This window comes from Zosterops lateralis (assembly GCF_965231275.1).
Source record: "Zosterops lateralis genome assembly, chromosome: Z".
NCBI lineage: Eukaryota > Metazoa > Chordata > Aves > Passeriformes > Zosteropidae > Zosterops > Zosterops lateralis.
The window spans coordinates 6,555,692-6,627,780 of NC_139800.1; the positions used below are offsets into that span (position 1 = coordinate 6,555,692).

General features: G+C 39.5%; 2 protein-coding genes across 2 annotated transcripts in view; both read left to right on the top strand.

Annotated features, from left to right (window-relative positions):
* The window catches only part of CRHBP (corticotropin releasing hormone binding protein), a gene marked incomplete at its 5' end in the record, with an annotated part of 8,701 nt that extends 5,842 nt beyond the window's left edge, over positions 1-2,859 (top strand). The window contains 2 exons of the mRNA XM_083884037.1: positions 961-1,078; positions 2,489-2,859. Coding sequence (XP_083740163.1) covers positions 961-1,078; positions 2,489-2,646 — 276 coding nt within the window. The 3' untranslated portion in view covers positions 2,647-2,859. The remainder of the gene's footprint in view (positions 1-960; positions 1,079-2,488) is intronic.
* Positions 2,860-35,513: 32,654 nt separating this feature from the next.
* AGGF1 (angiogenic factor with G-patch and FHA domains 1) lies at positions 35,514-58,853 on the top strand (the record flags this gene model as incomplete). The annotated part of the gene is made up of 14 exons (XM_083883550.1): positions 35,514-35,696; positions 37,146-37,242; positions 37,706-37,911; positions 38,613-38,759; positions 39,123-39,296; positions 48,080-48,431; positions 50,018-50,129; positions 51,366-51,417; positions 53,394-53,495; positions 53,839-54,004; positions 54,240-54,322; positions 55,469-55,596; positions 56,484-56,583; positions 57,405-58,853. 14 exons carry the CDS (start codon positions 35,514-35,516, stop codon positions 57,603-57,605), a joined length of 2,103 nt encoding a protein of 700 aa, XP_083739676.1. The 3' UTR covers positions 57,606-58,853.
* Between the last annotated feature and the right edge of the window lie 13,236 nt (positions 58,854-72,089).

The window sequence follows — 72,089 nt, forward strand, 5'->3', positions numbered from 1 at the left end:
GAAGAGAGAAAGGAGCCATTGCATAGAAAGGTATCATCATAGACAAAACACAAACGTGCTCACAACTGATTGCCTGCTCCATTTGCTGAGAATCCTCTGCTCTGGGATATTTGGTGCTTGGTGACAAACCAGCAGAAGAATATGGGAGCTGTTGGTGATACCTGTGCCTGGGAGGTGTAGTAAGGTGCCAATTCCAAATATACTGAAGAATAGAGCAAGGAAATTTGTTTTCTCCTGCCATTGAGTCTGACATCCTGAGTTCTTCAATGAGATTGCCAAAGCCTGAGCAAGCCAGGTTTTGAGAGATGGACAAGTGAATTAGTTGACTTATTCAGTGGTGAGCAGAAAAGGACAACAGCAAAGGAAGGTAAAGAAACCAGGCACTTAAATAGCAGCATAGGGGTGACAGCCTAAAGGTGCCCAAGGTGTCCACACAAGATATTTTTGGGAAGTAGCATTAAATTTAGGAAAATTATGGGTTTACTATACAGTAAGATTTTTTTCAGAAAAAAACTACTCTTTTTGTTAATTTCTACCTTAATTGAACTTTACCACAATGGTGAATTTTAGCATATTTTTAGGTATGGTATAGTGGAACTGAAGGTTCCTGCCTGCCAGCTGTGAATGTAGGCATACATACAGCCTATGCCTGCATTAATTTGATTACATGTCTAAGCATCCAGAACAGGATTGCTTATCTGCATTAAAAACAGTTGAATCAACACCTTTTCTACTTGTCAGTAATTTTCAGAATCTACTTAGGTCTTTCTTTGGAATCTCTTAAGAAAATTAACTTACTAATGTCAAATCAAGGTAGTACTGCTCAGGACGAGAAACTGATTTTGCACAGCTTTAAGCACAGGGGATTTCTAAAACCTACTGCTTGCTTTAATAATATCTGCAGACCTGCTGCATTTTAAAGATGAATGGTAAATAACTTTTAGCCTCTGCCTTTTTAAGAAGCCATCTGCAGGCTGTGCAGGAGTGGGAGATTTTGTAGAGCTTCTTGGAGGAGCTGGCTTAGACCCATCCAAGATGTTTCCACTAGCTGACCTCTGCCACTCCTTTCATGGATCTGGTAAGAACTTCTTCCAATTACCTCCACGTAATAAAATAACTAACCATAATAAGACATGCAGAGACCCCTCCACATACGTCTGGACTTCCTGCTAGACTGGTGGACTTCACATTTAGCAGAACATGAGAGCTAAAGCTATTCAAGCCTGTGGTTTGGCTGTGTTACAGCACACCCATGACCACTTTCATTTGCCTCTTAAATAAACACTATGACAAGGCTGAATTAGACGTATTTTAAAAATTCTTGTCCTGTGACAAAAATAAGTATTGGAATGTCAGCACAAAACAGTCTGGAAATTCACAACAAACAAAGGCAGATTGTTATGTTTTGGGTTAAGGAGCTTTTCTCTCATTTACTCAGTGTTTCTAAAGCCTTTTCTGCTGCAGGTATAACACATACCCCAAAAGCTTCAGAGTTCCCATTCTTTACTTTGAACCTGCTGGGGCTCTGAGCCTGTTTCACTATCATGCTGGTCCAGTGAATTCTTTCTCCTCATAAAAATAAGAATTTCCAGTTTCTCTAATATTCAGTAGCAGACTGCAAAATGTGTCAGTGATACAACAGACTAACCTCTGTGGCACACCTGTCATGTCTCAGGAGTATCAACAGGGCACTGGAGAAGCAGCATTTCCACAGAGCTGCAGAGCAGGAATGTGCCTGGCCCTTGTGGTCTCCCTTGCCTTTCATCACACCACAACAGTCCAGGCACTGATCAAAGATTTAACTGGTGGGTGCTGCTGTTGAATGATAGTACTGAGCACTGAACTGAGATTAAAATGTGTTTTCCTGATGGTGTGAAGGAAGTGAAAATCCATCTCAGCAGCTTCTGCTCTCCCAGTGACATACCAGATTTCTCCTCAAGTGAGGAAGTTTCCCCAGGTTCTCCAAACAAAAAAAGGTTTTGCTAAGCTTGCAATGGCTTGCCTAAAGCACCAGTTAGTGACACACTCAATTTCCCTCAGAGTGATACCATGTGCTGGACATTACCATTAGAGTTTGATGAGACTCTCACAGACTCTCACATGCCTTTGTTCCTGTGAAGTATGTCCTTACATGCAAACCCACTCATCCCTCTAACAGGAAACATTTTGATGTTGCTAATTTTTGCTATCTCCAGGATATACTGCCATTACCCTTACCCATCACTCATGGTATCTAACAGTAGCACATAGACCTGGAGTAGCATTTGCATGAGGGAAGGATACTTGATTCAATACTCAAGCACTGTAAAGCAAAACTAACAAAAATAATTAACAATATCACCACTGGCAGGTCATTATGACACCTGAATTTGCCCTATTTCCAAACCTGCATGTATTGGTGTTTCATAATTCCCACCATTATATATCTCTTTTCCCTCACTTTCTCTTATATAAATATATCTCCTTTTTATCTCTTTTCCCTGAACAGCCCAGATGAAGATTGGCTGTGACAACACCGTGCTGCGAATGGTCTCCAGCGGCAAACACGTCAACCGTGTGACATTTGAGTACCATCAGCTGGATCTGCAGGAGGCAGAAACGAGGAAGGAGAACAGCATTGAGGAATTCTGCCTTCCTGGTATCTGAGAAACCAGGACACACATCTCCACACAGCTAATGAAAATAGAGTTCTGTAATAATGTATTTTTTTCCTTTAAGTAGCTGGTGGTGTTGAGCCTTTCGATAAGCGTAATTTCTTTGTCATACAAGTCAGTCATTCCCATCAGCAAGCAGGAAAAAGCAACAAATGTATTAATATTTGTTATTATCATTATATTATTTCTGCAATGTTTAAGCTCATTTACCATATCAAGTATCAATAACAAGAATAGAAGAGTATGTTTCCTGTATGAATGTTGTTAGGAAAATAGACAAAAAACATGTAGTTTTGGGGATATATGAAACCCACAATAAATATGAGCTTCATGAAGCAGCTTTATCCTTTTATATCAAGTATAAACAAACAAACAAAGAAAAAAGATGGTGAAAAACAATTCCAGTTTTGTAAGAGGAAGCCAAACATTAGTGTGGGTAGAAACTACTGTTTTACTTATGACTATAAATGTACTATTTATTTCTAATGACATGTTTTTAATAAAACTTTATAGCATGAGACTTCCTTACACAAATCCAAACATAAATAAATACATTCAAAGAGTTGGCAAAGAGTTCTTATGTTGTATTTTTTCTGTAGAGCTCTTTTAACATACTGATAAAACTTCTTAAGTCTTGTGCAGTTTTCTGGAAATGAAAATTTTTAATATATCATGAGCAAATATATTATGAAGTATTCTGAGCAAAAATTTGGTTTCTCAAGGTTGGTTACACCTCCACATAGAATAAGTTTCATTATTACACTTACTGGTACCTTCCCTCTTTCAGATTTTTTGATCAGGTGTCCTGCTGGCCCGTGAAGGCCAGGATACAAAAATATAGATTTATCTTTTCCAGGCCTTTGGTTTCCCAGAAAAGGAGTGTCAGCCTTGAAGAGCTCTGGGAAGCACAGGCACAGCAGAGGGCCAGAGCTGTGTCCTAGCTTTGAGAGCAAGGTCTGATTGGTATGTTCCCTGGGAATGATACCTGCCAGTAACAAGAGCAAACTGTTCCTCCTCCAGGGCTCAATTAATGGTGAAACCTAATTAATCCAGTTGAATTCCTGAAAAATTTCACTCCGACTTATGGCTCTTAATCTCACAGTCATTAATCCAAAATCAATTGTCTTGGTTATTCAGCAGCCCTGCAGTTAATCTCCCTGATGGAAGTGGGTGAAAACTACAGGATGCCTGAGCCTCTCCCTCTTTTGGTTTTGGGTTTCCAAAACCAAAAGAGGGAGAGTCTCAGGCATCCTGTGGTCTGTTTTTGTGACTGACACATGAACAGATGGATGTCTTTGGTGAACTCAGGTGAGCTTATCCACCCTGTAGGGCTGTGTTTATAGGAAAAAGTGGAGATTGTAGGAATGTTTCAGTTCATTCCAAGGAGAAGAGATAAAAGTGCTGCTGGCTACACCATGAAGCAACCCTGACCAGGGTCTCTGAGTGGGAGGTTCTTGGTCTCTGCATCCCTGCTCCAGCCTCATGGAAACCACTGTGGGCTTCCTGAGCTGTGCTGAAGTGCTGTCACTGTTGGTGTCACCACCCAGCATCAGAAACATCACCTCCTGTAATCCTAAAATCATAGAATGGCCTGAGTTGGAAGGGACCTTAAGAATCAGCTAGTTCTAACCCCCTGCTGCGAGCAGAAACACCTTCCACTAGACCAGGTTCCCTGGAGCTCCGTCCAGCCTGACCTTGAACACTTCCAAGGATGGGGCATCCACAACTTCCTTGGGCAACCTGTGCCTCATCACCCTCACAGTAAAGAATTCCTTCCTAATATCTAATCTAAACCTACTCTCAGTTTGAATCCATCCCTCTTGTCCTGTCACTGCATGCTCTTGTAAAAAGTCTCTCTCCATCATACTTGTAGGCTCCCTTAAGGTACTGGAAGCCCAAAATTAGATCACCCCTAAGATTTCTCTTTTACAGGCTGAGCAAATCCAATTGTCTCAGCCTTTCCTGATAGGAGAGATGCTCCAAGGAGAATGAAAAACAACTCTCTGCATATGATGAGCAGGTATTGTTGATATTTTCATGTAAAGTACTCTAATATATACTGGTTTTCTCAGAATTGGCTGTCTTTTAAGCAACATAAACTTAGGCAGCACCATCAATGGTATCAATCCTCTCTGATGGCTGTCTTAGACAAACATGGATCCCAGACAGCCAGAATTCTCTGGTCTGTGCTTTAACACCTGCCTCATGCAGAAAATCAAGTCACTTCAATCTGTGTGTGTGTATTTATGGAGGTCCTCATCATTTCAGGAGTTGCAGAACTTCAGTCACAAGAAGTCAGCCCTTAGATGTCAAATGGCATGAATCCTCAAGGGTTTGGTATTGGAGAAGTAAGGAAATAAGTATCCTCATAAGTGGAAGGAGAGGAGAGGAGAGGAGAGGAGAGGAGAGGAGAGGAGAGGAGAGGAGAGGAGAGGAGAGGAGAGGAGAGGAGAGGAGAGGAAAGAGAAAAGAAAAGAAAAGAAAAGAAAAGAAAAGAAAAGAAAAGAAAAGAAAAGAAAAGAAAAGAAAAGAAAAGAAAAGAAAAGAAAAGAAAAGAAAAGAAAAGAAAAGAAAAGAAAAGAAAAGAAAAGAAAGATAAAAATAAGGCAACTGGAAATTTTGTAACTGGGCAAAAAGAAGCAGGATTAGAAATAGGTGGATAACTTCACTATCTGTTGAAAGAAACAAGGGAAGCATTTATCAGTTAACAAGGTTGTAGCCTGGAGGATGACAAGAAATTGAAAGCCTCCTAAGAATAAACAAAGAAATCAAGCCCCTAACAATAAAAATGCAATAAAAGTCTTTGAAGAGGAAGTGTTCTGAAATACTGGCTTTGATAACAAATTGTATGTCCAGTATTTAGACACTCTGTCATCCATCACTGCAGGCAAAATCATCAAATCTCAGAATTAATGATAAAACTCAAAAAATTCTTGGGGAAAGGTGTGAGTGACAGTGTTAGTGCAGACTCTGATGTCTGAGAATAAACCAGTTTTCCTCATCTTTTTTACTTGGCATCACTACTGACTTTTTTTAGGGAAGTGATACAAAAGTGATACCACAACAGCACATTGCACAAAAGCATTGTGCTAGGCTTAGAAAGAAAATCACTAGCCTTGAACTGATAGATTAGCCAACACTCAGACAATGACCAAAAAACTCTTCAGCACCACAAAAACCAGTAAAGGTCCTATCGTCAAGAATTGTTGTCTGCAGTGAAAGGAAGAAATCAACAATTCTCTGTCTTCTTCAAAGACAGAGGTATACAAGACATGAATCGACATTAAACACAGGATGGCTGTTCAGAAAAAATAATATAATGAGTTGCCCAGAGGGAAAATGAATTTCCCATCTTAAAAATCTCAAATCCACTGAAATTCGACAATGAAAACTCTTCTACTTAAAACCCATGCAATAGTTCTTCACCTGAAAAGTTGGGGGTTTTCTTTCCATCTATACCAGGTATAAATGAAATATGTGACTTATAATGCAGAGATTTAATAGAGAGTGCAAAGTCTTTGTTGTTAAAATTACTCAGAAGAGAAGATGGAAATATTCTGCAGGTACTTGGAAAAAAATCTGTCCCTAGAGAAGTGGCTCCAGGCATTTGAAGGAATCAGGCAACTGAAAAATATTTGTCACAAGTTTTTTGGCAACGGAAAGGTGGCCATTGATACAGGACCCACCAACATGGAGCAATCACAGATCACAGAATATTCTGAGCTGAAAGGGACCCACAAGGATCCCAAAGTCCAACTCTTCAGTGAATGGTCTCCATACTGGGATCAAACCTGCAATCCTGGTGTTATTTGCACTGGACTCTGATGAACTGAGATTATCTCAGCCAAGCGTCTTATAAAATAGGACATTATACTGGAATAGATATAAACTTGTTCAAGTTGTTTGGGATTTTTAAGGAAAAGAAACACTTAGAAATTAAGGGTTATTTTCAATAAGCAATCAATTCCATTGATTTCTGTCTTCAGAGGTAAAAACTCAGAACAATTGTAACCAACAATAGTGAGATATTACAATGATTTCTTGCTTTGTGAAGTGACCATATGTTCCCAGAATTAGATTCTTTCTTCATAAAGCAGTAACAAAACAAAACAAAACAAAACAAAAAACAAAAAAAAACAAACAAAAAAATCATAGACTTATTGGTGGTAATGTGCTACTCCCTCTAACAATGAACAATAATTTTTAAAGTTTAAGTTTTCTGCTAAAACTATGTTGATTTTTATCTTTCACAGCTGACAATGAAAATAAGCACTGGGAGCAAGACATGTCTGTTTTTTCTGAAAGGCAGTATAAGCAACTTCTAAAACATCTCCTAAGTATCTTCTTTGCTAATACTGAGTCTGTGAAATCATGCTCTGCTTTGTCTGTGGTGAAGTTTCAGTCAACAGTCAGGGAGGAGTTTCACAAAAGCTGAATAGTAAGGAAAGTAGATTTGCACAACATATTAAGTGCTTGACTCCTTCCCACCTAATGTCTGCTCCTGCAAATTTAAAATACATCTCCTGTGCCATTACACTGCACTGGCTTCACATGCCAAGTAGATTTTATGTATCTGCAGGGACTACATTATTTTTTTGCAAATAGGGTACAAAAAGCTCTAGACTGCATTATCCTTCATTGGAATATATGTAGTACCAATTATGTTACAGAGATCAATCTAATTTTTAATGACTCTAAGAAATTTCACTTGCCTTCATGAAATGCACACTTCTTAGGACCTCAAAGCTGCACTTACTCAGTTCTAAACACAGCTAAATTATACTTCAAGGAAGTGATTCATTATAGTCATTTTTATTCAGAGACTCATTACTTATGGTATCTGAGTAACTTTCTTGTAGATAAATTGACACAGTTTTCAATTTTTTTCCCCCCACTTTGCTTCTTATCTTTAAAGATCAGCAACAACTAATCATAGCAACTATGGATTTTGTACGTACATCATTTCCTATTAAAGGAAATGCAGTGTATTACACGTGAGTCACTACAAAATGAAAAGTTTTCATTATCTGTTCTTTTGAATAAAATTGATATTCATGCTACCGTGCTGCTGCAAATTACCATCAAACCATCAATTACAGTGTTGACTAATAGTTTTTTTTATAACTTTGCCCCTCAACAGGAAAGCAAGCAGATTTATAACCAAAATTTGCCTTCCATCTATATACTGGTGCTCAGTGTCCCTCATCAGGACTCACACAGCATTTTGAACACCCCCTGGCATATCCTTCAGGTCAAGCACATGATGTTTCATGAAGGGCAGATATCTCATGGATGTCCCACCACTTGGCACCCACTGTGCCCTGGCAGCCAGGAGGGCCACCCCTGTCCTGGGGACATCAGGGACAGCATCAGCTGGGCAAGGGAGGGGATTGTCCTGCTCTGCTCTGGGGCAGCCTCACCTCCAGTGCTGGGGACAGTTCTGGGTGCCGCAGGATAAGAAAAATATAAACCTATTAGAGAGCATCCAGAGGAGGGCTATGGAGAAGGGAAAGGGCCTGGAGGAGAAGCCACATGGGAAAACCTCATTGCTTCTGCCAGGAGCTCACATGCCCCAAAGCTGGAGGAGAAACATCTCCTGAACTTTAAGCTCACAGGCACAGCACCCCAGCTCTCCTCCTTTGCTCTGGTGACATCCCTGGCTCTCAATTGTCAAGTGGGATAATCTTGGATCTTATTCTACAGGATTTCTCCTGGGATGCTTCCCACTGCTGGTGGTGAGCAGGTGCTTGGGGAAGGCTTTATTGGTGGAGAAGAACAGCAGAAGCTGCTCTATCATTCAGTCTGACTATCATCAGAGCCCACTGACCACTGCACACACCTTGGATATGTGCAGATAAAGGCAGGCACTGGCATGAATTTAAATAAAACATTATATAAAGCTCAGTTATTAAAACAATATGAGGTAATAGTAGAGGGGATGACTGAGTGCTTGTCACACAACAACAATTACAGAATTATCATAATGGCAGATGATAAAAAAATCATAATAATTTGTCTGAAGAACAATCACTGTCTTTGAAAAACTCAGCTTTAATTAACTGATACCAGCAGATAATGTACAGCACAGTAGAATGGACTGAACTCAAAGAAGCTCGATGGCGATGGCTTCTTCTGTGCAGATGTCAGAAGTTCAATTAGGATGACGGGGGTCCTTGCTGAGAGTCTCAGCTGAGCCTGCCTGGCTTCCCCCAGCCCAAAACCCCTTCTGGTGCTGAGAACTCACACGAGGTGCCTGGCTCAGCAGGAGCTGAACATGCAGCTGCATGACCTACACTTGCTGCAACCCAAACCAGGCACCTCCTGGCATCAGAGCTCTTTGCCTGTGGATTTTGCAGGTCGCAAAAAGCCCTTCAATATAGAGCTGGGTATATGGGAATACAGTCAAAACCTAACCTCCCTGGAAAGATTTCACAACCTTTTGAATTAAGAAGACTATTTACAAGTGAAAAGTTCTCTTCTGATGAGTTCTTTGGGCCCAAGGATTATACCATGCAGGCAGGACAACAAGCAGGTTCAAAGCACTTTGTTGTCTCTTCTGTGAGGATACATGACATGATAAAATCAACAATATCTCTAAGTAGCTGCCGGTCTCATTCCTGCCCAAATTCAGGTACTGTAGTAAACTGAGCATTAAACTGGGCACCTTTTGAAGGAGGTCCAAACACAGACCCAAGTTTATGTTTTCTCTTAAATATATTTTGGTTTGGAAATTTGGCCAGTTTGCAAGGCAAATGAGATTGATAAGGCATGTTTCTTACACTGCCATAATTGAATTTGAGTTACAGCAAGTCCTCCTTCAGTCCTGCCAGACACAACAATCAATTGGAAGCCAAAAATGAAGAATCCCAAATGAAGTGGTAACCAAACAGGGTCTCTGACTGTTTAATCAGTCAGGCTCCAGCCTCACCTTTGGGGATGTTAGGCAGTTTCTTATTGTACTAAAAATCCTTTGTCTTTATGCTACTGTAAGCTCCAGGGCTGAGATGAAGCTTTGGGAAGAAGTAACACTACTAGTGTAACTGGTGAAAAAAGACTCCTGTTAAAATACACTGGGCTACTTTAAGTAAAAGAAATGACAAAAATATAAAAGACTCACTCAGAAGCAGGAAGAATTGGATCCTCAAAATAAGAGGCAGAAAAGAAGTAAATCTGGAAAGCTTCACAGGGCCATCCCTGCATAATGAAGTCCATTCTTAATGCAGATGACACCCACATTTATCATCTCATTACATCCAAACATGTAGCTATTTTTGGAAGGAGATTGTTTTTGGCTGATCCGTTTGTCACTACAGCTATATCAGCCCTACCTGCCCAAATATAGTATTTTTCATGTTAGAAATAGATTCTTCACAAAACATGGAAATTGCTCTGTGTGTACTACCATAATCTGGTTAGATTGGACACAGATAATGGGGGTTACAAAAATAAGAAACCTGCTTATTCTCAGCCCATCTGGGCTGTCAATCTCTGCAGGCAGTGAATGGTACAATTTTGTGGGGAGGTGAGGATACAGTGGAAAAGCTGTTCAGAAGATCTAATCTAAAATGAAGAATGAAGTAATCTGACTCCTGGGGGATTTGCCCAAGTGGTTGTAGCTTGTTCTTATCCAAAACCAGTTTAATTGAGGAGCATGATCCATCAGAGTGTGTTCCCATCTCTTGGCTGATTTGGATAGTTGTTCTTACTGTCTTATTAAGAAAAAGTGGAGCAGGAGGGGAAAGTTCTGACAAGTGTGTATTTGCATACTTTACAGAGGACACATCAAAGTCAAGTAGATTTTGGAGCCTGCGTTGCATCAATGCAAAAGAAAAATCATTTGGAAAAGACCAAGCTGGTTCATCATAACCCAAGGGTACGATTAGGAGACACCGTCATTGATAAGCCATCAGTTCTGCCAGCAACTTCAAAACAACTGTCAGAAAACTGGAGCACAACTTAATTCTGAATAATAAGGTTACAGAAATAGATCCCACCTATCCTCATGTTTCTTTTAGAATTGACTAATTGCCATGCATAATTAGTTATTGATTACTAGTGGCTTAACCACTAATTCTTGTACAGCTTACTATAACTACTAATTACTGCTGTTTTTCATATCGGGATACGGTTTCTTTGACGTTTTCTAATTTACAGAGTTGCAGTATGCAGTGATCTTGGAAAACTCAAAAGTGGAGTAAAACCAAGTGTGTTCAAGTGCCAGTGAGCAGTGTGTTCACAGGGGCTGCATTCTCAGCCCCTCAGAGAGGTTCTGTCTGGAGAGCACTCAGCAGATCATCTGGGCACTCGCTCCACAGCTGCACCAAGATGCTCAGGGCCTTAGCCAGTGAAGGGTGGAGTTCTCCCTGGACAGGGAGGCCATAACCTGGCTACTCAGCATCATACAGTCCCTCCAGTTGTATTCTGGGCCTAAAACACCCTCTCCATCACAAGGGAATTGGAAAAGCAGTGAATAAGGAAGACACTCTGTCCAGGCCCATGGGTCCTACCAAAGAGCTGCTGTTCTGTCATCAGCCTGCCACCACAGACTCCCAAAGCTGATAGGCAGGAATGGTGTCCTTGGAGAGGGAACTTGCCCAGCCTCACTGCAAAGGGAGATGCAGCAGGGCAGAGGGGTCAGGGGGGCTTTGGAGCAAACCTAATGACCATTTCAGTGGTGTCTCAACACTGACAGTCTGATGCTGGATGGAAATTGGATGCAGAGAGCAATACACCGTGTGGTGAGCAGAGGCTGTGGGATCTCATCCTGGATTTTATTACTATACTGGAGTAATAATGGGGCTGGGAGGTGTGCTCTGAGCCAAGACCCTCTTGAGATCTGCCTCACTGAATAACTGGAGTTGTCCACAGTGTCAGGGCCCTCTTGCTGGTCAGCAGTGAGAAACAGTGCCTGGGAACAGCAGGCATCCAAAATGGATCAGATGACTGGCAGCAAAACCCTGTTTGTTTGGCTCTGCTGATCAGGGGTCCCCAGGATTGTCACCTGAGTTGCAGGCATCCCAGCTGCTCCATATGCTCTGGACATAATACTTGATTAAGCCACAGAGGTGCTTCAAATTCATGCAGCAGTTAATAAACAAGTCTCTGCACAGTTAGATACAAGGATGTATTTGTAATTTTTACTATACAAACAATTATTTTCACTGCTTAGGGAAAATTGATTGAGATTTTTTGTAACGTACTGTCTGTATACCCTACATGTAAGTATTGAAATATCCAAGAAAGGGAGGGGAAAAGCTGCCCAGCCTGTGAGTGGTATATCATCTACAGGAATGGAGAGTTAGTACATTTTTCTGAAAAGAGAAACTTAAAGAAAGGGTATTGCTCATACGTAGAACAAGAGAACTTACGTAAATTCAAAGTGATCTATTTTTGCCACCGTTAATTAAATGTTATCTTGCATGCTTCATGCTTACAAATCACTCCAGCTATTGTCAGATCTCAAGTAGCTTCCCTTCATTTCTTTTTCTTCAGTGAAACCAATTTGAAAGTCTCTTTCAGTGATTTGCTTTTAATTGGAAAGCACTCCCAAATGCAAGACTGAACAATACGGTCACTGATGTGCATTGATACTGATAGAGCATTATTTGTCAAGCCTGTGTTTAGAAGTGAACATCTGATTGGAATCTGTAGCATGATTTATTTTCACCCTTTTGCTTTTTCAAGACTGGATTGGCCTGAGGAGCTGTGAAGGTATGTGAGCAGCACAACTCTGCCAGGGAGCACACAGACTCCAAGTTATCCAAAGGGAGGTGCTAGCAGACTGCACAGACACACCAGCAAGTGAAGCCAGCAGGTAAGTTGTGTTCATATCATCATCATCATCATCCCTCATGGTGGTAGAGACAGGCAGAAGGGAAGGTCTAAAGCTGTTTACTTCTTTAAAAAATAAAAGCAGCCAGGAAAAGAGTAGGTTTTGTCTGCTCTGCTGAGGTGTCAGAGGATACTAGTGACTGAGGCTGGAGTCACATTGATCAAGTGCTCATCTTCCTTCCTTCCTTCCTTCCTTCTGGCTTCTCCATTGTGTCTGACCTTCTTCTGTGCCACTCACATGGAGGACCGGTCACATCACTCCCTGCCAAGCCAGAGAGAGATAGACAGTGTAGCTTAGCAAAGGATTCAGTGAACCACTGCAATTTGGGGCCAGGGGTGAGTTACTGAGGCTGGGAAAGGGTGGAAACACAATCTCCCCTTTCTGGCAGTGGCAGGTTTCTGGAACAGCCTGAGACTTCCCAGTTTGTTGTGAACAACAGTTAGCTAAGGATCTGATATTGCTTTGGAGCACACCTTTGCTTTTCAGGGACAACCCATTAGACAGAAATGCATATGTTAAAGGAGACGAATTCCCATTGCAATCTTCAGAGCACACTCTGGGGCCTAGCCACCCACCTGTTTTGTTTTCTTCAGTATTAATACTTAGGGAAAAGACTCAGAATCAACACCCTTCTCATCCTCTATTTATGCAAGCTTACAAATACCATAAGGCAAATGGCTCCCCTGAGAAATGGCATACTAAACTCTCTCCTGATCCTGCATACCTTTAACAAGAGCTATAAAGTGGCACGATCTTAGCTGATCATTTGAAATGCATCTCTTGTTCTAGATCATGTTGTTCCTGGCTTAATAAAACACTTGAAAAGGTTATCTGGCCTTTTTAAAAAATGCATATTAATGATTCTTTTTGGTTATTTTTCAGGACTGACATGGAGCATTTTTACCCCCAGTAACATATTGTTCAGGGGTAATTCTCATTACACAGGTAGTAAAAAGCCACTTGGTCAGGTTTCACTAGAAATTCAAGCAGCCCTTTCACTTGTCTTCTCCAAATTGTTCTGGTGCTCACAGAGGTCCTGCCTTGCCTGCAGTGACCACTTAATAGAACAGAATATTCTGTTAAGGAATAGAAATGCTCAGCTCCTCACGGCGCACTCAGCACCCAGTTAAACCTTGCTCTGTCTGACTCAGCTGTGATTACTCACTCCTCTCTGTTGGGGCATTAGCCTCACCTTTGGTTTACCACAGAGTTTTCACACTGCTGCTTACATAAACCACTATTTTATCCCACCAATATTTGTGTTTTCAATATTGTCTATTAAATAATGAAGAATAAATTGGCCTTTAATAGGGATCCTGGCAAGGGTCCAAAATCCCCCACCCTTCTTCCTTCCACACCGGTGTAAAGAGAATGATTGCAGGGATACATAGTGAGATCCTGTTTTACCTGCAATGATATTAGGTTTTTCAGTCCATTTATTTTTACTGATATATGAATAAAGTAGAAGGAGATAGTACTCAGTCTGTAGGAACTGGAGTCTAGTGGTACAGGACTTTAATAGCAAAGATGCTTCAAGTAGATAATATAGAACTATTCTAAGCCACAATCTGAGTTTGCATGCATCAAAAAAGGTAATTGCAAGTTGAGAAAATCTATGGGTCAAAACTGTATGCTGAAATACAGCCATTTTGGGAAGATCAAGACACAAAGAAGTAATTTCCCCCCTTTTTTTGGCAGTTTACTTAAGTTCATAAAGCAGGAGGATATGTTAATGGAATAGCATAGATTTTTTTTTATCCCAGATGCTGATTCTTGAGATTCACTGAAAATATTTATATCATTTAACCAGAGGGTGCCAGCAACCAAAAAGGGCTGATGAATTATCAGTCTGGGCAAGTGTTGACCTGCTGCCAGCCTCTGCTCTGTATCAGATCTCCTCAGTACAAAACCTGGGCATGTTTCAGAGAGCACTTTCTTCCAGGCAGCATGGACCAGCCTGCACATGACCAGCTTGATCTGACAAAAATCAGACACCAGTAGGACACAAGGGACAAGAGTTGTAAAACTGCATTATGATTGCAGGTCAGACTAACATTTCCAATATTAAAATAGATAACAAATGTGTGTCTGGAAGACGTCATCCAGCTGAGGTCAATGAAAGGTCCTTCCTCCAAGCTGCCCCACCTCTGCTGTTCCCTTTACATCAGCCTTGCTGAGAATGCTGCAGAAACTGGTGTCACATGTTGGGGCAGATATTCAAAAATGTTGGGGGGTACCAGGTGTGCTCTGGAGGGGTCACTGAGCTGCAAGATGTAGAGGCCTGGGTGGCCTGGGTGTTCCCAGACTGGGGTGGCCTCAGGAACCATTTGAAATTATCCAGAACTGGTCACTCTGTTCAGCAAGATGCTGCCAGCTCATGTAGAGACAGCCGTGCCCTCAGTGAGGTGTGAGATCTGAGTGTCCTCTCCCATCTTGGATCTTTCTTCTTTATTACATTAGTTGACTTTCTTCTTCTTCTTCTTCTTCTGAGCATACCTGTATCTTTTGCCAGTGAGCTGAGCCTTTAGCCCAGAAATCCATAAAAGTTCCATATGACCCTGTGACACCAGAGAAAGTCAGAAAAACAGGTTTAAGTGTTTTACACCTGAACCTTGCTTGCAATGAAGCTAAGAATAAGAGATGCCAGAAATGGCACTGGGGTTTCTGTCTTTGCTGTTGTTCCCTCTCATGGTCTCTGCATGTTTGTCTTGTCTAAGGCTTCACAGCCAAAAGGATGCATCAGCTGCCCCCTTCATCTTTCCTCTAGAGACAGCTCCTTAATAAATCTTTCAACTGATGAATAATTATTAATGTTGATTAAATGTTGACATTTCAGATGCCTTTTACTGCATTGGCAGAATAGGAGTGGGAATGAAAAGTGGTTTGTGTGTTTTGTAAGAAAGCTGTTCATTAATAGCAATTGTTTTCAAATTACAAAGCTAGTAAAGATCTCTATGCCATCTCCTGAATTTTATTTAACTTCCAAAGGAGGAGAGCAGGCTATCTATCTTAGTGAAAAACTTGATTATCTCTTATCCATTACATGGGAAAGACCAAGACTGGGGTACAAGAACAGAGAGAGCCAACAGCGGCACCAACATTTTGAGCTCCTGAATTCAATTACTACTAGTCCTTTATGACCAAAGCATTTCCTTGCTAACTGTGAATATGTTTTTACTTCATGGAGCAAGAAAATCTCAGATTAGTATCTAATCACTTCATTTTATTTTTTCTTTTTTCTGAGTGCTTGTGAGTCATGGAAATAACTATTTGTTTTCTCATTTGGGGTGAATGAGCTCCAAGACTGTACAATGAGCAGGATAAACAATTAAGAACATTTAAAACTCATGTTTACTTCTAACCACCCCTCAGTGCATTTCTTAACAAATGTGGTTGAAAGGCACATTCATGACATTTTGATGTTTAAAAGAAACAAATACTTTTTGTGCTTGGGAGAAGGAAGGGGGTTGGTATTCAGTGCATCTGAGCTGTTACTTCAAATTTCTGAAGGACATGTCATGCTCAATTAGACTTTTTTTTTTTTCCAATTTAAGATAGGTTACTTCAAAACTGGCTGTTCATGATATTTCAGTGCCCATTTAATGTATTAATTATTTGAGTCAGAGGTGAAGTTAAAACGTCAACCTGATTCAGGTTTCAACTAAAACATTTTCAATTAGATATTTGTATAACATAGTAAGAGCCCCATTTTAAAGCCCCTGAGTCACTAATGAAGTACTAGAAATTACCACTATAACAGCCCTAGAGCAGACTGAGAAAAGAAACTGAAGATAAGTAAGCCACATTCCTGGAAAAGGAAATGTTAGCCATGACCTTGACATTAGTGATGGGAAAACAGCCATTTTATCCTCTTTCTGACCAACACCTTGCTGAGTTGCAAACCAAACTTTGCACATTGCAAGAAGCCCCTGGTGATGGAGAGGCTTTTCAGCTCCAGAATCATACTTCCCCAGGTAAGACAACTTCTGGGACCTCCTACCTTCTGCACAGGAGACAGATCTTAATATTAGCTACACTTTAAGGCTAAATTAACTTGGTTTAATAAACAGACAGTCAAGGCTGCAGAAATTAGGGATGGTATTTGCAGGCAGCTGTTGAGAACTGAGAATAACTGCACTTCCCAGCTTCTTCCCAGCCTCCTCAGGTCCATGGGAGTTCTCTGGCTACCCTTGGCAGGCAAGGCAGGCACCTGGCTCCAGTCCCATCAAAACCAGGGTGGTCTGCCCAGCTGAGAGCCACTGCACCTGCCCCTGCCTTCCAGTTGCCTGTGGCTGTAAACACAAATGCCCTCCTGGGGGGACTTCTTGCAGCCCTTGGCTCTGGTAACTGGTCCAGCCACCTATCTAAGCTCCTGCCTGGCTGCATCACAGCAGAAGCAGCTGTTAGGGAAAAAAACCCCAAAAAAACCACATTTTGAAATCCATCTTTCCTGCTGGGGAAGGGCTTGACTGAGTGTGTCACCTGGGATGGGGGACTGGAGGTCTCACCTGGTTACCCCCCACCACCCAGTGACACACGGGCAACACTGTATGGCAGAACAGGAAAATGAGGCAGAATAAAAGCAACCTTTTCTTTCTTTTTTTCTAGCTATTGCCAGGAAGTGTTGGACAGACTCACACAGGAGGTTCACAGTGTGATGGTAATACAATGGTAATACAATAAATGTGGCTGCATGCTGAAGGTGGAAATGCTTGTTGGCATTGCAGAAGAGGTGCCTTTGGAGGTTATGACTCAAACAGAAAGTCTTTCCAAATTTCAAATTAATCGTTTAGCTGTAGGTATGACAAAGCCCACAGATCCCAGCTGATGTCTTTGGATTCTCTGAAGAATCAAGAACAGATGAGGACTGAAATGAAATAAAACCCTGCAAGCATAATATAAGCCCACTTCTCCAATATTGTCTCTTGAATTCACTCAAATGTTCATGAGACTAAAATGTTTATGAGTTCATAGCGTTTGGGGTTTTATATATCTGCTGTTTTTCTCAAGTATAAAGACAAAAAAAAAGCCTAAATCAGACCAGTATTTACTGATATTCATGTATTACCAGCCATCAAGGTATCCTTGAAATTGATCCATTCAGTTTTAGTTCTCTAAAGGGCAGAACACAAGCAATTGTGTAGAGGCAGCACATGCAGCAGTGAACCTTTCTCCATGGGAAATCATGGGAAGTTTTTGGTCAGATATATGTAAGTCTCCCTTGAAAAGATGATTCAGAAGAAAAATGCATATTCCAAATAGTCATTATTCTCTTGATGAACATTTCCTGAAGCCTTTTGTTATTAGGCAACTAAAGAAAAAAAACAAACATCCTCAGTTCCATGGAAAAATCCAGAGGAAAAGCTCTAAAAATTGTATTTTTGTCAACTGATTAGATAATGTTGTAACTTCACATAATTAAATATATCACAACAGTTATACAGTGGAAGACACAATCTATTTATTTATTGCCTTTTGAATCCTTTAGGTTTAACAATTTGTACCTTAAGGAGAAGGATTGTGTAGAAAGTACGAAACCTGATCAGTCAAAATCCAAATAAAAAGGCCCAGAGCTCACATCAGGAATGCAGAGGTTTTCCCTTATTTCCCTTTTTTGGCCCTCACACCAGCTTTTCCCAAGAGTTACCATATACATCTTCCACTTTTGCTCTTTTATGCCAGAGTCTTACCATTCCACAGAACAAGCTGGAAAACTGCTGCATATGTTCATCAGCTAGTCTAGAAGTCAACCCTGTTTTTTTCAGGTTCAGATAGAATCTTGCAAAGAAACTTTTAACTTCCACATTTTAGAAAAATATCGTATATTTCTTAGGATGTAGCTGTCACTTTAATATGAATGTCCCACAAGAAATGTATTTTTATATAGAATAATGACATTTTTTCATAGCACCTGCTTCCCAATTCCTTGCACATATTTTCTGCAGTGCTACCTGCTCTGCTTGCTGGGTGATAGCTTTGTGATGGCATTGGTGAAGCAGATAAGGGGAGGAGGGGGAAATGAGTCCCTACAATTTACAGGTTTTAAAAATGATTAGTTTATTTCTCTTATCATACATTTTATGTATGGGGCTTCTTCTGGAAACAACTATCTGAGTCACCAGAATGAAATTTCAGCGTGAATCCTCTGTGATTTATATTTCTTTTTTTAGCCCACTGTATGGAATAATACAGATTGTTTGCACTTTGAATAGTTATTTAGAACCATAGAATCACAGCATTGTTTAGGTTGAAAAAGACGCTTAAGATCGTGAAATTCAACCATTAGCCCAGCACTGCCAAGTCTACCATTAAATCACACACAAGTGTCACATCTACATGTCTTTTAAATACTTCCAGAGATGGTGACTCCACCACTTCCCTGGATAGCCTGTTTCTATATTTTACAACTCTTTCCAAGAAAAAATATTTTCAAATATCCAGTTAAACTTCCTCTGGTGCAACTTGAGGCCATTTTCTCTCATCTTAGTGCTTGTTACTTGGGAGAAGAAGCCACCACCTGCCTGGTTACAACCTTCTTTCAGATAGTTCAAGAGAGTGATAAAGTATCCCATGACCCTCCTCTTATCCAGACTAAACAGCCTTTTATATTTCTACACTTAGAACCTGGATTTTATGTAAAAATTTCTATTATGACTACTTGCTCTCTCAGGTAGTCATAAAAATGTATATATTTTTTTATTTATCACTAACCATTAAAGACGAAATCTTCTCCTTTAACTCCTGTTAGGGAAAAGCTATCCCTCCATTATTCTGTTTTTGAATGCAATTCCTCTAGATTAATTGTTTCAGCAACTGTTCCCTTTTTCCTGGATGCTGTTTGTACATTTCCTGCCTTTAGGCAATGACAACAAACACAGTTTTCTTTTGCACTGTGACAAACCTACTACACTTCTCCATACCAGCCTGCACCACAAAGCAGCAAAGTTATGCAAAAGCCACCAACAAAGATCAGCTCAGCCTTCATTGTCCAAAATGGATTTTTGGGATAGATATTAAAATTAGATAGATATTAAAAATAATGGGACCGTTTAAAGACATTTGTCATCAGCACAGAGACAAAAGGATTGCCTGTTAACATTATTGTGCAGAAGGATGGCAACAACAGTTCTGAATGTTTGTGGCCTGCAGAGTGCTAATTGTTTCACAGAAGTCATCTTGCTATCACATTTCTCTTGTGCTAAGTTATTCAACGTAAGTTTTTGTCTTGTCCATACCATATTTTAATTAGTCTTGAGCAGATGGATAAGAACTGCAGCTTTGCCTCTGAAAAACTTTGAGAGCTCCCTGACATCTGGTGGAGGATAATGATTAAGACTCATGAGCTTCTTGAAATACTTTTTCACATAGGTCTGAGTCATGCTTTCAGCCCAAGATGAGAGCTTGCTTGGTAAATAAAATCTGAAGAATAGGCAAAAGAAGTTGTGTGACTGCTTTCTCCAAACTTCCAGCATTGGTAACTTCCAGCATTAGCACTGCTTATTTGCAAGCATCTGGGAGCCAAGTCTTTGAAGGTATCTTTGAAGCAGGAGGGGAGAACACCCAGGCTGCTTCAGCGTGGAGCTCATTGTCCATTTTGGTCAAAGACTGACTCCTGCACAGACAGGAAGGAGTGATGATGATTTGGAAATATTTCTGCTGCTATTTCATTACAGATACAGTATTCACAAATTAATACATGGAAGCATATCTCCAAAGTGCCTAAAAGAGTAAGATCATCTATTTAAGATGTTTTCCAAGGAAAATTAATGATGTACTGAAATAGGTTAGCAAATTCATACAACCTTGTAATCAACTGACAAGCTGGACTGTCAATAACAGACATCTTTTATCACACACACAAAAAAAGGAAGTCTGTATTTGAGAACATAAAAAAGGAAGGCATGTGTGAAAGACCTGGCAAGCCAATTGAAACAGATCTGTGACTAGTGTGCAACTCAGAAATATCATTCTGTTGTATATTAAAAAAAAATGATTTTTGAGACATTCCTACTATAGTGACAGCTACACAGGAAAAATATGGCACATTTTTGTAAATGTTTTTAAATGCAAAAATTGAATATTACTCACAGGATCTGTGAGATCCTGTTTAATGCTGAAGGAAGGTGGTCACACAAGAATCAGAACTAAGGATGGACTGAACCAACTTAATAAGATGTGAATGAGTACACAGGCATTTTTAGTTCTGTTTTCCAATATTTTGCTAATATATTGTAGCAGGACTTCCCCTCTACCACAGAAGAGCTTATCTGTTTTGTCTATCAGCTGGTGCAATAACTCAGGGCATTTCCCCCCTCACATGAATCTGCTAACTGGTGAGACAACCCAGGCTGGACAGCTCTTTGCTATGAGTTATCTCTGGCACCAGGGAGGTGGCACAATGAACAATGCTGACAATAAACATCCCAGCTGACAATAAACATCTTGCCTTGAGAGCAAACTGAAGAGAGGCAAGCTTTGCATTTCTGACTGACAGACACTTCACTTTGCAAACTGTAAAAGCTACACAAAACTTTCACAAAGCAGAAGTCTTCTGCACAGTCCCTGGTGGGGACCTCTCCTCAAAATGAGAACAGCTGTCTTGAGCTACTTTCCTGGGAACTGTGTGAAAGGGAAGTCATGTGCTCCACCATTAATTTTGTGGTAAGCTACATTGATTTCCTAAATCTATGCTGTTCCTTCACTAGCTGTAATATAGGTACCTTTATCATGCATTGTTTATGTATGTATTAGTAGTTATTTTTGTTTATCCTGTAAAGTAAATAGTCTGTTAAAATCTTTTGTCTGTTCACAAATCTTGTGTTTATTAAATACATAATTCATTTTAGAATAGACCTAATTGGCCCTCCTTAAGAATTTGTGAGCAAGAGCAATTTGGGGTGCATGTCACCTCAAATAAAGCTACTGCTAGAAATCTGAGCCTGAGGCAGGACTTGTCTAAGCTCTCACTCCATTCCTAACACATATATATTAAACATATATTCACATTATTTAGAGCAAACTTGGGACACTCTTATAGAATCATTGAATCATTAAGGTTGGAAAAGACCTCCAAAATCATAAAGTCCAACCACCTTACTGTATATGATCCTCAGATTGTGCAGGAGGGAAGAAGGTGAGGGCAAGGATCAAAACTCTTGCAGAGACTGATGGACATTAAAGTAACATAACAAATCCTGTATAATCTGGTTTGACCACATTGATAACTCTGTTCTGGGAAAGAATTTGCTCTAAGGACTTCTGAAGGCCTCTGAAGGTCCCTTATAACTTGGATTATCTTTCAGTCCCATAATCAGACACACACTATATGGATATTATTGCTGGAAAGTGGAGATCACCACATTTTCCTCAAATCAGTCACCACAATTGACTTCATTCAATTAAAAAAATTCACTTTATTTATAATTTTGATCTCTATATTTAATGCTCAACTCCACTTCTGAATAAGAGGGATTACTCCAGAGATGGCTATCTCAAAAGACAGCATCATTTAAGTGTTAGAGTTGGAGTCAGATTTGCATTCAGATGCAGCATAGCCCATTGGTACCTGTCATGGCTTGACAGAGAAGTTTTACCACATCACAGAGCTTTAGGCATGTGACTGCTTTTTAAAGATTATTTTAAGAAAGCAAGACACCTACATCTGCAACCCTCTTTGTACAATATCCTAATTTAACTGGCAACTGAAGTATGCAGCTGGGGATTTAACTGGAGTCATTATAAGCTACAGTGGTAGCATACCTGTCACCCACAGCCCTGAACTCACTTGTGACGGGAAGAAAGTCTCCCCTGCTGATCTTTGATTCAAATAGAGACAGCACAAATCATTTCCTCTGGTCTTCCTAAGAAAAGGCAGTTCCCAGCCTGAGCAGCTGGGGTTGGCTTTAAGCCCAAAAAAGGCTGAATGGATGGATTTAGGGACAGAGTCATAAAATGACTAATCGAAACAGCAGTGCCTAACCCTCTCAATGGTCACATGCTGTGCTGACATTTTCAGGCAGGTCAGCTCCAGGTGGCCCAGTTACTCAGTGGCATTCAAATCAAACCTTACAATGTGGCCCTATTAGGTCTAATCATTAATACCCATTTTCTCCACTGCTAAAACACTTAGACGAGACTCCAGGTGACTCTGCAAGATCTCAAGACGAGAACCAGTAATGAATGTACAACCTGCTGAGTAATGAGGCCATTTCTAGGTAGAGATGAATGTTTACTTGGGAGCAATCTTATGGTTCACTTCACCCCAAAACCTTATCAGAAAAATGCGGATGATGCCCTAATGGATTCCAAGGGGAAACATCACCTAAAGAATCCCCCAAGGCTCTAAATTTTAAAAACTTTTATTTCAAAGGATTTCATAGAGCAATCACTGTGGGGAAAGACATTTACTTGATCAGATTTTCCAGGATGAAGCATCTTATTAGCATAGCTACTTTTTTGGCTATAGGGAAGAGTATCTAACTTGTGGGCATTACCATGACCCATCACCACAGTGACTGAAAAGATGACTTACAGGCACTGATAACATCTGCATAGAATACCGAGCATTAAAGTTTTGCAACTTCTTATAGCTAATATGGATTTCAAGCTGTCCCTGCCTTTTTATTTGGGAAAAAGCCCAAACAGTCTGGAGCTGAAATCTTACATAATAGAGACAAATGTTTTCAGTAAATTTGGTACATACAGAACTGTTTGCACTGGCTCATGTGGGTGTGTACAAAGTGTGTAATGACTGCTCATGTCCTACATGTGCAGAGTATTCCCTCTCTCAGCTAGAGACACCTTCATCCAGCACTGATGTGATCTTCCACATCATGTTGTGTTTGGTTTCTGCCAATTTTCTGTATCAGTGGGACATTTCAGGGAAACTGTTCCTTCTCATTTCTTGTGACCTGGAAGAACTTTGCACACCAAAGGCCACTGATCATACAAACAGGAACTTCCTTTTCCCTCCAAATCCTATCCCAGTCTTCTCTTCTCTTTCAGTCAGCAACTGGCAGATTTTCTGCCTATGAAGGCACAAGCCTGACTATCAAATTACTCATACTGTTGTGAGCCCATTAGAACTGTTGCAATTTCATTTATGCTCACAGGCCAGGGGCTGGGGCTCACCCAGAGGGGCAAAATAAGCCCATATCACCTTGGAAAACCAGGCTGTCAATGGCATGTGCTTGCACTGCAGTCAACCAGCACCCAACAGGATCAAAAGGCTTTTCTGAACAGACTAAACCAACCATATTTTCAATCACTGTAGTCAGGTATCTCTGAGGTATCTTAAGAATCAGCATGTGCTTACAAAATAAAGAAGTTTCTATTTTATTTACAGGGCAACTCTGAATGCCAATCCTTTGTGAATATCACCACCTTTATGTAGAGATAGCTTAATGAAATAAGATCCATATTTGTAACTCCACGCTTCATCTGCTGTTTTGAGGGGAAGTATGCAAAACATTTCACAATGTGCTTAAACTAGTAGGCAAAGGCAGAAGACAGACACACAGTCTGTCACATGTCTTCAACACTTTAGCATGGGCTTTCTAATCTGGTTAGGAAAGCAACTGAAGGGATATCACAGCTGTTCCATGTGTGTGCTGGATGCTTTATAAGATCCGCCTCTGAAGCTTTATCTGTGGCCTGTGCGCGTGTTGCATTTTAGAGAGTGGTTGCTAGCAAGCAGGTTTATTTACAAAGCACAGTGCTAGCCCTGGTGGTGTCTGTTACCAGTTCTAGGAGTGGCTCAGCTGTGGTACTGTGATACCTGCCCAAGTTAAACTACATTTCCATGCACGGACCAGACCCAAGTACATTAAAGGCAGCAGCAAAGAGCCAGCTCTACCTTAAATCTGTCACTAAAGGATTTGAATTCCAGCTACAGGAATTGCTTTTAATTGAGTGAAGACATGGAATGTATGCATACAAGGATATGTTAATTATTTAAAGCAAGTTAGTCCCTGGTTTGTCTCCAATGTTTTGAGGTTAAAAAGTTAGGGAGAGCTACTGTTCTATATGTAAAAGGTGGGGTTAGTCTTAGATGATGGATGAAGCAGAGCAACAGATATTTCCTGAGTCCAAACACAAAACTGTGCTGTGCTCAGGTCTGAGGTGCAATTCTCTATGGCCACCAGATTCTGCACATCACCCTCATGATAAGATCTTGCAGCTGTAAAGAGCAATACACTCTTCTCTAAGAGACAGAACACCTCAGCAGCCCCCACAAGTACTCAAATACTCTCTCCCACTACAAATTTTCCTAGAAAAAAATTCATTAACTTCAAACTTTGACCACAACATCTCAAGAAAACTAGTCTCAAGAAGGGAGAGTCACAAGAGTCTTGAAGAGCCCTTGAAGAGCTCCAAGTATGAGCCCTGAGCCTTTCAGAGAAGATTTTTTTCCATTAGCTGTAACCACCTGTAGTCAGGCCTGGCAGTCCAGCTCCCCAGCTCCCTCACTTAACCTTGCAGGGTATCAGAAAGGCTGGAGAGAGAGAGAAAGGATCCAAGTGGTCGGGGGAAACTTCACCATCCCATGGAACAAGGTGGTCTGAGATGCTTGATTGTTAGGAAGGATGTTTGTACTGTGAAATTTCCCAGTTTTCTCTGAAGAGCTGGACAAGGGTCTGTGTGTCAAAGTCACAGACCTTTGTCACTGCCAGCTGTGGTGGTGGGTTTTTGTCAAGTTATGGTTTGCTCCTGTTACCCCCCAGTGTCTGGTTTATCTTGGGTTTTACCCCAAGTTTTCCCCTCCCTGGGAAGCCATCTAGCCCCTCCAAGACTTAATAGCTTGAGAATATGTCTATTTCTCAGTCCATTTTAGCTGTTGAAATAAGTTCCTAATTCTTGACCAGTTTCACATCAAAATAATCCAATATTTTTATCTCTCTGTCCCTCATGGCTACTTTGGCAAAAAATGAATTATTTGCTATTAAAGTATCTTGACAAATCTAACTAGCACAGAACAGATTTCTTTTCCCCTCTCATCTGAAAAGCTATTAGTATGTTCCTCAGGGCAGAGGTGATTAGTTTATACTGGCAATGTAGTAATAAAATTCTCTCCTTAACCCTCTCATTATGCAGAGGAAAAATACAGATGTTTGCAGCAGTGTTATGATGCTGGGACTGATTAAATGACCAAGAAGTCATTTGAACAGAGGCATGACAGCATGACATTACACTTCAATATTACAGTTTTTCTGACATGAGTAACTGGGTTCTGAACATCATTGTGGGCATGAATATTGCCTTCAGGAAGTGTTTGTGCTCCATCTGCAGTGAAAAAGAGGACTGCTAAATGACTCGGCACAGGCAACACTAGCAGCAAGGAAGAGGAGAGAAAGAGAAAGGAAAAAAAAGCTAGCAGCCTAGTAAATAATTCAGGCTTTCATTCAGTTTTGCTACTGTTTCAAAGCTGGTTTGTCATCACTTAACTCAATGTCAGGATCAGGTATCAAAAACTGTAGTAAGAGTAAGAAGATCAGTTTTCTGTTGGTTCCACTTGTAGCCACTCTCATACTCTTCAAAAACTGGGCAGGCAAACTGGCACTCTGGAGTGAGAACAAGAAGTCCAAATAGTGAGTTTTGGTGTGATTAATAACAAGAGGCAGCTGTTATGCTCTGTCCTTGATGGTGATCTAGACAGAAATTTTGTGGTGATTTCTTGAATTTGCACATGTCGATCTCAACAGAAAATTAAGGAACTAATACAGTGGCAAACAAACAGCACAGGCTAGCCAGTATCAAGGAAATTCTAGCAGAGGAATTTAGTGTATTCGTGTTGGCAAAGAGAGAAAAGTAGCCATTGCCACCTGGGGAACAACTTTCTCCTACCTGTTTCTTTACACACTCACCCTGAGGTGCCAATTCAAAAGAAGGGCCTGATAAACCCCAAGGTTCCAAAGCAGCTGATTTATAACAATCTCCATGTGGAAAGAAACCATTGTAAGAGCTGCTGAGGAGGACAAGAAGCCATAAAAACTGAGGACTGCTTTGAGACCATGGTCTTAGTGGAATTTTCACTGCTCACCTTCCTGTTTTCAAAACAGACGCATTCCTGCTTACTTGCTGCACTTTCCTAACACACAGCAAGAAAATAACTTCTTCAGAGCTCTGCTCATACTAAAAAAAATCACTGATTTTTGTGATTTACTGATGTTTGGGAAGCCAACTAAGCACAGTGGGGAGAAAAGAAAGACACCACAAGACACCATCATGCACAGGGAACCCACTGAAACACCTGCTACATCTCCCCACTCTGGCTTGTCAGCAGTGCTTTCGGAGCTGAGCTGAACCTCAGCTATGGACCCAAAGTACAGCATGTCCCTTCAAGATCACAAATATTCTTAGTCATGCATTGTGTTTTCCTTGCAGTAAATATTATTCCTGATCTATTTTAGGACTTGATGGAATATATTGGGAAAATGATATAAATGTTTCTGATGAGGATTATGTGGGGGAAACAAGGTATGCCCCTTTAAGTCACTCTATTTTTATAACTCACAAACCCCTGCATTCTTCATGATAAAAGCTCTAATCTCTCTTTGATTCTCGTGTGTGTGTGTGTGTGGGGGGGGGGGGGGGGGGGGGGGATATGAAAATACAAGTTAAATGCAGATACAAATTCTGACAGCATATTCACAAATACCTTTTTTAAGTTTATACTGAAAGACCTGTTTCACGTGGCAAACTGAAAATACTACAGCCTGTATGATCTCTTTCAGGACAAATAGGGCCCCAGAAGGAGAAACCACAGGAAAATCATAGGGGTATAATTGGGAACAGGATATCATATTGAACATTGCTTATCTGACACAACTTTTGTTCTATTCCATAGGGATGGAAGCTGTTCTGGATGTGAGGAATGAATCAGACTCAAGAGGCTGCAGAGAATTAAAAAAGCTAAAACCCCACAATCCTAAATGTTACTTTATCATAGAATAAAAAATATGGTAATTTTTACAGAAAAAACCTCTATATAATAGATAAAATCACATGTATTGTCTATGTATCAACCCAAAGACATGTAAAAATCAAAAATCTGGCTTAGTATCAAAACAATGGATAGCCTGGACATTGAGTTACATTTGGTTCTCATTTAATTATCTAATAATTAATATTAAAATTTGATTTTTTTTCATTAATGAGATTAAATTCCAGTTGGCTCCAATTCAGATAATAAAGCTACTAAGATAATTTTAACTCATCAGGATTCCAGCAGAATGTCAGGTAATTCATATGGCATGTGTATTAAAACACGTCCTACCTGATTTGTTCTTAATTAAAGCCTCAACATAATAGCATCACAATATGAATAGTTACATGCACCTGTCCGTGGTGCATGTCTACAGCAAATGTCTACAGCAGTTTTGGGATGACTACTCTGGCTACTTTTTTACAGATAATACACCTATAGAATTTCTCATGAAATATGAGTCAGCTGAAGAAACCTGACAGTTTAATTACTCTGGTGATGAGTTTCCTTCCTTTGCTTCCTATTTTCCCTCACAAAACTGTCTCTTTTGCTTTTCTTTTTGTTTTCCCCACAGTGACCCAGATGGAAAAGTACTGCATTTGCAAGAAAAATTCCTTCAAAGAGAGCTTTTTAATTGTCAGCAATTTGTTTGCTTCAAATTCACACCTGCACATCATTCAGTATTTCTGTGTTCCTTTTGATTCTTTACCAAAACCAGAACTTCAAAATGATGCAACCTGTAGCATGATGAGAGGAAGTGGGAATATTGCGACTTCCACAAATATATGTAACAATTAATACTATAAGTATCACAGTATTATTAGGAGCAATTACTAATATTTAAGAATTGCTGATCCAACAGCTGTAAAATTGGCATGCTCTTATTGTGATTGGCCATGGAGAGATAGGCACATTTTTGCCCTGCTATCACATGATAAAAAAAAAACCCACACAGGCAGTTTTCTTGGTCTTAGTCACCTGCTTTTTTTACTGACCTGTGTGACTGTTTATCTTCCTGCAATGAGCACTGACATCTTCGATTCTGGGGCATGCAACAGGCAGAGAAAGGCCCTGTAGGCAGTTTGCAGGCAAACCACACACTTCTCTGTCTTTGCCTGGCCATTGTCAGCCTAAGATTTGCCAGAGTCCAGGGTGAGGAGCAAGAGAAATGTCAGCAGAGCTGGAGCAGAAATGCAGATGGAGCGGATGAAGTGGGTTTGCACATGGGCACTTGAAAAGAGCACAGTGGGAAGGAATGCTCCTCGACAGGCATTGCATACCACAACACCACACCTCAGAGAAAAGTCAGAGCTATCTCTCCTGCTGCTGCACTGACAAAGGGGGACACAAGCTAACAAATCCACCATGACTCTCACGCCAGTGGGATCCTTCTGCCATGGGGATGTAGCACTGCAGAGAGGGATACATGCAACTATTTTGGAACCATTAGCATCAGATGTTGTTTTTCCTGGGATCTTCAGCCTGAGCCCCAGATATTGAACTCTGCTGCCTTCAGAGACCAGCCTCCATTTACCACTTTGGCTCTTACCTGCCAAATCTATTTAATCTATTAATCTATTTCTGCCTTTGCAACTGGGCAAAGTTGTCAAAGTTTATTTATATTCACTTAGCAAAGACTCCAGATATTTGGAAGCTTATGCCACTGAAAAAGAATGTTTTGAATAGGCTTTATGGAACATGTAAGCAAAGTGAGCATCAAAGCCAAAGAGTTTAGGTTGATGCTGTCCTTGTGACCTGTCCCTGCTGGCAGGTGGATGGTGACTCACACATGCTCTGAATGTGCATGTGTTGTTTGAGACAAGCTCCTCAGGGGGTAATGATAAAATGCATGCAGTGTTATCTCTTGTACAGCAAGAAAAGCACATCCATATTTATTCCTCTGCATTAATAGCAAGTTCAGAAAAGAACTTTGCCACTTTGGAGCAATTCAGGTGTCTGTGCTAAGGTATCTGCTCACTCCATTGCTCTAAGGATACAGGTATCTCCCAGCAGCAGAGATTCCCAAGGAAAGGGTAGAAAGAGCTGTCCCTTAGAAGCAGGTGATTCACTCTCTCTGGGGTAGGAATTCCCATAGACACAACAGGCAAGTCTTGCTCCTTTACTCTGCTGGCAGCCCTTAAATCAGATCATCTCAAGGAATAGCCACAAGCCAATTTCAGTGACTGTCTCCAGCAGCTGGAGGGAGGGAGGAAATTAAGTTAGCAATCCATTTGGCCTAGTTAGGCAATTTTCAATACTGTGTTTCAGAGTATTTAAAACAAGCAAACAAACAAGCTCCACCACCACCACCCTCCCGGCCGCCCAAACAACCCCAAAGAAAAAAACACACCAACAAAACCACAAAAACCACCAAACCAAATCCTTAAATGCCATCTAGTGGTAAAAGCTATTTTCTTCTAACATCCCTGCTTTACGGGGAAACACGAGTGGAAAAGGACCACTGCATGAAGTCATGGTTAGATCTGCTTGGATTTTCTGAGTTCACATCCTTACCCTTCAATGTCTCAAGGTCAGAAATTCTAGGAATACTGGAAATACGTTCATAAAGCTCATGCTCTGCAGGGCTGTGGGCTGTGATGTCTTACTTTCAAATGCCTCAACTTGGGAGCAGTATCCCCAGCTGCAACCTGGGAGCCTGCCCTTGCAGTACAACAATGGGTAGGTCTATGTGTGAAATAGAAAAAGCAAAGAACTCTTATAGCAGTGCAAACGAAGGCTAAGAGTTAAAAAAGATACAAGAATGAGAACATGGAACAATAAGACTTTTTTGTGCTGTGTAGAGTTAGGCCTTAGTAAGTAGAAAAATATGTTAAGCAAGATAACAGAAAAGGTTAATAATGAGGTTCCGTGCTTTGTTTATAGAAGACTATAAAAAATTCCTGAGTAGCAAAAAAACCAAAACAAGCACCAATTGTTAGATATAAGGCGCACCTGTAGTTTTAATGATAGGTTTATGCCAATGCTTGTAAGCTCTTAACGATTTGCTATTGGTTAGAAAACTTCTAAAAGGCCTTGTAACACAGAGAATTCTGGCTGTTGTTATCAAGATGTGAGCACTTGCTATCTTTCATGTCTCACCCTGTACTAAAGCTGATGTTGCAATAAAGCTCAAAGAACATCTCCCAGCAGTCCTTTCCTGTTATTTAGAAATTAGATCCAACATGTCTGCTACATACAGTTGGTGTCTGTGTGAACCCAGAAACCTTAAGATGCTGTGAAGGGAAGCAGCCACCCACAGTGCAGGCCCAAAAGGAATCTCACATGCAGAAATTCTAAAGCCTAATACTGGCTATGCCTCTGCAAAAGTCTTAAAACTTAAAAAGCAAGATTGTACAAGTAGTTCACTGATTCTATTTGAAATCTCTGTGTCACAAAACAAGCTGTCAGCACTGGCTGAAACGGTCTACATGGCATGAATTCCAGCTCAAATTACTGCCCTTTTGCTGGTACCTGCAGCTTTTCACAGCACTTCCTGGTCCTGCTTGACAAAACCCCTGTGCCACAACATCCTCATCACCTATCAAAACAGAGATCACTGACCACTTCTCTTCTGTTTGGATACACAGTGTTCTGGGGGTGCTTTTCTGCAGAAATACTCCTCATGTCTCTGAGAAGATGCTGCTGGGACCCTTGATCAGCACTCATCTGGGACCCCAAGCAAGAGAAAACCTGAGCCAGTGATCTTCCCTAGGTCTGAGGAAATGCAAGAAGTTCTCTGGCACGACACATTCTGCTCTCCTGTAGTTTTGACTCCACATTACAGCAAAGGAGCCTTTAATCCACACACAGGCAATCTGCCTTCTTCAAAGCAGCACCATGGCACAAGGTAAACAATGTGACTCCAGTGGAAATACCAAAGAACTTGTTCTCTGAGAAGTGCCACTCCAGACAAGATTCTCACCTTGAAAAAGCTTAGGAACACACCAGAGAGCCTAGATCAAGTTTGGAAGCATCTATTTTTCAAGTAATTTACATCCATAGGGAAAGAAGAGTGCTGACGAGGAGAAAATCTCTGGATTCCCTGCTAAAAAGATCTGCAGCTTGACCTACTTCAACTATCTTCTCTTTCATTTCCCCGTAGCTGACTTCTCTTTAAAATGTATGTGTAGGTTGTGATGTGTGCAGTAGTGCTACTGTTACAGGATGTTAGGGTGCTGACATTTCTCATTGCCTCATCAAATGTGACACGATGCTGAAAGAAAATTAAGTTCCAGGAAGATTTTTGAGGATTCTGCTGTGAAAATCTATATCTCAAGGCATGCTATCACCACCTGAAGACTTTTTTCAGAATCTCCATGTCATTGCAAGGCCCAAAACATGCATCTGCCAAACATGTATCAACACGGATCTGTCAAGCCTAAAATCGCCACTTCTTAAGAAACCTCAAACCAGGAAAGAGCAGCCAGAGATTTACTCCAAATCTTGAAGTGCAGTGGGGATGGAACCCACATGGAAAAAGGGAAGACAAGAAACAAGAATACAGGTCTATAAGCAACAACCTTACAAATCTCAAGGAATTTGGAATCACTGTGTTTAAGCTCATTTTTACAATAGAAAACACACATAATCATATTCATAGAAGCCTTTACCATCTCAGAGGTGGGACAATGCCTTGAAGATAAGATGATGGCAACAATGGCTTCATGCACTTGCTGACCTGTTTGCACTCCCCTCAGAAGGAGAAATCTGCAAAAAGCAACAGATGAGGACCACATCCTCCACTGGGGTAGGGGAATGAGGAAACAAGAGAGAGCAATCCTGGAGCCACACAAGCTGGGCTGGCCCACGTTCCTGCAGGTCTTGGTTGTTCCTGCATAGCACTGGTATAGGGAAAGAACAGGCAGTAACAACTCTGTGTCTTCACTCTTTCTCCACCTCCAGGCCCTCTCTGACAGAGTTGGGCTCCTGAATACTGCTTGTGCAGGCAGCATGCACTGTGGCATTTTCTTTCATGCAGGTCTGGACTTGTGATAGCTTCGTGGTGAAGAAAAGCTTCTGGAGGTAATGCCCTTGGCCAGGCAGCCTGTGTTTCAGCAGCCTTGCTGTCCCCACTTCCCATAAACCACTTCATCTTTATTCCACAGTCCTCTGTCCTTCGGTGGCAAATGCCCCTGTGACCTCAGCTTCTTTTTACAAAAGGTGCAGGAGCACCTTTAACCATTTAGCACAAGGCAGAGAATGAAATCTGCTTTCAGGAAATATCTCCCTCCAGCTTAGGTCCTTCTTTTACTTATACACATTAAGTGAAACCACCCTGATACAAAAAAAAAGCCATTCCCTAAAACATTTTTTGACAGACACAATATGCTGATTCTCAACTGATGAGACATACCTTTCCAATGAGAAATTGGAAAGAAATTGGAAATGAGAAATTACAGAGGAGAAAAACTGAGGTTTGAAACTCTGTTAGTTGAGTATCTTTAAGGACTGCTAGCCCACAGCAGAGCTTTACACCCTTTTACAACATGCTCCAAAAAAGACAAAATGGTGGGTTTGTTTTTCCTATTTCCTTTGAGTTAGGATCTGGACAGAAGTAGATTTGCTTCTTGCTTTCTCATCTAGCCTACCTTACAGAAATCAGGCATTTGATTCTAGTGGTTTCTGGTCAGAGCAGTACTTAAGGAACAGCACATGACTGCATGTCTTTGCAGAGAACTGTAGCATTCGTGTTAAATTGGCACTGCCAGGTACCATGGTTCTCAAACTCAAATACATTACTTGAAGAAACCCAAAATGTAAAGGTGGTGCATCATTCAGGACATACCTGAAAGCAGACACAGATGTTCAGGTGTGCAACACATTCACTACTGTCAGATCTAAGAGCTATTAGACCATGACCTACCACAATATACTTCCCATTTCTGCAGCAAGGCACAAAAGCAACAGAGGGTATCACAGTTTATTGAGAACTGAGAAGCACTGTGGCCATCAGAGAAAAAGCACACTTCAAATAAGAAGCTTGTGAGGTTAAGTTTGGAAAATCATGATATGGAGATGGGGCTCAGGGGGAAACCTTCTGCAGCTGCTTCTAGAAATCTCCGGAGTAGACATTTATCCTGGGCTGCAGTACTGCAGTTCTCAGCACTGACTCTGAACGCTGTTCAAATGGCCCCAACTGCAACAATCTCCAGACATGGCAATTTCTAGACAGGGTTTGGTGTGGTTTGCCACAGCGCTGACTGAGCAGTCCCAAGAACCTTCCCCCTCCTCACTCTAAAACAATCAAACAAACACCAAAAAACCCTCAAACAAAAGTGTGCCATACTTTTGAACGAAAGCACACACTAGAACTACTTTTTATCCTGTTCTATGATGCAGCTGGAACCCTAAGGCGCACCAGCAGCAGCAGCAGCAGCAAACTCTGCCTGCCATGACCAAGTGCAGGTGACGGTCACCAACAGACCTGGAGCACGTCCAGTGCCGGGACCATCCCACCTTTTGGGGGCTGCTGCTCATTGTGATAGATGTAGTGTATAAATTCGTTTATAAAATATTGCATTAAAAGTTTGGACTATTAAAAGCTACTCGGGGGCGTCTCCAGGATTCCAAGGCCCATCATGCAGCTGTGAAACCACAAAATTTGCAACAGAAACAACAGGACTGGACTGGAGATGTCTCATTCACCAAGGATGGACTTCTGCTTCAGGGCTACTCAAGATCTGATCTCAATCTTGGTGGAGGATCTGGAGGATGATCAAATCAGCACCCCAAAGGAAGGGTCCGAGAAGACTCTTGAGACTTCTTTCTTACTTATGGGGAAACCCTTTCAAAACCTTACTTGGGAATAAAGAAATGCATGAATATTCAGACTTTCAATAGACTTATCCTCTGGACAGAAAAACTGTATAAAAGCTGTACGCTGAGACCCAGCATTTGTGGGCAAGGCTGGATGGCATCTTTGCTGCTGTCACCCTGTCCATCCATCGATGTTGTCCGATTTTTATTGTGGCCTTTTTAATTTGATATTGGAAAACTGCTAAATAAAATCTTTTATTTTGGATTGGCTTCTGTGACAAATGTGGCATTGGGTAAAAATTCGTGATAAAAGAATATAGCAATATATGTTAGATTGGTGTTAATATAAAATGTGAAAAGGTATAGTCTGTAGAAACTATTCCCCAGCCAGGTTTCCACCGTCCTCAGTCCTGAGACAAAAAGAAGAGGACAAGGGCCATTACGAGAAACAAAGACACTGGCCAACCCAGATAAGAATTGGCATCCCACCCAGAGAGAGAAATTCCTCTCCGAACGGAAAAGAGAATTCTCTGCCGAGGAATACACATTGAAATAACCATGGACCGGCGAGCTCCATCCACATGTGAAAGGACCTTCCCGGAATACGGTTTGCAGAGTCCGACAAATCCGGGAAGCCCATCCGAAAACTATTTGGACTATTTGGACTATCCTGGGCACCTGTTTCGCCGCGGGACACAAAACCCCCTATAAAACCCCGAGCTACGATCTGCTCCGTGTGGATTTGGGAAAACCGTGCTTTAGAGTGCGGTCCCCTCATCCACCTGGCGCTGCGCTGCACGTCCTACTTGTGGTTTTCTCTCTTTATCGGTGATTGGGATTGTTTTATTAATAAATTGTTTCTTTATTAATCCGATTTTTGCCGTTGCATTTATAACACTTCTAATCCTTTATAACACCATCCTTCAGCTTCTCCCCGTGGCCGCCGTTGTGCCACAAGCAGCGCCACAAGCCGGACGCGCCCCCGGGACCCGCCGCCATCACCGCCTCAGCAGCGGCACCGCCCCGCTCGCACGCCTCCCCCCCCCCCCCCGCCCCCGCGCGCGCCGCTTCCGGCTGCTCCCGCTCCGCTTCCGGTCCCGGTTCCGCGCGCTCCCGCCCCGCGGGACGGACGCTCCGGCGCGCTCCCGGGACGGCTCCGGGCGCGCTCCCCGCCCTCGCCCCCCGCGGGCGCCATGGCCGCGAACGGGGCCGGCCAGCGGGGCCCAGCGGGCGCTGCGGGGCGGGCGGAGGGCGGGCGCTGAGCGGCGGCGGCGGCGCAGAGGCGGCCATGGCCTCCCCGCCGGGCGCCGAGAGCCAGGCGGACCCGAGCGAGCAGGAGAAGGCGGCGGCGGCGCTGCGGGAGGAGCTGGGCGCCTGCCGGGCGCAGCTGGAGCGGGCGCGGCGGCGGCTGCGGCGCACGCAGCGGCTTTACCGGCGGGAGCGGGAGAGCGGAGAGGCGCTCCGGAGGCAGGTACGGCCCCTCAGCCCCGGGACCGCGGCCTCCGCCCCTTCCGCCCCTCCGGGCCCGCGGCACCGACCCCCTCCGGGCCCGTCCCACAGCGTCCCTCGGCTCCTGCGGGCGGCCAGAGCGGGTTTGGGGGCTCCAGTCAGAGCTCGGTGCTGAGAAAGGTGACTCCTTCCCTACCATAGGGTTGGATTTGCAGTCAGAGGGGAAAATGGCAAGTGGCAGAGGGAAAGAAGTTTACTGAAGGAGGCGTGAGGTGAAGGAAGGAGTGGCAGAAGTTCTCTGTGAATGCTGATACAAAAGAGGGAAGTTTAGGGGAGTCTTTAATCAGGGGAGCCTGGAGATTCCTTGTGAGGGAGGCAGACGGGCAGTGCTGGTCTCCTCTGTCAGAAACCGAGGGAACGAACGGGCTGAAGTTCAGGCAGCTCTGAAGTTCAGAGGTTGGTGTTATAAATGTAGATTATAAAATTGGCTTTTCGCAAAATGTGTGCTATGTGATTAATAACGTTATAGTAAAAATATAGAATATAAGTTTTTTATTTTTGCTATTAATAAAAAAATCAAAACATAATAGTAGTAGTTAATGTAAGTGTGCTTAAACTGTCTGTTTAGTCAAAATAACATCCAATAAACATATAAAAAAACCTCTGCTATTTATATACCAACTATCAGCATCTACCACCTAAAGAAAGTACAAACCAAAACCCAAACTAAAACTAATAATAAAAACACAGCCACAAAACACACATACTCTACAAAAAAACCCCAAAAAAAACTCCAAACAAAACAATTCCTAAAATATAAAAACTAGTTTACAGAATTATATAAATATTCATAAACTGTTACAATAAGAAAAGTATTTTAAAAATGTCTCTCAAATAACAAAGTGTGGACCTGGCTAAATGCCAAGTCACCCAACCAACCATACTTAACTTTTTTAATCTCCTAATTGTCTTAATTTTTTTATTAAACATATTTTCTAACATTTACCAAAAAATAAACCTCGTTTTTCACATTGGGCATTAGAAAAAGGTTCTTCACACAGGATGCTTGGACAATGGAAGGGGTTCCACAGAGGAGTGGCCACAGCACCAAGTCTGACAGAGCTCAAGGAGCTTTTGGACAATGATCTCGGGCACAAGGTGTGACTCTTGGGGATGTCCTGTGCAGGGCCAGGAGCTGGACTTGCTGATGCTGGTGGGTTCCTTCTAGTTCAGAGCATTCTGTGATTTGTAAATGCCACAGTTGTCACTGCAGAGCAGTGATCATTGCTTGAAATCCAGCTTTACAGGGTGGGCATTTAGGAATAACCTCAGTTAAGCTTCACTGCTCCTTTGTGAGCGGAAATTATCTGTTTCTTTGTGCCAACCATTCAAGTATGAAGACCCTCTTCTCTGAGGTGGCAGGACCACTATAATGCAGTATTGTGTTTCTAACATGCAATTTTTCTTTCAGGTAGAAGAACTCACTAAAGAAATCCATAATAGGAAGGAGAAGGATACGTCAAGTGTAGAAGTACAGACAGAGGACTGTGCTGCATGGTCGCAAGCAGGTAGAGAGAGTGGTGGCTGTTTAAATGGGGATGTAGAACAGTATCTTAGTTTGAAAATGTTGTAATATAGGGTACATTTCAAGCCTCCATTTTTGCTGAATTAAATTCAGTAACCTGGCATTATCTTTCATACCACTTTGTATTTATTCAAGGCATTAATTCAGGATAAAATGCAGCACGGAATAGCAGAATTCATGCCCTTGTAATTTGTTACATAGTAATCTCATGTTCCAAACAAACTTTATCAATTTTTGAAGTATATTAAAACAAGACATAATTTGTTCAGTCGGATTAGAACAAATTCCAAGGAGATGCACTACCTAAATTTTGATTTTCATCAGACTACTTACTTGCATAAATTTCCAATTTAAGATTTAGCATCCTTAAACTGCATTAGTATAATACTGCCTTGCTGATTGATGCAACTTGAACTTTCCTTTCTCTTCCCTCTCTCCCCCTGCAGATTATTACTACTATGAAAATTATTACAATCACACTGATACTCAAGACTGTGCATCTGAACTACCAGTGCAGGACTGTCATGAGACTGAAGGCACTGAGCATAATTCCACAGAGGAATTGGAGACAGGTGTTAATATTCCGCTAAGGAAGGATAGCACCAAAGATACTGAAGATGGAGAAGAGGAAAATTTTGTCCAGAATTCACAGGTTTTTGATCTGTCTGGGGTTTTATCAATTTTGAAATCAGTACTCTGTTAATATTCCATCTAAAAGATGTGCTTGCAGTCTTGACAGCTTTATACAAAATGATTTTTTGTGATGGTCTAGTGCTGATAATATCCTTGTACTTCAAAACTAGTTATTTTTGTAGTATGTTCCAAGTGGAGCATCCTCTTATATTTGTGTCTTGGAATTGGAGAGTTTTTGTAAAAAGGCAGATATATCCTATATAGCCTGGAAACAGGAGCTTTTTTATCAGCAGAGTATGTTCAATATGTCCATGCTGATTTTCTTAAATAGTACTTTTTAATATTTTCTTCCATTGACATAAGGAAACAAGACATAAGGAGAAGAACATTGGTGGTGGGGTTTATTTATTTTGTGATGGGTTGGTTTTCTTCCCTGCTCTCCAGCCTTCTCTTAGGTCACTCACTTTGTGCCTTAGCATCTAGCAATTGAAATGGAACAGAGGTGAGAAACCTGTCTTAGGAATGCTCTGAAGGATGTTTCCTGTGTGTTTTTGATCTGAGTCACTTTTGAGTAAAGCTGGGGAAAAATGAAAGGCACAGGCTGAAATCTTGGTCCTGTTGAAAGCAGTAGGAGTTTACCAGTAAAGTAGAGCCAGGTTTTTGCCTTTTGAAACAGTCCAAGTTATTAGAGCACTTACCTTTCTTACTTTCTGTTATCAGGAGACAGAAGAAACTTCAGTACCAGAAGGTTCTTTGGCAGAGAGCTTGAGAGCTGCTGCAGAGGCAGCTGTTTCTCAAACTGGATTTATTTATGATGAAAATACCGGATTGTATTATGACCATAGCACTGGATTCTACTACAATTCAGTAAGGATCATTTCCCAAATCCTTGAAATTTTTTGTCTGTAGCAAAGGTTTTGTTAGTAAAAGTTGCTATGAGCAAAGAACTAAGATCCAAACTGATCTAATGTTTTGAAAAACAGGTTACTGAAGATGAGTAGTAACTTCCATGTCTTGACCCATGAGCTTTCCATCTTGTTTTCTTTCCCAGTCCTGTTGAGGAGAATTAGCAGAGTGGTTGGATGGGCATCTGGTGGCCCATCCAGCATCAAGCCACCACAGTTCTTTCATTTTATCAAAATTCAAATGTGTTTCTTTATTAATCATATATTTCTTGGAACAATATATTTATTGAAATGAGGATAACATTGTTCTTCATTTCTTGCAAAGGAAAACCAACTGTATTATGACCCAGCAACTGGAATTTATTACTACTGTGATGTGGAAAGCGGCCGATACCAGTTTCATTCACGAGTGGATCTGCAGTCTTACCAGGCCTCTGGTACTAAGCACAGCAAGGATAAAAAGGGGAAAAAGAAGAGAAAAGAACCAGATGAGTATAAGGTAACTTCAGAACTGACAGAGAGAAAATGCAGAATATGTTGGGTTTTTGTCCATGATGCAACTTATGGGCTGTGGGGCTTGGTTTTACACAGAGAATGTGTGCTTGTTTGTTGAACTATTTAAACAAGCTATATACAGCAGGTTGCTACCATGTAGTTACTGTTCAAATAACTTTTCCATTGAGTGATTAAGGATAAAACTTCTTTAGCTTGGATTCCCTCACTTTTTCAATACTTTTTTATTACTACTGAACTGTAAAGGAGTCTACAGCTGAGTGCCAGTGAAGTTTTTTGAATAGCAGGCACACTAGAATGAATTCAGTGTTGTGTGGGCTGGATTTACGTCAGAAATTCAGTGTTAGTGGCAGTGTCTTGGGTTTGGGATTTTGGCTTGTGATTTGGTGTTGGTTTTTTGTTTGGCTGGGTTTTTTTCAGATTCACATTGTGAATCAAAAAAATGTAAATTTTGAAAATTTTTTTCTGTCCTTTTTCTGTGACTGCATTCCAGAGCTTAGTCCATTGGCATTTTACTGTATCTCTGCTATCATTTGAGATTGGTGTTTTTGAAGTTCTGTTTCTTCACATATTATGCTCTCCTGTTGATGATACTTGGTCACTGTATTTTCATTGTCATTAGTGTGTGGATAAGCTGTACATCTTAATACATGCCCATTGTAATTAATATGTATTTTAAATTACAAAAGTTTTCTGATTGCTAAGAAAGCACACCATGTGATGTGCTGCCTTGAAAAACATCACTCAGTCCTAAACACCAAGAAGTACTAACAGAGTTATTAAACCTCAGGGAATGTTTCCATTATGAGCACTCTTACTGATGCTGAGTTCTAGTCTGCCAATTTGTTCTATTATTTTAAGGTAAAATTGAACATATTGATGTCTCTAGTTTGAGTTCTCCTTGGTTTGCATTCTTCAAAGCTCTTGCTTTAGCCATTACGTAGTTTCATTATGTAGGCCTCAGATATGCAGATTGGTTGAAATTTGAAATAATTACATTACTGTCCAGTTACCTGGTACCAGGTATCACATCACAGTGCACAGTTAAAAAAATTTAATCAGGAGTGAGGTCATCTGAAAGACTTAAAAATGGAAACTATTAAGAAAAAGTGTAATTAGGTTAAATGGATAATGGTTGTTGACTGATCACACATTTTATAAACAAACTGTGGCTAATGCAGGAATTTCTATCTACTCCTTGAGGAATCTTCACATGAGCCCGTCCATTCAGAAAGCTTGATCTGGATACTTAGCAACACTAAGCATAATGATTCTTTAGACTTAAGAGAAGAAAGCCAATGCAGTGGAAGTGCAGTTTTAGCAGCACCCAGTTTCTGTCCCTGCTCTGTGCAAGTACTAAATTAGCATTCTGCCACTCTCAAAAGGCATTGGTCAATACAGAACTTTATCCATCATGTGTCAGGAAAGAATCATGAAAAGCTCGTAGGAATAAGTCTTTGTCATAAACTGATTATTAAGCCTCTTAAATTTAGTTCTGCGATGAACTGTTACCTAAACCAACAAGAGTGGTAAAGTTCTAATGCATGTACAGATCTGACTACTTTTAGAATCCCATCATAGTCTGCTTCTGTAATCTGATGATACTAGAAATAGAAAGTTTGTCTTTAGCTTACTTTATACCAGTGTTTTTATTTAGATAGTCTTGCTAACAGATCTTTCCTGTGAGAGTTCCACAGTCACAAGGTAGAAGGTAAACATCCTTTTTTTTCTCGTATGTTTTATTGATGGTGAACTGAGTACTTTGCTTTATTTGTGAATTAATTTGTTTGGCCAACAAGGTAACAGGGAAACTAAAGTATACTGTAGTGCACAGATCTTTTCTTCTGTGAACAAGTAGTGAAAGTCTATGTCAAAGAAGTAGTCATGGTCTTTTAATTTTTTAAAACAAAACCAGGGAGAATACAAAATGAAACATAAACCACTCTCCATTTTAAATTTCAGAAATAAAAGAATGCCTTTTTGTCAGTGCACTTCTTTGTAAATGCACAGCTGGATTTAGAAAAAGTACCTTACTGACGTAGCTTACATAGCTGAGTTAAAACATTTTATTCTTGTACTGTGATTATTAATCACTTAAAAATTCCATGTTACATTAATATAAAAGATTAAGATTGTCTAGAATAAAAACGGTATTTTTCTGTTACAAAGTTGGAAAATTAGTTTATAAGCTGCACAGATGCATGGTAGTTTTTGGCAGTATAATTGTTATCCAGTTTAGTCTTGTGTAGGCAAAGGCACTAATTATTTCATGATAGAATAGAACTAAAAACATCTGGTTTTAAATAGGACTTTGTAGTTGAAGCATTGAAATGCTTTTCTCCAAACTTACTGCCTAGCCTTCTCCCTTTTCTTTCTCTGACCGCTGTTTAAATTATTGAAGTTGTGACAATGCTTTTGCTCATTACTGCTTTTCCCAAACAATTATTAAATTGTGCTGCTAGCCTGAAAAATGGTGACAACATTGCCTCATTCTTGACAAAGTAGGTTTTACTTATCTTTCTTTTTTTGCAGATGGTACAGGTAGGAGGAGGGTTTGGTTTACTGCCTGGGCTGTGGACCACTAGTGTTAAGGAAGCAGTGTTTCCTTCTGGAACATGTTGTTCACCCCCTGAATTTTATAATTTTTAGGTGAAGCTGGGGTGGTTTATAAGAATATCCATGTAAAGCAGGGGAAGACAGCAGTACTTACAGAATCATAGCAAATTTTTCTCTCTTTTCCAGTTAAAGGAATAAATGTAAACAAATATTTATAAATATTTATTATTACTTTATTTATTATTACTTTATTATTTATTATTACTTTATTTATTATTACTTTATTACTTAAAAATTGTCAAATACAAGAAAAAAGAAAATTTAGCAGCTTTGTGTGTAACTTACCCAGCATATATTTATTTCTAGGTAGATAGTATTGGTAAGCAGTGGTTTTTACCAAAATTGCATGTGATTTTTTAATAACTTAATTTAAGCCCAAGTTAATACCTTTTTTATTTAAAAAGCTGTTGTAACTGGAACAATCCATTAACTTTCTGTTTCTGGTCACAGGAGGGTTTTTTGTTGTGGTTTAGTTTCTAGCTGTTGTGAGGAAGTTCATGTACTCGCCTATCTTACACATAGTATTTATTTGTAAGTAGGAAATCAGGATGCTTAACACTACAGAAATGGCAAGTGAGTTGTCCACAAATATTGTAGCATTCTTGAAGAAAACCCAGTATAATTCTGAGAATGTAAAGGGTGAAATTAATATATTACAATATTATTGCATTTTCAACAAGCTGAATAACTAAACAAGAAAATATTCAGAAGTGTTGGCTAAAATGAATGTACTTCTAAGTGTAAAAAACAGTGCAGGGGAAATCCTGTGCTATCACCTGGGGAATGTTTCCAATTTATTCAAGAACTTTCCTTAAAGACATCCTTTCTTTTCAGTCACAAACTGAAACTATATTACAAATAGTTTTCTTTTGACTTTTGAAACAGAATATGCTGTCTCTACTTGCTGGCTTTTAGCTGACAATCTGTAATTTTTTTTTTTTTTTCCAGGATAAAGTATTAGCCTCTGTGCAGGTTATATAAAAAGATTGGTAGAATACCTTGAAACTTTTAGGTGTATTTTAGTTCTGGTATCTTTTTGCAGGGGTAGGTCAGAAAAAAGGTGAGACAACAACCAGTATTTTCTTCTGTACAGGAAAAACCTTTAAATAAGTAAATTTGGAGAAGTTTAAAAGGAAAAAAAAGGTGGTATAAGTGATAATAGGATCCCTGGCCCAATATCAAGATCCATGGCTTCCATACAGTGCAGAGAACAGACTGTGCAGTTGTGATCCTGCAGTTCTACCTGCTGCATTGGGGCTGTTAGAAATACATAGCAAAATTTAGAAGGAGGGTCTGACACATGCCATCTTTTTTCCATAAATTGTTTTTAATTTTTTTTTTAATTTTCAAACTACCACCTAGTAAATTTTGTTTCAGTGTGGTACTTAAAATTAACTTCTACCGTATTCTTTTCCATTATAGATCCATTGTAGCTTCATCTGTAGGAGAGACAAGGCAGTTTTAGTAGTGTTTCCCATAGAACTCTTGAAGCAGTGATTTTTACTTTTTTTACCACATGTAGTTTACTTTTTGCTGATATTCATCCCATCTTTAGGTACGTCAGTTGACAGAAACCATGGCTAATCTGAAGATTTCTTCTTTTGGATTGGCAGCTTCTGGTAAAGGTAGAGTTGAGACAACAAACACACATTAGTCCATGGTTATTTACTTTAACCTTGATATTTTTATTAAGGGAAAAAGAATATCTAGTAATTGATGTTTAGATACATTTTTTTCTAAAGGAATTAATAATTTTTTTAAGCTCCTTCATCAATATCCATTCACCTGCAAAGTAGCTTTAAAATAGATTTTAAATACTGTGTAAGTAACATCTGAAGAAAACTTTGATGGCATTCTAGAATATTTGGGAAGAAAAGTATTTAGCATCTCTGTATAACTTAAAGGCCCTGGAGTAAAGAAACTACTCATTCTTTAGGTGAGGTTATTTGATTCAGAGGTGTATATTTGATTCAGTGTATAAAATGGCTCCTGTATGCTGTTGGAAGAGCTTTTTTTTGTCTGGCATTTAATCAGAATTTTTCCACTGGAAAACTTGGGTATTGTGTAGGGTGGATGAGAGTAACTGAAGTACTTGTGAATGATTTTAGCAAATGAAAGTGTAGCCATTTGAAAGAGCTATTTTTAAGTGTTTGAAAATATTTCTTCAGTAAAATACTGAACTTCAGATTAATATTTCAAATTGAGAGAGTCAGTGCTAAAGGTGTACTATTCAGTCCTGTAGAAGTGTTACTCCACACCTTTAGAGGGGCAACACGTTGTGACATGGATGTGGACCCTCACAGAGGACAGCAAGCAGCAGCAGGGTCAAGCATGGAAGGCTTTTTTATTATTTGACTCTAATAGCATATATATTTTGTACAGGGGGCCAAGATTGGCCCAAGGAGGTTTCAACCTCCTGACTCCATTGGTCAATATGACCATCAGTCAAGTTCTCTCTCAGAGAACAAGAATGCAAAACATACTGATAAGTTTTAAGAATACACATTGTTTACATGAAGCAGCCTGAGAATCAGGCTGCTAAGACTGAAACACTTGAAAGCAAGAAATGCAAGGACGACATAGAAGAGTGCTGGGAACCCATGATTCTGTTAAATCACCTACTGAACTTCTAGCAAACCAAAAAACAGTCTACACATTTGAGAAAAGTTGTATTTGAGTATTTTTCTATGCTTTGTATAAAACAAATTCAGAAAAAATACTTTAAGCAGTGCAAGTCTTAGAATTGAGCTAATTATGCTCACAATAAATTCTCATCTATGGCCATGCTGAAGAATTGCATCAACATGGATGTTGGTCAGCCATAGTATAGAAAAATTGAAGTTTTATTAGTACTGTTTCCCACAGAACTCTTGAAGCAGTGACTTTTACTTTTTTATCACCTGTAGTTTACTTTTAGCTGATATTCATCCCATCTTTAGATACACCAGTTGACAGAAACCATGTCAACCAACTTGTTTGAAAGACAAAATGTCTTGCTCTGTAACAGTAAAGCAAAAAGTATAGTTAAATGCTTAAAATACATTGAATTTTTCTTTAAAAACAGTACAATGACAATGTTAATACATATTTTCTAATTAGGACAGTCTGCATTTCAGAAGATCATTGTAATCAGTAGTTTGTGGCATATTCTTTATAAAGTAAAACCATCAATTCTTCTCGCATAAGCATGATTTGTTATTCTTGTAAGTTAGTCCTCATGGGATACATAAATATCCTGATTTCAAAGTACTTTTGGCTGACTTTGTCAAGGTTGCAGAAATATGAACCAACTCAACTGTAGTTAAAAAATAGTGTATTTTCTATCAGATTGATCACACCTCTCAGCTTCAGCTTAGGGAGAAAAATCCCAGAGATCATGTGGTAATACCCAATAGATGGAAAGTTTTTTAAACCTGGATCACATTAGTCCATGTCTAACCCTTGACTTTTGGTGTCAGCCTAGATGTTTTGGGCAAAGCAACAATGAAAAAATGTATGTGTCCAATATCCTGCTGTAAAAAATGGTTATAATGAGCATCTACTTGCATATTTTGTGTCTTGTGGCATGAGTTTGGGATGAGGAGTTAGTTAGTTAGTCATTGAGAAATTGAGTGCATTGCTAGAATTCATTGCATTGTTCAGGGTAGTTATTTACCAAATGTTGTGTTTATGGATATCCTGTGGACAGCTGGGATCAGCTCTGCAGGTTGTGTCTTGCTTTCAACTCCTTGTGCACTCCCAGCCCCCTTGCTGGTGCAAGAAGAAGAAGAAGAAGAGGTCTTAGCTTGTGTAAGTGCTGCTCAGCAATAAATAGAATCTCTGTGTTAACAGCCACATCTTCCACACAAATCCAAACCACAGCCCTGCACTAGGCACTGTGAATAAAATTAGCTTTACCCCAGTCAAAACCAGTAGTCATAAGTAATGGAAAAGGATTTCTGCACCACAAGATTGTTTCAAATGCCTTAAGGTTCATCAGTATCCTTTTATATGTTTATATGCCTAATGTTTATACACTTTGTGCAGATGTACATTTTAATACAGATCCATGAAATCATGAAGTGCTCAAAAATGTGTATTCCATTTTAAAATGCTTGATTTCATGCAAGGTTTTCTAAATGTGAAGACTGCATTCTTATCAGTACTTAACTATTTAGTTTATTTGCTTTCTTAACAGTTTAATGTAGCAATTGTGAAAAAATATGGAAACTGCTTAGAAGAGGCTTAATGGTCACATTGGCAAAATCATACAATGAGTGTATGTGTGTTTGTCTGTTTATAAGAGTGTTTTTTAAAATTCCTGTTTTCAACACAGAACCAAGAGTCTACTCTTTAATAGCCAGTCTTTGAAACAGCACCTTTTTATTTTCTTGTTTAAAATACCTGAGATGATGCCAAAAATCATGGAATATCACAAGGATTCATGTGGAGAAGGAGTTGGGTGGTTGGAGCCTTGTACTTGGCCATCAGCACATCGTGTCTTGTTTCACCTTGCTTGTGACTTGAGCAGATGCTGTCATTTCTTTGTTTTCAGATTAGATTGGATTAGAGTACCCTGAGCTACTTCGTTAGTTTACCCTATTATAGATGTAATGTGTTTTAGAGTGCAGAACACCTTGGTATGTTTGGTGTCAGTCTAATACCAAACGTAAACATAGACAAGGTAAATACACCGAAAAATATAACTCATAAAAAGAAAAGTCATATTTTCCAAAAATATTTCTAATGGAATTAATGCGTTTGACATGTCTAAATTGTGTGGGCTTATTTGTGGAGGATTACTACATTTTTTGTTTCAAATAACATTACACAGTGATCTTGCTGTCCTGTTCCTTTCTATTCAAGGACCTGGGGGATTCAGGGAGAAGGGCAAGTGCATTATAGAGAAAACCTGAGCAAACCAATAGTCCTTAAGTTAAAGCATGAAAACCTTTTTAGAAAGTGCTGGTTTTGCCTGAGAACCTGCTCTCTTATTGAAGGTGTTTCAAAGGTACACTGTCCTGTCCAACAGCTGAGAGGAATTTCTGTTTTTGTCATAGTCTGTGCCACTGATGCGTTTTTACAATTCTGGAAGTGCCTTAATTGTCATGATGATAACATTCACATTATTTCACTTATCTTGAAATGGAAATGCATGGAATAAAGTCAAGGATGTATTTTTTACCTTTTGTGTTGCAATATTAGATACAATTCAATGCATTTACTCTGAAATTAAAATTGTACATGATATGATCTGAGATTTTATTTATCTTTTAAAGCCATTTCCGTTCTTTTTTCTCTCTTTCCTCTTTTGTCCCCTTCTTTTATTTTTTTAAAATAGTTGTCTAGCTACTAGATTGAGAATTGTATTTTCAAGATACCCTGGCAAAATTAATATGAAACTTTAGATTTCTCAGTTAAAAAATGTGGGTTTTTTAATTTCTGATGATGAAATAAGTGGAAATGGAAGAACCTGTAGTGATCCAATCTTGATATTCAGTAGAGAAATTGAGACTTTTTTTGCAGTAGAAAATGGATTTTTAGTAGAACTACTCACATAGCATAAATAAGGCTTGTACTCTCTATCTGCTATCTTGATTAAAGGCTCTGCTAAAGATTTGGTTTTGAAAAGAGGAAGAACAGGTCTATAGTTAAAGCATGAGTGGGCATTCCAAATATTCTGAACTCTGGTAATAAAAGACAAAAACAGGAGGAAGATACAATAAAGATCAATTAAAGATTTTCTAAGCAAGTTGCAAGAATTGAATAAGAGAGGGACAGAAGTGAGTCTCATAAAAGCAAAATAGGAGGATATTCAAAGTGGTGTTGTACAAGTTTGAAAATGAGGACAAGATTCTAAAGTTGCTAAACATTTCAGAAGTGTGAGAAAAGACTGAAATTTAGAAGAGGAGTAAGTGAAGTTAAGAAGAAGAGGGCAGTCACACTTTCCCAAATAGAAGATGGTCTTGGTCACATCTAATAGGATGTGAAAATGCTTTTACTGAATTGTTAAAGTTCTGCTGACTGCATGTGTAAAACTTTCTGGAAATTAAACTATTTTTCAATAGTTCTAAAAATAATTCTTCCTAAGTGAAGAATTTACTTCCAGGCTAATAGCATTCTTTGGAAAAATTAAATCTGTAAAGACTGTAACGCTGTATAACTCCCCTCCAGGATATGGACACAGAAGAGCAGAAATCATCTAACAGTCTGAATTGCTTTTCCACCACTGAGCAAGTAAGTTCTACTGAAGAAGATGAGTCTCCTAATGCAAGAAAGAAGACTAAAATGGACACAAAACCACGAAACAGTGTAACAGCCAAAGAACCCATTTCTACAGATGGTATAAATTCACATTCACACAAAAGTACACCAGATGCTGCAGCGTGTACAGATGACAGTAGAACAGCAGACACAGACAGTGAACCAGAAGAAGGTGAAATTACAGATTCTGAGTGTGAAACCTACAGTGAGGAGGAATTAACAAGTGAAGAAACTGATGATTCAGAATACTCAGAAAATGAAGGTGAATTACTGTGGATTATATATGGTATTACTGTATTTTTCCAGAAGCCTGTTAAAAAAACCAATTTGGATAATTTAAAAAAATATAAAGTTGAGATAGTTTGCAAAAGTGCTATATGTTACCAGCATTTCTTTCCCTCTCTTCACTTGCACAAAAGTAAGTAGTAGTATTTTTATAAAAGCTGTTACTGACTATAACATCTGTGCTTGTGTAGAAGCCTCAGGGATTGAAGAAATTTGGTTTGATTAGGAAAGTGAAAGGAGAAAAGAAACTCTGCTGCTAAAATAGGGGTTCTAGACTAGTAATTCACAGTAATTCTGTGTATTAACTCTCTTAAATTGATACACAGTATTTTTGATATTGTTGTAAACCATCATGTACAATTGAATGCAAGATGGATCTACTGTGGTGAAAACCAACATGCAGTGGTCAGTATTAGTTGAAATCCTATTCCAGTGGCAACTTGTAAGAAATGGATATAGACAGGAAACTGTAGACTGTTTTATACCAAGGTGTTTTGCCAGGTCCTTAAAAAACAAAAAATTAAGGTAACCTGTAAAGAGCTTGGTGAAGCCAGTCAGAGCTATGTATGTGCAAAGGATATTCCAAATCACAGAATGAAATACAACCTATAGGAAACTGTAGTGTAGCCTGTGCCCTGCTCATAGTTTATTGTCAGTTTGTTTCCTATGTTTCCAGTATTTTGCTTAACTACTCAGATTCTAGTTGATTAATACTAACCAAAATATGCTTGCTACCATCAGGCTTTCAGACTAAATTGTCTTTTCTTAATACCCAATTTTGCAGTAATGCTGAAGTAATAAAAACTGGGGTTAGTTTCTCTTCCCCTAGTGCCTTTTAAAGTAGAGTCTTTCATCTATGTCTGCTCCTAGCTGAGATCATTGGAGATTGTTTCTACAATGAACATCCAAGTACAGAATTCATACAGCTGTCAGAATATAGTATCTTAATGGATAGTCTCAATGGATAATAGTCTTATAGTATCTTATAATAGTCTTATAGTATTCTGATGGATAATCAGGCAAAAAAGCATATGCATCTGTAGGTTCTGTCTATTATTTTTTCTTGTCCATGTTGATGAATAGTGCTCCTAAGAGAAAAAAAACCAGTAAAAATACATTTGACATAGGAATTTTCAGATATAAAGTTTGATATGCAAGAGATGTATGATGTGGTAAACAAAAAGGTGCTGCCTTTTCTCAAAACAAATTTGTTTTCTAATCTGTGACAATTAATAATCCATAAATCTATAATATACTAGTAAAATTTGTGAATATATATATATTTTACTGCTGCAACTAAAGAGTTGTCCACATGGAAACCAGAATTAGGAAAACATTTTAAATACTTCGGTGTGCAGTCAGAAAGCCTTTAAAACAATGATCTCATCAAAGTTTTCTCTCAGATGTTGTTACACATTTCTTTTTATGAAAGTTGCATATTATTCAGCCAGGTAATGGCTGAATGTTTTTCAGTTTTTTGAAAACTGTGAACTATAAAGTTAAAACTGTAATGTGTTGGTAGTAATGGTGGTGTTGTTTGTTTTTTTTTCTATATAATTGTAGATGAAGAAAAGATCTGGCCTCCATGTATCAGAGTAATTGTCATAAGATCACCAGTTCTACAGACTGGGTCACTTTATATTATCACTGCCGTGAAACCTGCTACAATTGGAAGGTAAAACTGAAAGAAATTTTTTCTATATTTATCTGAAACTACCTCTCTTTTAAAGCTGTGGAAAGCAGTTAGGATTACTTGTCTCTACTCTTCATGCTTGTCTTCCTAGCCTGCAGCAGTTGTGAGGTACTCTGAGTTTAGTTAGTCCACAGTAAGAAATTCAGTCAGGTTACATAACAACATGTTGTCATGATAATATAACAGCATTCTCAGTTAATGCAGCTCAGCAGACCTGAACATTTCTTAGTGATAACTTGATGTTTGACTGAGCCCCAGTGGCAGCACAGCTGCAAGCCCTTCTTTAAGAACCTGTTTCCTAGAAGGTAAGTTAATTTTGTCCCAGGCCACTGAAGTACTTTTTTTCAGAAATGGAAGAATGCCCTTCAGAAATTCAGGATCACTAGGAAGCACATCCTAGACTTCCTCACACACTGAAATTTCAGTAGACTTTGTTAATTTGCTTTAGATAATAAACTGGTTTGTACTAGACTGTATGCATTCTTACAGTTCTAAATCTAGTTTGTTCATTGTGGATTATGAATTTAATGATGATGTAAAGCTTTCTTCCATGCCTATGGAAAACATCATCTTGGAAAAGCTGTTTCTATCTAAAGCTGATAGATGTGTTTTGATTCATTCTTAAAGGTTAAGTCCATGTATGTGAAAATCAACAGACAACTCTATTTTGAATTTGCATATAGGTCTTTAACTAGCTGCATTACTTCTTAGTATAAGAATCTAATACACATTTCCCTTCTTCCTTCTGCTCTGTTTTGATAACAAAAAATGCAAACAAACCAAAACCCACCAAAAGTAGAGATTACTCTTTCTTTACTTGTATTACCTGCCTATTGCCACCAAGAATTCAACTTCACCATCCAAGACTGACACCAAGATACACTGAAGACCCTGAAGGATGCAGAATTTAGACTGTTACTTAAAGGCATTGCATGGCAGTTCAGATAGAAATAGCAGATTTATAGATAAAAAATTAATGGTACTGTATGATCATTTATTAATCATCTGCTTTGTATAGTTTATACAAATGGCAGAAGGTACCTGAAGAAAATCTTTACATTGTCTATGCAGCAACACAATGTTTTGTATCTGTAGAAATTCCAAATAGCTTAGAGGAGAAATAAAATATTACAGTTCAAATGAAATATACCTTTCATAAGCCACTTATAAGACGTATTTCTGCTTTGTTGTGATTTGTGTATCAACTTGTCTTTCCAGAGAAAAAGATGTTGGACACACACTTCAGATTCCTGAAGTTGGAGTCAGTAAGGTAACTCTTGTTCATGTCTGCTGAAAGGTGGATCAGGAGACTTAAATGTGTGAATGAAGCTTTAGATTTTATGGCTTTAAATTTGGGACATTGTATTAGCTTTTTGAAAGAACTTTTGGAATGAGATATGGATTTAGCCAGACTTGAACTTAGAAAAAAGGAAGCCATGCACTATTTTACTGAAAGGCAACTTAACACAAATGACAGTGTGTTTTCAAATTGTTTGAGTCTTTAATTTCATAGTTATTGAACTTGAGGGAAAACTGTTAAGTACTAATGGCATATAAAATTTTGATGTCAGATAGTAAGAACTTCTTTACCAAGTAATGCAATCCAATGCAGTTATGCTCAGAGCAAAAGAATTTTTTTTTCAAGCAACTGTGGAAATTATGTACAGCGAGTTTGAAAAATTAACAGAATTCCTTTCAATGGTAGATTGAATAGAAAATTTTGTTATAAATTCTGTGCTGTGTTTTGCTAAATAATTCAACACAGACCCTAAATGCAGCACTACTAATCAAAGAAAACTGTAGTTTGACAAAATTGTGTCATCCAAACAAAAAGTTTGTTTAAAAAATCTGTAAATGCAAGTATCTCATGAAACACACTTTACTATGTCTATTTTAAATGATAGTTCTCATTAATCAGCTGCTATATTTCATATTGAATAATTTCCAGAGTAAATATTTCCCTGCTATTAATAACTTTTTCAGGCATGTGTTTGAAAATGGGCAAATACAGAAGCCAAAAGGCTCTTATTTTTCTGAAAAGTTACCATTTTAGTACTTCACAGGTACTGACAGTTTGTTTAAGAAGTTACTCCACTTTTCAGATAAGGATTCAAAGATGAAAAGATAAATTACATATATTTAGAAATAAAAAGTTGTGTACTAGTTTGTTTTCTTTACTATTCTTACTTTTGAGCTGTGGTCAACTTTGATGTTTGCTTTTGTTGAGTGGAAAGTGGGATTTTAAAAAAGTGCTACATCCTGCAGATTCAGCCTCTTTAGAAGAAGTTTCAGTTCTATTGAGCAAAGCAGAAGTAGAAAATAAAACATCTATTGAATGAAGGAGTCATTCTCCATCATTATGGGAGTATTCTATGTAGTAAGACATATTGAAGATGCTAGCTAATCTTCAATATTTTATTTTTTTTAACTGAAAGCAGCAACTACAATTGCTCTAAATTGTCACATTTGAAACAGTCACTTCTCTAGACTTACTGCTTGTACTGAAAGTTCTAGTAGGCTGAAGAATTTGGTACTTTGGTTTGTTCAGTGGCCTTTTTTGGAGGTAGTGCATATTTTTATGAATTTGGCCAGGAGTTGTGCTTTTTCCAGTCTGTGTGGGCTTGGGAACAATAGCTATACAGAACTGCAACAAAACAAAAAAACCCAACCCTTTATTAGTCTCAAAATAGAAAGGAGATAAAAGAAACAGCAAAAGATTGGTACTGATTGTGTCCTAAGTATTAAGATGCAGGAGAAAGTGAATTATGTGAAAGCTACAAAAGCATGGCATTTAGAGAGTTATTTCAGATATGAAAAATTATTTCAGATAAGAAAATGGAAGCAGAATGAGATCTTTTTTTAAAAAAGAGAGTGCTATAAAATATCTTAAGAGGAAATAGCCTGTAATATTTAGAAGAACAGTTAAGAAGGATATATTACTGAATCTTGCAGTTCTTTAAATAAAGCATACTTGCCACAGTGGAAGAATATAGTTGTCCAGTACTGAGTCAGCTTATGAACAAAATAGTTACATAATTAAGTGTATACATTAGCTTTTGCTGTTGTGGTCCATTCATTTACATTTCACAAGAATGAAATCATAAGATGTGAAATATTTTATTGACTTAAGAGTACCAGAGCCACTCATTTTAAAGGTCTCAAAATATATTCTTACCCTAAAATAACATTTAAATTGTGGAGTATTCACTTAACAAGAACAATTTAACTTAGTCTTCTATTTGTCAGTTTCATGCAGAAGTATATTTTGACCACGATTTGCAAAATTATGTTCTTGTGGATCAAGGCAGTCAGAATGGAACAGTTGTTAATGGAAATCAGATTCTCCAGGTGAGTACCTATTGTTTTAGTGCTCAATTCATTGCAGAAAACTAATCTTGCAGTAATTTTAAATGTTTTAAGGCACATCACTTAAAATGCCATTGTATGTCTTCTTTCATACATTACTGCCTGCCTTGGTACCCTTAGGATTTTAGGGCCACTTGGAGTAGTTAATGTTTGGAAAAATCCACTATGGTTGCAGTTGCTGGAGTGAAATACGCCCTGTAGTTAAACAATTGCCTACATTTGTAAGACCAGACTGAACTACTGAGTTGTAAGCAGCGTGCATGAAATAGAGTTTGTGTCCTTCATGAGTAGTTAACTTGGCTGCCAAAACTTTCTTTTACTTTAGCCTAAAACAAAGTGTGATCCCTACATCCTGGAGCATGGAGATGAGGTGAAGATTGGCGAAACTGTGCTTTCTTTTCATATTCACCCTGGCAGTGATACTTGTGATGGATGTGAACCAGGACAAGTTAGAGCACATCTTCGCCTGGACAAGAAAAAAGAGTCTTCTGGTTAGTCATATTATCACAGGATACAATTTTATTACTAAATAAACTAATAGACTGTTCAGTTTTCATACAATTTACGTGATGGCTGGGAATAGTTGTACATAATGATGTATTTTCTTCTTGGTGTCCATGTGTCTATGTATAATAATGTCAGAACAAAAATTCTCTCATTTGTCTTATGATTCAAAATGTTGTTACATTAGTAATTACAAATTCAGTCCTGTGTTCTTCCTTTTAGTTTGTCCAGCACTTACTAAAGAAGAGAGAGAGTTAGTGAGAAGAAAAGCATTGAAACAAATACGGGTAAAATATGGTTTACAGGTGAGTTTACAGTAGAAGTTAATTAAATTTTTGTAATCTTGTGGTTCTTACCTTTTTTTGTTGGTTTTTTTTGGTGGTTTTTTTTTTTGTTGTTTTTGTTTGTTTGTTTGTTTGTTTGTTTGTTTTGTTTTGTTTTGTTTTGTTTTTGTTTTTTTTGTTAGTACTTTTTGATTCCTGTTCTAAGACATAAACTTAGTTGAATAAAGAAGTTTTCAAATGCCCTTAAACTTATCCTGGTTTGTCTTCTGTACCCTAAATTATTATTCTTTACAAACCTGTACAAAGAAAGATGATGGTAGGAGGGCATGAAAGTTCCATTGAAAATTAAAAAGAAGATTCTTTCAAAGTGTACAAGATTCCTAATCCTTTTGAAGTTAAGGTTTTGCAAGACACTTCTGTTTTCATTTCTGTAGATTAAGTTTTCACTGAATTGCAGTCCTGTCTTTCATTTAGAAAGGAAACATAATGAGCAACTGAAAAAATTATGGAAGGAAACAAGAATTTTTTCAGGTTTTTAAGTCCATAGAAGAATACCAACATGAACATACAGGCAGTATAATATATATATTGAGATTACTTCTGTTGTAGAGATAATTTTAACTGTGCAGTTACTTCCAGCATTTGTACTAAGTATTCATGTAGAAAACAGAATGCCATTATTTCTATCAAATTCTTCAGGTACCAAAATAATACTGATACAGAATCAGTAAACATGCCTTATTCTTTTATTTATTCTGAAAAAAAAGTAGTTGCTGAGAACAGCAACTTTAAAAGATATAAATAAGATATAAGATAAAAATCTTTATATAAAAGGCCAGTGGCATGTCCAGTGGTTTTCTGCTTAATAGGGGAGACCGACTCTTCATACCAAGAGAAGATTCAAGAGAATCTGTTATTTTATTTACAGCTTCTGAGAAATAACTGAATTTGACAATGTTACATGATGATAGCAATAATGTAGTTTACAAGGTATGCCTGTAAGCTATGAAAATACTAAGTGAGGACTGCAGGTTTTGTTACAAGATTTAGAAATAATAAAAAAGGCTGAAGCTGCCATACCTTTGGAGGGGAAAAGGGAAGTTAACAAAAAGAAAGAATTTAAACCTCTCTCTCTTTGTCTTGATGCAATTTAATCTGCTTGGAAAGAACACAGAATATGACGACAACAAGGCAGTGAGAAATCCAAAATACAAAGACAGAGCTGGAAGACGCAGAGAGACCGTTGGGAGTGAAGGAATCTTCCAGAGAGACGATAGTTCAGCTTCTGTTCATGTGTAAGTTGGGGGTGAGGGAAAGTAAATCTTCTCTTGTGAATCTTAAAAAAATTATGATAAAATAAGTATCAATCTGTTACCAGCATGTAGTTTGTTAGATTACAAATTACCTTTATATATTGTGTCAGGAGGGCTAGAAAATTTTAAGCTTTTCACACTTCTCATTTCATGTGCTTTTATTTATTAACTCCTCACCTTCTGTATAAAAACATATGGAAGGTGAGGAGTTAAGGATGGCAGTAAGGACACTTACATCACTTTCTTACCAACTCAAAAATGTAAAGAACTCCCCAGCTGCACTTCTGACATGTTCAATAATGTCTGTTTTCCAAGTGGCTCAATTTTATTTTTCCTATTCAGTCCCAGTAATAGTACACATGCAGATTTTTCGACTGCAGCTTCTCTCACTGTCAATATCCAGCCACTCATAGGACATATATTTACATATCTCTCAAATGACACTTTATATCCCTTTAGTTGTACTTTGCCTCTGTAGTTGGAGGGATTTTTTTTAAGGTGCATAAACTTGTAGGTGCTTTTAAATTAATAAAAGGAAGTGTAGATGATTAAATAGGTGCCGTAGGATGGTTTGACAGGGATACTGCCTTTTCTGCAGTGTAATTCATACCCTTCTACCCATGATGTGTATCTTTTAACTCCTAAAGCACACAAGTAGTTCAGGAGTTTTAAGAAAGCTGATATTGACCAGAGGCTTGTTAACTAAAGATATTCTTGGAGGAATTTGTGAAAAGTGGCTGCGATCTTCTGCACAGCTCTTGATGGTCTGATTGCTGGTTTCTATATGTACGCACATTTCTGTTCAGAATTTGAAAGCATGCTCTACATATTAACTCTTGCTTATCAGTTATCTTAAACTTTCTTCAAAGTGAAATCAGCGACAGCAACAAAGGACATAAAATGTTGGAGAAGATGGGATGGAAGAAAGGGGAAGGTCTGGGAAAAGATGGTGGCGGCATGAAGGATCCGGTAGGTCTTTCTGGTTTTCACTTGAAACAAAATGAATAGAAATGTATTTGTAGTGATAAGTATCTAATTGTATGCCACTATTCACTTGAAACGTATCAAAACCCTGGTTAGGAAGGAATAATCTCAGTGGGACTAATCTCAAATTATGTTTTCTTTGATTAATGAGGTATTTTGAATTTTTTTGGTAGTAGTGTCCCTTCACTACATTGTGAAGTGTAGTGTTCATTAGGAAACTAAGCAAAGGAGGACAAAAACTTTTAGACAATGAATTAATAATCTCATATTTGAATACAAAGTCTGGATGAAAATTTGAATAATTTAAGTGATGTGAATTGAAGATCGGTTTGGGGTGGAATTCTTTCTCAAAGGCTGATGCAGCACAAAAGCCAAGCTAGATGGATGGGCATTTACAGAGGAGAAGCTAGCAGAAATGACTGTAGCCAGCAAGTTGTGGGCCTCTGTGGCAGCCCCATTTTTGTCACCAGAGGTGTGCTGTCTTTTGGCAGTAGTGCTGCTCAGAGCCACTCCACGTGCTGTGTTGTCAGACCAGCCAGCACAGGGATCACCTGCTCCTCACTCAGTGAGGTGTATCTCACAGTAATGTTAATGGCAGGGGACATTATCCAGGACTAGGTCACAGTTCCAGAGGTGGTGATGTGACACAGCATTTTCATGGTGCTGTTCACATTTGATCCAGGTGTTCTAGAACATGAAAGAGAAGTGCTTGGGGAGAGGGGCTGGAACGTGTATTAGAAAAACAGAATTTGTAGTACTTAGAATGCTTAACTTGCAATTACAACAATATTTCATGTATTTGACAGATCCAACTGGAGTTACATCAGAAGCATGCAGGTTTAGGTGCTAGGAGACCAGCCTCAATTGAAGATATTCAGCTTGTCCAGAGCAAAAATAAAAAGAACTGGGATAAAGCAAGAGAAAGGTTTGCTGAAAACTTCCAAGACTCTAAATCACAAAGGGATACACCTAAGAGTACACCTTGGGTTAGAGGAGCTGTAGACTGAAGTATCTAGACCCACACCAAGGTAATTCCTGAGTATAAATAGCTGAAAGAGAATTTATTTTTATTCTTGCTGCTTTTGCTAAAGCAGGAGTTTGGTTATATGTAAAATACAGTTGTGGAAAAACTTATTCAAGATTAACTCTGTTATGTTAATTGGTTTTTCAGTAGTCTTCATGCTTTTATACACATTTTTAATAAGATATGAATGGAGTTCAGAGGGATATTCAAATTTAAGTACTTGAAAATTATTTTCATCACAAGCAGGAATCTTCCATTGTGTTTCTACACTTCACAGAAAGTTACACAAAACAGCTGTTATACTTAAATATGATACCTTTAATATTTGAACAGTGGTTTAAAATCAAGATGAAAAAATAAATCCCCCAGATTACTCGTAAAAAAGTACCCTATTGCTGTTTCTTCATGTTTGTCATGAAGTGCTTGACAAGAGGCATACCAATCTTAAATTCACACATTTCTGTACTAGCTACATGTCTCAGCATACATTTGGCAAAGGAGAAGGGGGGAAAGGCTTGTTTTTAAGTGATTCATCTTTACTGTTCAAAAATACTGTACTCTATGAAATAAACTACCAGCAGTATTGAAGAAAACAACGTTCAGAGACAGCTTGAAGGAAAATTTTCTTCTGTGAAGAACTTGTTTGAGATTTGTTTAGTAAATCTGTATCATGCCTTTAAAATAAGAGGTATGTTTAGAAAACTGCTGTCTGTTTGTATTTATTAACTTCTTTTTCTGATACATCCATTGCTGGCAATGGAGTTTATGCCAGAAAAAAAACAACACAAACAACTGATTTTTGATGGGGAAGGATTTCCAAACTGAAGTTAAAAGACTGGTATTTATTGAATGTTCCTAAACACAATAAATCATTGTCAATTTAAGCAGCATGCTTCTTCATACTATCTTGTCCCTATGTTGGATAGTCTTAAAATGAGTAAAACTTAATCCCACTTTGTTCAAGTTGAAGTTGTGACACTTGTCCAAGGAAATGTTGTGGTCTCACCATCCTACCAGATCATGCAGGCAACTGAAGCACTGTGGAGTAAAACCAGAACAAGTTACCAGCCACGTGTTTTAATCTAGAAGCATACAGTATAAAGCAAAAGGTCCAATCTATTATTTAAATCATGAAATGCACCCAAGTTTACAACCTGAAGCACACCTTACTTCTGCAGACAGAGGTGAAGATAAAATTATCTGCACTCAATGCCTGGAGCAGCATAATTAAAACAAGGTCACTATTTGCCTTTGTGAGCAGTTAGTTTTCTACTGATTTAATTATAGACATGTATTATTGCTGTTGCAATAATATACAAGTATTGCTGTATTATGTACTCTGCTGTTGCATTCCTTTTCATTGGCAACTTCACATTTTTAGAGGCTTTTTCTAGCTGTGAAAAAAGGTTCTGTAAGTTCTGTTCTTTACAGAGTTTTGCTAAGTTTTTTTTTAGTTCACCATTTATCTAAAAATTCCTGCTATTAGGAGGAAAAAGCCTCTATGCTAAAAGAATGGTGTTTTTTTTGTTTGTTTGGTTTTGTTGGTTGGTTGTTTTTTTGTGGGTTGTTTTTTTTTTTTTTTTTTTTCTTCTATAGTCTTCAGAGTAAATCAAACTATAAATCTTAATTTGACGTGAGTAGGAAGCATAACTCCCTCTCCCCGGTTATTCAAATGTAACAGCTCTAAGAAGAGTGAATCAACAAGTTTGTATTTCATGATGTTCTTGAATTAAGACATCATTTGCCTTCTGTGAGAGGCATGGTCTTATGCAGTCAAGACTAGACTGCTTTCAGTACTGCAGCCTCCTCTTTCAGCAGTTCCACATAAAGGGATGAAGATTAGTCTTTCTTGATTCAGTGTTGGTGCAACAAATTCTGTTCTCTCCTGATGCTGCCGAGGGAAGTGGAAAAAGCAGTACCATTAATATACAGACCGTTAGCAAAACAACTGGAAGTAAGTTTGAGTAACCCTCATCAAGCAGTTGTGTGCCTTTATTGAGTAGGAAGACTTACCCTGAGCTGAATATGACTTTTCATCCTTTACCTTAGTGACCTCTTGCAAAGTTTTAAGTACAAATGAGTGATGTGAAAACCACCAGTGGTGTGCAAGCTTTATGTGCAAACGCAGTACTGCTTTCCCTCATGTCAGAAGGGGAACACGAGTTGCTATTGCACTGTAATAATTTTGGAGGCTATAACCAGTAAGATACAGCATAAAGTTGAACTGTCTTACCTTCTCAGTCCTCCAACCATCCTGATGGCCTTTCTCAGCTTATGATACTTGGAGTTGTTCTTTTATACAGCCAAAGTTAAGTTTTAGCAGCTTGCTTTACATGTAAATACTGCTTCTGAATACTTATAATCCTAAAGTTACGGATAAAATTAATCCGTTTATATAAACAAACTATTTTCTGTAGTCCTCAAAGTGAATTTTGCCAACTTAGCAAACATATTCCTGAAATTTAATATAAAGAGTAGTAGGTACTTTCTTAAGATCTGAACAATCCAGCTGGCAGATAAAAAACAGGGAGTGCAATCAGTTTTGTGTGAAGGCCCTGAACTATTATCTGCATATGAACTGCTCTTGTAAAACATACCATAGAGTGAAACTGGAGTGTTTGTTCAGGCAAAGCTGCTGCAGCTGGTTGTGTGAAGTGAAAGGCTGAGGCTTTTTGCCAGCAGGTAACAAATCCAGCGGGAAGAGAGGTCAAAACCAGCATCTTGGTTACCAGCAAACCGTACTGAAAGGTGCATTCCAATGGATTTTTTTTTTCCTGTGTGCTATGACCTCTTAACGTGAGATTATTTTTTTTTCTTGGCGAGTTTCTTGACTTCTAAACGGGTTTTATCTGCACCTTATTTCAATCCAGCAATGCCTGTCTGTTGATGGACATACCTGCGAACGGGTTTACAGCAGCCGTGATCCTTCAGCACCAGGGCACTATCCGCTCTGCTCTCCCGAGTGTCCCGCTGTCATTTCAGCGCTGCTAACGGGACACATTCTGCCTCTCCTCTCGTTTGAAATGGGTGTCACGGCCCGGCTTTTTTGCGCCGAGCCGGGGCGGGCGCGCAGCGAGCGGGGCCCGAGAGCTCCGCCCGCCCCGGGGACCGGCAGCGCCGCCCGCCCGCCGCCATCTTGTGTGTGGCCTCAGGGGAAAGAGCGGAGCGGGGCCCGCCCAGCCCGGCCACGGGCATCGCCACCGGGCACCGCCACGGCCACCGCCACCGGGGCACCAGCACCGGGCACCGCCACGGCCACCGCCACCGCCCCGCCCGGGGCTTCCCCGCCGGGCACAGTCACAGCCATGGCCCCGCGATGTGCCCCTGAGGCGCCCGCCCGTGTGCTGCTCCTCCACAGGAGGAGCGGAGGCAGTGTGTGTCACGTTACCTGAGGGAAAGCAGACAAATGAAAACGGCATCCATAAATAGTAGTTTAAAAGTACGCCTCAGTGACTTTTTTAGCGTTTAGACTTAGAAGTGGTCCTAAAAGTGAATAGGCGGCATCTCAGGAGTGATGAGAAAGAGGCCGGGAAGAGCCAGCGCGGCCCCTCAGAGCGCCTCATTCACAGAGGGATGACTCTTAAATTAAATCTGCCTTGCCCTGCCCGTCTGTTTTAAAAAGCCTTACAGCCCTTGCTCCCAGGCTACCCAGACCTTCTCTTAGTCTTACCTTTTCTGTCCAAGGACAATGGTGTTGCCTTGGCAGCCTTCAGGCAAGGCTGGTTGTCACTGCATAGGGTTTGCTTTGGCCAAACCTCAACTGCTGCACTTCATGGGACTGAAAACTTCACACATTGTCAAGCTCAAATATCTACCACTCTGACTCTTGCACAATAACTTGTTCACCTCCAACATTTTCCTCCTTCAGTCCTTTGTTTCTTCCTTTGTTGTTTCCTCTGGCTTACTTTTTCTTCTAGATCATCAGATTTCTTCATTTAGCTGCTTTCTACACATCAAAAAATAATGTGCTGATTAAGTAAAACTGTGATTCTTGAGTTACCTCCATCAGATTGTTCACTGGGCTTGTTTTTTAAGCCTTTTATCCTCTTTACTCAGACTGTACCACCACCAGGCAGGAATAGTCTAAAGTGCCTAGTGATGTTGAGTAAGACTTATTGTGAATCAGAATTATAGTTTCTGGTCGATAACTTCCTTTGCAAATCCCTTCAAAAAAGAAACATTGGTTTAAAAAAAAAAAAAAAAAAAAAAAAAAAAGAAAAACAAAAAAACAACACCAAAATTATACAATCAGTAAGTGGTACAGCAGTGGATCATTCTGGTTTTTTAAATTGTTGTCATATCTTTTTAAAGAGGCATTCTTTCTTGTGTAACATTGTGCAAAGTCCTGGTGTTCCCAAACATTTGCTCAGAGGCAGGTCTTCATGCAACTCTCTATCAATGGATGGTTGCACAGTGTAAATAATGTAGGTTCACTCATCCTCCACAAAGACAGTGGCAGCAAAAACCTCACTGAGGCATATCTGGGGTGTGTTTTCAGTTTGGGAGTTTCTGAGAGACTTTCTGAACTGTGTTGACCGAGAGGGTTTTTGGGGCTTTTTTTTGGTTGTGATTGGCATGAGAGAGCAGAGCTTCTGTCTGGGTGTGTTATTTGACCACGAGCAGTTGTTATTTACCACAAAGTCAGTGTGATGTGAACATGGTAACCAGGGGGAACTAGAAGGGGGCTTCTTCTCTTTGTTCAGGTTGAGCACAATAGGGGACAAATCCCCTATCCAGCAGTTTAGAGCTTTTTAAAGCACTTGATGAGAAGGACACTATAACTAGGATGTTTTTGAATAATTTTTTATACAGTAGTTCCATTTTTCGTTTTACCATAAAAATGCTTCATTTGAGACTTTTATACAATAAAGACTCAACTTGGAAATTGCTCACAGTACACAAGTTCCTTAAAATAGCTTTATCCACTGTATGTCTTTAGTGTAGTTAAAGAAGGATATATTTTCTGATGAATTTGCAATGTGTGGTGCTTTATTACAAACTGAGATAGTCTTTGTATGCAAGATGGAGAAATACATACTTGATGGAGAAATACATACAAAAGATGACTGCAACTTTCAGCTTTACCTGTTTTCCCACTTGTTTGTACACTCTATGGACACCCTGCCATTAGGAGGAAGATTGAAGTCTGCACCTTACTTGCATCAAATACCCATTTACGTTGAATTTTGCCACAGCCAGAGTTGAGTGAAAACTGAATGTGGTTTTAAAGCTTGTAACCTTTCACGCTTTGGAAGTACAGACAAGCTCCTACATTCCTTCTTCCACAGGTCTTCTGCAAAACCCATGTCTGTTTATTTAGAGTTATTTGAGTGATGGTGGAACACTGCAAAAATGTTTAAATAACTATCTACAACATGTGACATGATCCTCTTTCCTCACTGTCCTGTGACTTGCATTCAGTGAAATATTTTCTTTCCCCTAGACACTGCTGACACCTGGCTACAGTAATTTGCCAATTCCCAGTATCCACCATTAAAACTAACAAACTGTTGAAGCCTAGATAAATCACTTTAGTCATTACAAATAAAGATTAAGAAGGCTTAACTGAGTGTAAAGCTCATTTTTAAAATGGTGCAGTAGATGCATTATCAGGAGACCTTTAAGTTGAGATTTCAGTTTACTTCAAAGGCCTCCTGTAGCAGCTGGCAGGATTATTAATAGCTGCCACTACTGATTTAGGTAAAAAATCGTAGTGTGTTTTCTTGGGGGATTTAACTAATGAGTCATGTCATTTTGTTCACCATAGTTTTTGTTTGTTTTGCTTTGAAAGAAAGAAAGTTTCTGTTCACTAGACAGTGTGCCTGGGTTTGACAGCTCAGAAGGGCAACCTACAGATTCTGGAGTGTAAGGGAGCCCCAGCTGGGATTTCACCATGACTTCAGTGAGTGCACACTGGCCACCATCACCTGATGATCTGACTGATGAAGCTCATAGGCAGTGTTACTAAATAGATAATGGCTTGGATTCTGGTGCAGAACTCTACATACATACACTCCTGCCCTAGCTCTTCAAGCTGGAGGAGAAATCAAAATGGTTGTGTCAGATTTTGCAGGAACAAAGTAGAGGTTTGATGCTGACCAGATGCCAGGAACCCGGCAGAGCTACATTCTCACTCCCCTCTGCCAGTGAACAGGAAAGAGAAAACACAACAAAGGGTTCACAGGTTGAGATAAGCACCTGGAGAAGTCACTCACCAAATTGCAGACAAAACAGACTGAACTTGGGGGTGTTAATTGAATTGATTACTAACAAAATCAAAGCAGGATAATGAGGTGTAAGTAACTCCTTCCCCACACCCTCCCTCTTATCCAGGCTCTACTTCCTACCTGTGCAGGGGTTATAGTCAGTTCATTACAAGTTGATCCTGCCACTGCACAGGGAGAGGGGTCCCTCCCACAGGAGACAGTCCTCCACAAATTTCTCCAATGTGAGCCCATCCTACAAGCAGCGGTTCTCCATGTGCTGCTCCCACATGGGTCCCTTTTTGCAGGGTGCAGTCTTTCAGGCACAGTCTGCTCAGTTGTGGCTCCTCCACAGGGACAGAAGTCCTACCAGGAAACCTGCTCCAGCATGAGCTCTTCTCTCCATGGACCCTGCCAGGAGTGTGTTCCAACACAAGTTCCACAGGCTCCTTTCAGACATCCTGCTCTGATGTGGGGCTCCCCCAAGGGCTGCAGGGGGATCTCTGCTCCACCATGGATCTCCATGAGCTGCAGGGGCACAGCTCACCATGGTCTGCACCAGGGGCTGCAGGGGAATCCTGAGTCTGGTGCCTGGATCATCTTGTCCCCATCCTTCTCCACTGACCTTGGTGTAGGCACTGTTGTTCCTCTCACGCATTTTCAATCTGCTACATCTGGACAATAACCTTTTCATGTTTAAATCTGTTATCAGAGAGACCTTACCACCATTTCTGATTGGCCCAGCCTTGGCCAGCTGTGGGTCCATCTCTGAGCCAGCTGTCTTTGACTTTGTCAGACATGGGGGGAAGCTTCTGGCAGTTTCTCACAGAAGCCTCTCTCTGTTAGCTCCCCTGCTACCAAAATCTGTCCATACAAACTGAATACAGTGTTGGTATAGAAGTCTATACACATATACACATACCCTAACTCTTCAAGCTGGAGAAGAAATTTTACTGAATCACAGAATATTGAGTTGGAAGGGATCCACAAGGATTATCAAATCCAGTTCTTTAGTGAATGGTCCATATGGGGATCAAAGCTACAACTTAGGCATTATTAGCACCATGCTCTAACAGACTGAGCTAATCTCATTTTCTGACTTAAAATGATTATGTCAGACTTTGCGGGAACAAGATCCCAAACTGAGAAAATGTGTTCTCCTTTTGCAACACCATCCTGCCAAACTGTGTGTGTTGCAGTACTGCGGTTAGCCAAGGAAGGATCTTTCTATTGTCATCAATTTAGATCCCCTATGTTTGCTCACCTAAACAAACCATTTACTGGCTGATTTTATTCAGCATTTTGGGTGACAGCTGCAGCAATAGTTGGTGTTATCACAGTGCTGGCCAAATTGCAGCAATGTTACAGGTGTCAGGATACTTGCTAATTTTGAAAACACTGCACTTTTCAGATTGTTGTCTCTTTCTTTTGAATAATTACATGTTTTTAATATTATATTCTTCTACATGCTATTAAATAGTCTAGAGCCTTGCAAGACCTAACTTTTGTCAGCTGTAGTGGCATGATTTTTTCTACAGGCTTTGTTGGAGTGACTCAATTGACAGCAATGATTTTAGAAAGTGTATTTTGGAATCCATAAGGCTCATTTGGAGTAAAAAATCCTTCTATGCAAAGCAAAGATAACAGTCTTCACTCTAGGCTTTCAGAATGGTATTTTTCCCCAGCTACTTACCACTTGTAAATTTCTGTTGATTATGTAAGAATAGGATATTATTTCACTGATGGTTGCATCTGTTTGTTTATTGGGATTTTTTTAATTATAACACCTCTTTGAGTTCAATGCAGTTCCTTGGAATTTATGCTAGCATTAATAAAAACAGAAATATGTTCCTAGCCCTAGGTCCTCAGAATGTGAGATAATAACCAAAGCCAAAACATGGCTGAGCACATTGATACATCACAAAGAAAATCAGCATGAAGAGAACATTGTTATCATTGCAATAAGGCCCTCAAGTGTTGCAGAAATGCAAGAACTATAGTTTCCAGTTGTTGACTGCTTTAACTGCATTGTCATTTCAACGAAGTTTTCTCACTTTGTGATTTAATGTATGATTATATTGTTTATATTTCAATGCATGAGGAAAGACAAGAATGTAAAACAATCAGAAGGCTGAAAATCTGGATGACACCACACCCTGCCATGGACAAGGAAACCTACTAGACCAGGTTGCTCAAGGCTCATGCAAACTGGCCTTGAACACTTCCAGGGGTGGGGCATCCACAGCTTCCCTGAGCAACCACTTCCAGTGCCTCAATGTGCTCACAGTAAAGAATTCTTCCTGATATCTAATATAAACTATTCTCTTTCAGTTCAAAGCCATTCCCCCTTGTCCTGTAGTTACACTCCATGATAAAAAACCCTCCCCATCTTTCCTGGAGGTCTTCTTTATGTACTGGGAGGTTTCCCCATGACCTTCTTTTCTCCAAACTGAACAACTGAAAGTCTCTCGTCGTTTTCACGTAAGAGAGATGCTCCAGCTCTCTGATCAGGTCTGTGGCCCTTCTCTGGATCTGCTTCAGCAGGTTCATGTCTTACGCTGGAGGCCCCTCCAGCATGTTGTGGCCCCTCAAGCAGTTGTGACACACAAAGCTTGGTGTCATCAGCCAACAAACCTGCTGATGGTGCAGCTGATCCCCCTGTATGTGTCTCTGGCAGAGAGGTTACATGATACTGCCCTCAGTACAGACCCTGAGGAGCACCAGTCCTCACTCCTCTGCACCCAGACTCCCAACCATTGGCCACAACTCTTGGAGCAGGAGCAATTCCTTATCCACTGAGTGGTCCACCTGTCAAATCCAGGTCTCTCCACTGTAGAGTCAAGGGTGTGCTTGGAAGCATCAAATGCTTTGCACAGCTCCAGTAAGATGTCATTCCCTTATCCAGCAATGCTGTAAGCCCATTGCAGGAGGCTGCCAAATTTGTTAGGCATGATTTGCCCTTAATGAAGCCATATTGACCATCATGTTGGTTACTGATATCTGAAAAATCAATTAACAAGCTTCAGTGCTTTGATGCACAAAATCAATCTTTGAAGGCTCTTATCAATACATGGTCAATGTCTTACTGTGCTGCAGTCTTCCATCTTTGGACTGTTAAAGTTTCCATCAGGCATGAAGCACTCATGGAAGAGTTTGACCAAATTTCAACCTTCAGGACTGCAATTCCCATTGGATAACTTTCCTGTGCCAAATTTTCCCTATGCTTTTCCTTGTTGTTTGATGTCAAAAGTGATCATGCTGTAGCTATGCACTGGCATACAATTGCCTTGTTCCTGTAGGGCACTGACATTATCACCAGGAGTGCAGAAGGTGGAGACCACTTTATTTCCAGCATGGCTACATAAGTAGGGATTCTGATCAGAGTAATGTCACAGAGGAGCACACCCACACAATATCTCCCAGGAGCAGAAAGTATTCCTGCAGTTCAACATTCAACATTCCAACCTATTAAAGGTTGCTGAGGTGGAGGCATGCAGAGAGTCTGTTATCACCAATCTGGTGGTTTCAACACTCTTTATAATTGCAGTCACAATTGAAAATTCAGCTGCCTGTTTGGCTGATGGTCAGAGGGACATGAGACCTGGGTTTTCTCAGGATGGAAAAGTGACTTTTACTTCTCTGCCCTCATGCTTCTGTAGAATGAAAACTCTTAATCTCCCTGTAGGAGGAGAGCTAGAAATTTTGGAAAGGCTGATTTCACCAAGAGAATGGCAGTGGGTTTTGGGATTATTTACAACTTCATGTAAATAATCTAAGCATTTATTTGGCCTTCAGAATCCTCTTTTTCTGTGCATACCCTCCTCTCAGCTCCTACTGTGCCAGAAGTTGGAAGTAGTCTGGAGAACCATAGCAAGAATGACTAGAGGACTTGAAAACATGGTTGGGATGATAAGCTAAAGAATTTGTTTTATTAGTTCCCATAAAAAAAGAGAAGAATGCATGGACAAAGAGTTTGAGAGTTTGCAGGCATGGTGTTGAAGAGGATGATAACCAGTTGTCTACCAAATTTTTGAGGCAAGAAACTATTATGAATGAGTCTAACGTGCAGCACAAGATGACGGGATTTGGAAATTTTTCCCCTTTCATGGGTGCAATGAAAACTCGTGTGGAATGCACGTTTATTAATGGCAAGTTTTCATGGCTGTCCCCAGTGAGTTCTTGTTTTGTACAAGGTCTTGATTCCAAGAAGACAGCCAGGGTGGATGTCCAGGAGCTTCTTCCAGCCCTATTCTGTGTCCTTCAGCTAGAGTGTACAGGACCAACCTAGGAATGTTGTTGGATCACTTGGGTAGGGAGTCAGTCAGGTCACCAGCAGATCACTTCACCTCCTAAAGTGGCCTCTGCCTTCAGCTGTAAGTTATAGAACACTTGTGTTTGGGTGTGCTTTTTTTACCATGCCTGTCATCCTATTACTGGTATATCTCTCAAATTCAGGCATTTGCAAAAGCAACAGAAGCCTTTACTTTTCTGAACTTACTTTTCTGAACACTTTTTCAGAGTTAAATTAATTCACATGGTGCCACTGACCTTCATACTGTGCAACCTTTACATCTTGATGGAGTTGGACTCCCTGTTTTGCATTTCATTTCAGTGTATTCTGTGAGATTAAGTGGAACTTACTAGGAAATTGATTTTTTTCTAAATGATTTTTCTAATTTATGTCTCTTGTTCGAGTTTTCCATTTCATCTCTGATTTCATAGATCTCCGTGTTCTTGGTCTCAATTTTTCCTGCTGAGAAGTGCTGACTGCTGTGTAGCATAGGTTTTTCTTGTAGAAACACAGCTATAATGGTAAAGAAAAAGAAAAAAAGAAAAAGACTATCTTCATATTAATCAGGAAAGAACGTGTCCCCAGCAACTTCTCTTCAATCTGAGCCCAACATGGAGGATGATATAACAACTTGCAGTACTGATTTAAGTGCCACGTCTGTTACTGAGAAATAAAAACCAGGTAAGTGAGCTTTTGTCAAGTCCTATTTACATATCTAAAACTCAAAGGCATTTTTAATATATAGATGTAATTTAAGATGTTAATCAGAAGAGATCCAGCCATGCTTTACACCACCTGTTGTGTTTTTCCACTAACCACTGTCCCTCATATTGGCAATCTTACCACTAGCTATGTAGGACTGTAATTCATGGATATGTGGATTGGCACGTGTGAACATGGCTAAGCAATCCTCAGCAGGCCAAAAGCTCTGAAGCATGGTTTTCTTTAAGGCTGGCGTCATTCTCCAGATCTGCATTGCTCAGTTTTGATAATTTACCCTCCCAAGATCATTCAGTGTGAACAAATTGAACAAATGTACCTTCTAATAAAGGACTCGTGTTGCTGAGGTCCTGCAAGAACCCAATGACTCCTCAGACTGCTTTCAGAAAATTCAGAGGAAGTGAATTCCAAGCAAGGGATTTGCACCCAAGGTAGCCTGATGTCTGTTATACCTACAAGTCCTGGGAGCAGGTCACAAGTCTTGGGAGCAGGTCCTGTCTTCACATAATTGAGGTGGGATAATTAGATTACTGTAAGCCTAAATGCAGACTTCACTTTGGGCTCAATGGCTTATTTCAGCATAAGCCTGTGCTTCTCTGACCCAAACCTGATGAAAATACTGGGTTTAAACTAAACTAAAATTTAAACTAATTTTTTTGCACTGAAAGAACTACAAGGTTTAAATCACTTATTTGAAAGAAGACACCACAACTCTGCCTGCAGACAAGCCTTTGAGCTTCTATTTGTTTGTGTGATATACAGACCAGACAATACAAAGGGCATCCTTATTCTCCCACCAGCTCTGATCCACACATTCTCTCTTCACTTGTTGTTCTCTGCTGGACCCATGAGGTCATCTCAGTTTGACTGTTCATTTGTGACTGCAATAATAAATTTTTAGAAGATGATTCATGGTGAGAATACCTGTACTAATACCATTAACAGCATGGTGAAAGGCTGATCTCCTGGCCAGGGCTGAAAGTAGACTCTTTAAGTGCTGTTTTCCTTACCTGGGACTGATTTCAGTCTCAAGTCTATTTGCCAGTGTAACATGCCAACATGCCATCAGATTTCCAAAATACTCAGAGGAAGGATTTGCACTTACAGCTGCACTGACGAGTGCCCCTTCTGATTCCCCTCCCCCAGCTCATCAACATGCATGCCTTCCCTTATTAGTGTTCGTCATTATGTGAACAGCTGGTAACTGTTCTGTTTTCCTTCTCATCAAAAAGAGGGCTTCACAGCCATGAGGAAAATTAGTATTAGGTACAAGCAATTTTTAATACTGACTCCAGGTCCATTAATTTCTTCATTATCGTTCTCATCATCATCATGGCAAGGATGGACAGGTAGGCTGTGGGCCTGATTCTCATCTCGCTGGGAGTAGTGTAAAGGGAGAGAAAGACTTTCAAAGGCAGCAGGCTTACACCAATGCTGAATGGGGTAAGTGCAGATCAGGGTCTGGCTCTCAATACATTTTTCATGGCTGCCTTTAAAATATGAGTAGTTTCTCTTCCAAATTAAATTTAACTGTAATTAACTGTAATGAAGATTTTTTTTCTCTACTTGTGTTTCTGAAATACATGCCCCACCAAAGATTTTAAATGACACCTCTGCTACATACCTTATAATCAAGGTCTAAATTATTTCCCTCTTGTATTCAAGAAGATGAAAAACTATAAGGTAATTGGTAACTAAATACATTTTGGTGGGGTTCTCTCTTTGATTTTTCTTTTAGTAGATGATTGGTTAAAAAGGAGTATGCATTTTCAGTGGACCTGTATTCAGGACTCTGAGCAAGGACAGGTCAAAATATTTTCTGACCTGTCTGAAATACTCCAGCATTCAGATCTAGATACTCCAGGCTGGTGACCATTTCAGAGTGATATTTTGCCCTGGATTTTTAAATTAGGAAGGTTATTGTCTTCCATGCTTTTCATCCAGCATGTAAGATATTTTCCATTTTCTCTTCTTAGTCTATAAGCCTGAGAACACAGTTATTTTCCATAGGAACCCAAGCAATACATGCATGATTTTTTTCCTCTTGTAGGAAACTTAGTTAGGTAAGCTGTAGTAGAGGTAAAATAATTTAAGAGCTAGACTTCTGTCTGACAGCACTAGTTCAACTCTGTCTAACTACAAGTGTCTTTACTATGGCAAAATCTCCAGGGGTAATGTCTGCTAGATCTAGAAATGTGGTAAATTTATGAGATTTCCATAGGAAAAAGAGGTCTCATGCTAGCTCAGATTTTTTTTTTCTCTTTTAATAGAGTTTTTAAGTTCAGATGGGCTTGAAACACCACACAGCCACTCCCTCATGCCCCCCTCTCTTCCCATCCCACCCTGGTGGAATGGGGAGAAAAATCGAAATAAAACTTGTATATTGAGATAAGATCAGTTTAATAATTGAAAATAAAGTAAAACACAATAATAATTGTTAATAATAATAATATTAACAATAATAATAATAATAATAATAAGAAGAAGAAGAAGAAGAAGAAGAAGAAGAAAACCCAGGTGCTGCACTCTACAATATCTCAACACCCATGCCAGACCACCCTTCCCAAACCCAGACTGGCCCCCCTTTCTGAGAAACTTTCCCCAGTTTGCAGACTGGGCATGACCTTCAGTGCTGTGGAGTACCCCTTTGGGCAGTTTGGGCTGCCTGTCCCAGCTATACTTCCTCCCAGTTTGTTTTTTTATCTCCTCACTGGCAGAGAAGGAGGCAAGGGGGAAAAGAGTTTTGGCTTAGGATAAACAGGACTTAGCAAAAAGCCAAAACATCAGTGTGTTATCAAGACCATTCTCATTTGGAATCCAAAACACAGCACTGTCAGAGCTACTGAGAAGAAATTAACTCTACCCTGGCTAAAACCAGGACAAAGAGTAAACTATTTTTACACTTATTGAACGTTGAATCCAACTGATAATAGACTGTAAGTCGAATAATTGCAGAAAAGAGCAAACTTGAAACATATTCTGTACCTATGTAAAAATATGTACCTGTGTAAAGCTAAGTTTAATTTTTTCCTGAAAAATATGGAACTATAAAGTTGTGATGGAAACTTTGACAGTATGAACACTACAGATTAGATCACTCTCCACTATTTTGCCAGGTTCAATACAGGTGCAAAAAAGGAATAGCCTTTCATTCAAGGCAAATAAATTCAGTATGTTCTGCAATTAAGTTAAAATGTACTTTGATACCACCAGTGTATTGGAAAGCAGTTCAAAATGAACTCTGTTCCCTCCA